The sequence below is a fragment of the Rhinoderma darwinii genome, chromosome 1 (assembly GCF_050947455.1).
Source record: "Rhinoderma darwinii isolate aRhiDar2 chromosome 1, aRhiDar2.hap1, whole genome shotgun sequence".
Lineage (NCBI taxonomy): Eukaryota > Metazoa > Chordata > Amphibia > Anura > Rhinodermatidae > Rhinoderma > Rhinoderma darwinii.
In genome coordinates, this window is record NC_134687.1 from 550,708,264 (window position 1) to 550,780,352 (window position 72,089).

The window sequence follows — 72,089 nt, forward strand, 5'->3', positions numbered from 1 at the left end:
AGATGATTGTCAATCTTTAACTGCTGGGTGGAGGAAAGTCTGCAGTTTATCAATGAAGCGAATATGAACCGCGCATATCGCACGTCTTTCCAGCAGCGTTAATTACGCATTATCCGATATCTTTGTGCCATACAAAATACGTGCCCAGTGCCACTGCTCTATAACACGCTGCCTGCAGATGGGGCATCATACATCTGGTTGGTACAATATTCCTCACAGTGATACATCCTCGCCAGGTCTCCTAATACCATTACATGATAAGGGACCGCCAGATTTTAAACATTACAGATACAGATTTCTAATAAATGAATAGATTTACACTGATAAGATCTGATAGTTTTAGCATGGCACAATCATTGTTTATAGTGGTATTGTGTGGTAGCCCCCATCCCACCCTTGGCATACACACTGGTAGTCAGTACCAGGGCACTAGCAGCAGTCAGGCTGGTGAAGAAACATGTTTCCACACTTCTTGCTCCATGCCAGTATCCTCCCCCTCTAATGACACTTGCAGCTGCAACTTGTGCCTGCCTGAGGAATGGGGGCGAGAGTCTCCCTCCTCTGCCTGTGCCGCCCCCAGATCCCTGTTGCATCCCCAGGAGGAGGAGGAAGGGGAGATTTCCCTGGCAGCCTGCTTTGCCACTTGTGAGTTGCTGCAGCAGCAGGTTCCTATGCTCAGACTTGCAGAGGCGGAGGTGGAAGCGGAGGCGGTGCTGGGCTGCAGAGAGAAAAGCTCAGGCTCTGAGCCACTCACCACTGCAATGTAGAGGGAGAGGGTAACCCTGTGCCAGTGACCCCCGCAAGCAGCTGCCACTCTGCCACTAACTCCCCGCTACGGGCACTGCTCTACTTCCTGCAGCCAGGGGACTGCCACTACTTTTGTCTCATGTGCTGCACTGATTCTACTACTTCTGTGATTGACATCTTATAGCAGGTAAGGTCAGTTCTTATACCCCACAGTGGGCACCCCCATGGGCACTGATCACTTTTTCCATATAATACTTTGCGTAGGACTATTGTGCTGTTTGGTTATTGTAACTTTTGCTATGTCCTTATATATAATATATTACATTTATTTCTATCTTGTACCCTCCTCTGTATGAGTAGAAATAGACCATACAATATTAGACACTCTGTCTTAACTCTAAAATGCCCAGGCACAGCTGCAGTACTGAAGACACTGTACAAATATGATGACTTCTTCACAGTGCATAATATTCTTATAACATACAGTATGCATCTGTAAGTACTGCATGAACTATACAGATCTACATATAATAGATGACATGAAAAAGATGTATACACACATATAATATGTCTACTATATCATTATAATCAAGTGTAATAAACTGTATGTCACTATTATATTATTATTTTTATTATAAATAATAATAATAATAATAATATAATCATATACACTATACTGTATATCACTATTATTATTATTATTATTAATATTATTATAGTCCTATATACTATACTGTATATCACTATTATTATTATTATTATTATTATAGTCCTATATACTATGCTGTATATCGCTATTATTATTATTATTATTATTATTTATTATTATAGTCCTATATACTATGCTGTATATCGCTATTATTATTATTATTATTTATTATTATAGTCCTATATACTATACTGTATATCACTATTATGGGTCTGTATTAAGTATAGTTATGTATCCTGTTCTGTATATGACTGTTATGGAGCTATGTTATTATATATGGCTATGTATACTATACAGTATTTTACAGATCTATATTATCAAATACAGTCATGCATACGATATTGTATATAACTGTATGGAGCTATATTATTATACATAGTTATGTATACTATATTTTATATAACTGTAAGACGCTATATTTTTTGTAGTCATATATACCATATTCTATATTACTTTATGGAGCTATATAATGATATATATTCATGTATACTATATTGTATATAACTATATGGAGCTATATTACAAAATATAGTCATGTATACTATATTGTATATAACTGTATAGCGCTATATTATATGTAGTCATTTATACTATGTTCTATCTTACTTTATGGAGCTAACTTATATGTAGTCATGCACTATATTTTATATAACTGTATGGAGCTATATTTTTATACACAGTGGAGTCACATTATTATGACCAGCAGCTAATATCCTGAGTAACCGCCGTGTGCAGCACGGACAGCAGCTAGTCGGGCTTGGAGTGACTCAATAATGTGCTGGTAGGTTGTCTCAGGTATCTGGAGCCATGCTGACTGCAGTGCATCCCACATTTACTAGAGGGTGCGTGGGGGAGGATCCATAGAGCGGACCAGACGATCGAGGTGGTCCCACAGATGCTCAATTGGGTTCAAGTCTGGCGAATTATGGGGCCAGGGAAGAACATGGAAGTCTTGGTCGTGCTCTTCCAACAACTGTCGGATATTTCTACCTGTGTGACATGTCGCATTGTCTTGCTGGAAGATTCCATCTGCCCCAGGGAAGACAAACAGCATGTATGAGTGGTCTGCAACAATGGATTCAAATCCAAATCGGTTCAGAGTGCCTTTCACATGGATGAGTGGGCCCAGAGAATGCCATGAAAAAAATCCCACCAGCTTGTGTTCTTCCAGCAATGGTTGCAGCGTGTTTGTTCTCTGATGTTTCTCGCCTGACACGCCAACTTTCATCCGTTCAACAAAGCAGAAAACGTGACTCATCGGAGAAGGCAACCCTTTGCCAATCATTAGTGGTCCAATTCCGATACTGCCGTGCAAATTGAAGCCTTTTTTTCCGATGCACCGTTCTCATAGGAGCAGTGACCATCCGTCTGCTTCGGAGCCCCATACGCAGTAGGGTTCACTGAACCGTTGTTTTAGACACACGTGTGGTAACCCCCTGGTTGATTTTCACAGTGAGCTGCTCCACTGTAGCGTGTAGTTCGGCCCTCACGCACCTTCGTAGCCGACGTTCACCTCTCACATCAATGGCACGTGGTGCTCCAGTTTCCCCATTGGTTATTCCCAATGGCGCCATTTGTCCACCCACGATACACTATCACCACAGCAGCACGTGAACAGTTCACAAACTGCGCTGTTTGAGAAATACTGCCCCCCTTGGCCCGAAAGCCAATAATCATCCCTTTTTTGCAACTCTGCTAAATTGCCCCTTTTACCCATGGCAACAACGAGTGATACGTGTTCAGACAAGCCTATTGCACACCTTATATACCCACCAAGTCAGCCCACGACACATCACTTCCTTCATGGGCTATGCGCTGCCAATGTCGAAAGTAGGAGGTGGTCATAATGATGTGACTCGACTGTGTATTATATTGTAAATAGCGGTATGAACCTTTATTATATTATGTAGTCATTCATACTATATTATATATAACTGTGGGGCGCTATATTATTATATGTAGTCATGTATATTATAATGCTTGTTACCACTATGTACCTATATTATTATATATAGAATACAAAGTGTTCTGGATCCAGTGAGACAGGTTTGATAACCAGCAGTGTCCTGGACATTATGCTTCTCTCCCGGCAGAAGTCATTAGATCGCCTCTGCCAGGCAAAAGTCCCCTGCAGTACTGCTTGGCAACAGGAAAAGGAAGTTACATATGAGAATCCAATTGTCTTCTCACATGTAACTTCCTACCAATGAAGGAGCAAGGTATCAGCATGGCAGAGGTAAGTTCACTATACTGTGGCTGGCTACATTATGGGTGCAGTTCAGTTGCCTGTGTTATTGCACCCCGGTGCTAGTTATGGGGGAAACACTGGCTATTATTGTTCTTTGGGCACTGGTTGGCACTGTGCCCATGATTCAATGAGACAGTCTTACATTTATCCAAAGCACATAAAGCTTCAGCATCCCCACCGGGATAAAATAAATAAATAAAGAGTTGTCTTCTTATTCACATTTGTAATATGACTTTACTGCTCAACGTTGCAATTTTGCATCTTTGGATTTTGTAGTTTTGTCAACTCTGCTCATAGACTTCTCCTGTTTGTGATGTCTTTTCATTTCATGTTCAGTCCTGGATTCCTGATGTTGTTTAGAGTCTGGCATATCTGTGATACATTTCTGCTGACTTATCTGCTCCACTGCTGATCTCTGACTGTAGAGATTGCCACAGGGGCACAAATTAACATGGACATGGCTTCTGATTGGCAGCTCACATCTAAATTCCTATTACAGGAGAAGACAGCAGTGCAGGACTATGGAGGGGACAACAGTGCAGGACTATGGAGGGGACAGCAGTGCAGGACTATGGAGGGGACAGCAGTGCAGAACCATGGAGGGGACAACAGTGCAGGTCCATGGGGGGGGGACAGCAGTGCATTACCATGGAGGGGACAGCAGTGCAGGACTATGGAGGGGACAGCAGTGCAGGACTATGGAGGGGACAGCAGTGCAGGACTATGGAGGGGACAGCAGTGCAGGACTATGGAGGGGACAGCAGTGCAGGACTATGGGGGGGACAGCAGTGCAGGACTATGGAGGGGACAGCAGTGCAGAACCATGGAGGGGACAACAGTGCAGGTCCATGGGGGGGGGACAGCAGTGCATTACCATGGAGGGGACAGCAGTGCATTACCATGGAGGGAATGGTGAGCTGACTATACTAGTTGTTTGTAACACTCTACTATAACATACTACTACTGTGGAGCTGTACTGTTCATTGCTAAAGGGGTTTTAAAGTATAAGAAAAAAGGATATTCTTTTTTCCAGAAACAGTGCTATTCCTGTCTATAGGTTGTGTATGGTATTGCAGCTCATTCACATTTAAGCGAATGGCGCTGGGCTTCAATACCAGACACAACCCATGGACAGGCGTTCCGATGTTTCTGGAAAAATTAAGATTTTTTTCTCTAATCCTGAATAACCCATTTAAATACCATGGCCAGAGAGTAGCATTCTCTCTTACTCGTCTAGTCTATGTGAATATTTTATTTGCATTTCAAGGACAGACTTCTCGCCCACATTGACTGCCTGCATTCTCATTTAACAAGATAAGTGCCATAAAATGCTGTTTCCTATGTATGTGTCATGTACTATATATGAACTATTGCCTTGTGATTTTGTAGGAATAATCCTGCCCATATCTACAGCAGCTAGAAAACACTAGCAATAACCGCATACGAGGAGATTAAAACTGGCTAGAAGAAAGTGATTTATTTTGTTTTATTACAAATATTCCAATTCCAGCACTGCCAGAGGGACCCATATTAAATAAAGAACATTGCAGAGAGGAATCTTCAGTCTGACACTACATATAGATTGTGTTTTGGTTACACCAATGATATTTAGAAGTTCTATTAGGGTAAGTTCACACTACCGTTACTATAAGGGAACGTTCAGACGTGGCAGAATTTTTCCGCTGCAAATGTTGCTGCAGATTTGGGGCAATTACGCAACAAATCTGCCCCAACATTTGCATATTTGACAGGTAATTCAAACGTTGCAGAAAACACAGCGGACTTGCCACAGATTTCAGTTTCTGCATTGCAAAGGCTGAAATACGCAGTGAAATTCATCTTCTTCTCCGCAACAGACAGTGCATGCTGCGGACAGAATATTCCGCACCGCAGCCTATGGTCCACAGCAGAGTTTTCCGCAATGTCTGAACTAACTTGCCTAGAAATGTATAGAAACAACTGTAAAAAAGCGGCCGCTGGAAAATTCCACTGCGGAATGTCCACAGCGGAATTCCACAGCAATTCCGCCACGTGTGAATGTGCCCTTACTTTACCTCTCGTGCGTCAGAGGAAGAGAGGATTGAAACATTAAATGGAAAGCAATGTTTCACTTAGAATTACTATTGATTTCAATGGTAATTCTTTTATTTCACTTGCTTTCCGTTTGTCACCGTTTGCTAGGTTTCCATTTTTTTCACCGAAACAAAAGTTCTGCATACTGATATTGATTCCGTCAAAAGAGCAGAACCCTTTCACAATGGTGACAAACAGAAACCATTAGCAAAGCATCCGTCCCCACTGAGATCAATGGTGATGCAAACGGAAGCTAAGGTTTTCGTTTGCCTTGCCTTTGAGGGGTTCCCCCGACGGAAAGCTCAGACGGAACCCCCCACTGAAAGCAATGCTGATGTGAACACAGCCTAACATAACGGACGCAAATGGATGCTTACGGATGCAATTAAAAATCCCACTGATTTCAATGGGATTTTTCACGGATCTGTTTTTATCCTAAGGGTATGTGCACACACACTAATTACGTCCGTAATTGACGGACGTATTTCGGCCGCAAGTACCGGACCGAACACAGTGCAGGGAGCCGGGCTCCTAGCATCATACTTATGTACGATGCTAGGAGTCCCTGCCTCGCTGCCGGACAACTGTCCCGTACTGTAATCATGTTTTCAGTACGGGACAGTAGTTCCACGGAGAGGAAGGGACTCCTAGCATCGTACATAAGTATGGTGCTAGGAGCCCGGCTCCCTGCACTGTGTTCGGTCCGGGACTTGCGGCCGAAATACGTCCGTCAATTACGGACGTAAATAGTGTGTGTGCACATACCCTTATTCTGATCTAAAAACGGATCAGAGTAATGGCTTATACAATGCTAGTGTGAACTTAGCCTTAGAAACTTAATTGCAGGGGAACTGCCTATTTTTATAATTACCTAAAATCAATGAAAATTACAGATAGATTTGTTGCAGAAATTTCTGCGACTTAAAATCAGTTCATTTATTTAAATGAAACTTGCAGAAATTGATGCACCTATTGCAGAAACAACCACATTCAGATGAATGGAACTGATTTTCAGTAGCAGAAATTTCTACAACAAATCTGCCGCAGGTGTACTTATCCTTATTGTACTTGCAATCGCCCTGCAAATCACAGTCAAGTTTGGAATCTGAAGTTTGGAATTTGAAAAAAACCCAAAACATACCATTGTCACTTTTGATAAACAAGACTAAAAATATGTAACTTGTGCTGAAAAAAGTGGTATGCATATTGGTGTCATGTACAAATTATTTTAGTATTTTAGTGAAGCTGCTGATTTAACGTTGTCTATATCGTCTGCAAAAGTAAAATCTAGGACCTCTGTAATGCAAGATTTTGATGCCAGAAAACCATCAGCAAGCAGTCTAACTGCTGTTGACGGAGCTTATTTAGTTTATATATATATATATATATATATATATATATATATACACACGTCCCTGTGTGTGTGTATATATATATATACTATGTAAGAGTACACTTCACTGTTCCTGGGTAAATGTGGATATGCCTGCAGCACCCATGGGTGATCAGCTTATCATCAGGGGGTTGCCGTTGTTCTCCCTTTATCCATTTAAATGTGTTAATGCTCCACATTACTTTCACAGCAAGATATTACCATTCATCTATGCCACTAGAAAGAGGGGGGCCCTTCCGTCACCTTATCGGCCCCCAGTGATGTGCCGATGGTTGTCATGGCAGTCTGGGAGCCTTATGTGTATGGTACCAGCGATCCCCTCAGGGGACTAAATTATTATTATTTTTTTAATAACTGTTAAAACAAAATGGAAAAAATACAAATAAAATATTAAAAGTTAAAAAACCACACTTTTCCCATTATTCCCCTAAAGTAATGTAAAAATACAAAAATAAACATAATTGGTATCACCGCATCCATATAACGTTAAGTAATCCGTACTGTGAACATCATAAAAAACAAAAAAAATAGAATCACTTTTTTTTTTCTTTTTTTTCACCCACCCAAATAAAATTTTAAAAAGTTAGCAAAAAGTCATATGTACCCCAAAATAGCATTAATAAAAATTACAGCTCGTCCCGCAAAATACAAGCCCTCATACTGCTCCAACGATGGAAATATAAAAAAGTTATGGGTCTCTGAATATGACGACATAAAACCATTTTTTTTCTTCGTAAAGGAATAAAATATAAAAAAAACTATATAAATTTGATATCACTGTAATCGTATTGACCCACAGAATAAACTTTACATGTATGTAGTTTTTACCGCATGGTGAACGCCGTAAAAATGAAACATAAAAAACACTCCACAAAGAATTGTTTTGATGTTCCCCAGTACATTATACGGTACATTAAATGGTGAGATTAACCCCTTCCCGACATTTGGCTGCGTCATAGCTGGTATGGCTCCGTGATTACAGCCGACACTTTACAGTAATGAGCGGGATCACGCTCGAGCGAGATACCCCTCGTTTTACCCATTAAATGCAGCGGTCAATAGTGACCGCGGCATTTAAATTGTTAGAAAGAGGGGGCACGACCCCTTCTAGCAGCTCATTGCGCTCCTCACAATCGCAGGGTGGCGATGGTTGCTATGGCAGCCTGGGGGCCTAATGAAGGCCCCCAGGTCTGCCATCTTTGTGCTCCTATTAAGTTAAGCCCTGCCTCTGGCAGGGCTTAATAGAAGCCTCTCAGAGAGACGATATACTGCAATACATTAGTATTGCAGTATATAGGGCAATCGTTTCAATGATCGCTGGTTGAAGTCCCCTGGGGGGACTAATAAAAAAAAGTAAACATTTGTAAAATAAAGGCTTTTCTTAATGTAAAAAAAAAAATGTTTTCATTAAAAGTTAACATTTTTTTTTCAGACATTGTAAAAAAATAAATAAACATAATTGGTATTGCCGCATACATAAAAGTCTGAACTATTACAATATATCATTATTTAACCCGCACTGTGTACACTGTAAAAAAGAAAAATGTAAATGCCGGATTCGCTATTTTTTTGGTCACCTCATCTCCCACAAAAAATTTAATAAAAATTGATTCAAAACCTCGCATGCACCCCAAAATGGTAGCATGAAAAACTACAGCTTATCCCACAAAAAATAAGCCCTCATATCACTTAATCGACGGAAAAATAAAAACGTTATCGCTCTCAGAATTTGGCGACACAAAATAAATTTTATTTTTTGCACTTAGTTTTTTCCTTGTAAAAATAGTAAAATATAGAAAAAACTATATATATTTGGTATCGCCGTAATCGTATTGACCCACAGAATAAAGTTAACATGTTGTTTTAATTGCATGGTGAATTCCGTAAAAAAGAACCGCAAAAAAATGTAGAAATCACTGTTCTTTTCACAAATAATGTTTTTCCTGTTTCCTAGTACATGGCACAATAAATGGCGCTACAAAAAGGACTATATAGACGGATAAATGAAAAAGTTATGGCTTTTGGAAGGTGGAGAGGAAAAATGAATATTAAAATATTAAAATTGTTTACGACGCTAAGGGCTTAAAAACGACAACTCATCCCCAAAAAACAAGCCCTCATACGGCTATGTTGATGTAAAAATTAAAAAGTTTATGACTTTTTGAACTCGAGGAGGAATAAGCAAAGATGAAAAAAAAAAAAAAAAAAGCTGCAGGGTCAAGGGGTTAAAATAAAACACGTTTCAAGCCCCATTTTATCTGATGTATGTCAATGACAAATTGATGCATAAGCCCCAAAGTAGTGTTATATATTATATGCATAAATAGACAAGTTTCTATAGAAACAGCTTTCCATTCACAGCGTTCAAATTTATATCTTAAATAATAGTATAAAATCAGCATTAAAATTGCAATAAGTGCTACATATTACAGTAATATAATTTATATCCCGCTGTGTTTAATCCTGGACAGGTACATGGAAATACAGTATAATTCTGGGTATGCCTAGAATAGATGCTCGGTGGGGGCAAAGACAGATGTGATCATACTGGACAGATTCTACATAGGTCACATTCTAGAAGACCAGTGTCGCTTGTTTGGCTAGCGAAGTTGTCTAATTTACTTAATCTTTGGCATTGTCAGTAAATTAATAGCCTGTGGGTTGTAAAGCAGGTAATATGAAAATTCCTGTGTAGACAGAAACTGTACTTACATATAGAATTAATCTACATTAAAAAGTTAAGTAACTTTGGCAGGGCATTGTATTACATATCTTCTGATCATGAGTTACAGCCAATATGATAGTCTAGATTTTCATTCAAAATTCTGCACGCTTCAGAGCTGAAATCTCCCAACATCTTTTCAATATTTTACTCTAATGACTTGTAGTCTTTTTTTCCAGGCAATATGTAGTAATCTGGTTTATTGAAAACTCTACAACTGCATTATAGAAGCTCAGCTAGACTAGTAGAGATTTGTCCAGCAAGCTTGTTGACAGTTTCCAATGATGACCATCAAAACTGTGATTGCAGCTCTGGGCTATAATACAGGCTGTAACTCTGCCCAAAACGAAAGTTCCCCATGTGTTCCATTAAGAAATTCAATGTGTCAGTCTCTTACTTTTCAGTTCTTTTTCTTGCTGCTCCTATCTATATATATCACTCTGGGGCCGCTGCTTAGCAACAGTCTGAATCAGGTTTCAATGACACTTTTTTACTTGAGTCAATGAGATAATTCTGTGTCACTCATACAGCCACTAGAACTTCCTGTTATTATGGAGAAGGTCACATCTCAACCACCCAGGCTCTATAATTATGATCTCTTATTTTATTTAGAACAATATCGAGGGAAGTATAATCACACTGTCCTCCCCAGCAGGCAGAAATGTTACTGTCTCCATCTGTAATCATGTGATGCTGTGCTGAAGCCTCATGGGATTGATGGCATAGCAGAGAAATAGAGAAAGCTGGGTGAAATCTAAAATGCAAGATATAGTCTAATTAGAAGCAGACAGGAGGCTGGATTAAAGTAAAATATATATATTTTTTAAAAAGCCCAAAAGATAATAGACAATCATTTGGGGGTTCAAGTATGAAGAAAATCAGTTTCCACTTATTTAATTATATGATGTCATTTTTGGAAATGTGCATCTCCTGTTTTACCTTGTGTACACTGTTGAAGTTTTGGTTAGAACAAACTTTAGCAAATGAGATCTTCAGAATATTCACAGCAGTAGAGGATGATGATGTTGATCTTCTGGTTGCAAGTGAAAGGTTATTCCTCATCCTATTAGCTTACTGCTCCTGTGCTCCTCGTTGTGATCAAATTACATGGTAGACATGACACGGGCAGGGCACAGCGCCTTTCTGCGAATGTACTTTTTACCATGCGCTATATATACAACATGTAGTGTCAAACTTGAATTTGATCCTAACAACTTTAAAAACATATTCCTCCCATTATATAAAATATGCAGTAATTGCTATCAGCACTACCAAATGTTTGGTTTTCTTAACGTTTAAATACTACATCTGTATAAGTATTATATGGTGTATTCTTAGGCTGAGTTCACATGTTGCGGATTTGATGCAGATTTCACCCTTTTGCATTGTAAAGGGTAAAATCCGCAATGAAAATCTGTGACGTGTGAACCGTGCCTTGTAGTCAATCTTCAATTTGGCTTCAAGCTACTTTATGTTGTCAGGTATTATTCAGTTGCATTGCAAACACATACTATAAAATGTCTCACTTTTTAAGAAACTAATCATATTCTTTTCCTCTCTTCTCCTTTTTTGCTTTCCCCTTATACATCCCGAAACCATGGTAACAGGAATACCGTACCTAAAACCAGTATTCACTAAAAAAAAAACCTGATTCTCTCATGAAACATTCGACTTAATCCACTTGTTTCCGTGTTTTTTGCATTTAAGCCGTACAGATACAATGAGAGCAGACAAGAGGTCCTCTAACTTCAAAAACTCTGTCACCCCTGAGTCTTTTCTGCAGTCCAGGCGTCCATGACTAGCAAGATATGGAGATGCCTTAAATGCTTAAATTTCCTCATTCAATGACGATATCGTTCATTGTTATATGGAAATGTGCTTGGGAATGTCCCTGTTTTCTTAGTAATGTCCTATTGCATGCTAGATTTAACCCTTTTATCATCAATGTACGCTCCCTGGGTTGTTATAAATGAATATTTTTAGCAGGACTATTAGAAAATGCTAAATATATTCTATACATGATTTGTAACTATCTCATGATGAAGAAATAGGGCCAGGGGTTTCTTCTATACAGTACTGCAGATGATAGCCTTAGGTATGCTGGCTCAGCAGCTCACTGTCCCTTGAAATTATTATAAACTACTGACAACTATATAATTGCTATAATCATAACAAAGTTATTAATCCCAGCACCATTTCCACTCCACAACAATGTATTTTCCAGCCCCAGCAGAAGAATTTACAGTATGTGATGTTGCTGCCATGAAAGGACTCCTGACTCTTAGTCCATGATGATTTATTGTGATGGGGCCACGCGTCTGAATAAGTGCCAAATAACGGCTGAAATCCGCCCCCCCCCCTTGGCAGAGGTGGTATTGTTCCCGGCAGGCTTTTGGCCGCTCGCGGGAAAAAAAAGCAGCATGTCCTTTCATGCCGCAGTTATCGCTCTGACCTCCCATTAAATAAATGGGAGGCAGAAAACCAACGGCACTCGTTTCTGAGTGTTTTTCACAGCATTTTTTGCCTGCGGTCCATGGATTAGCTTCAATGGCCGCGGACGAAAAACGCATAAAGCACAGGCAGTTCAAAATTTGCCTCAAAATTCCTGAAGGAGTTTCAAGGCAGATTTTTTCTGCCTGTAAAAAAACTCAGTGTGAACAGGGCCTTATACTGTTATGAGACTCTCGGGTTGGTCGCCACAGCTAAAAAAAACACTGTGTCAATAACTTATGGTTTTTCATTTGTCTCCCTGTCAGCACCATGTCGGTTGCGGGGTGTAAAAGAATTGCTATGGCAGCCGGGGGCTTAACAAAGGCTAAGGCTACATGACTATTCGGTCATGCCTCTGGCAGGGCCTAATGGGCTGCCTGTAATTGTAACACTGACAGGCATAATACGTTACAATGCAGGAGTATTGTAATGTGTTCTAGTAGGGATCGAAAATTTAAAGTTGAAGCCCCTGCCCAAAAAAAAAAGTTAAATAAAGTTTATTAAAAACAAACAAAATACTTTTTTTCCTTTAACAGTGTTTTTATTAGGCAATAATATAATGCATTAAAAAAAAAACAACTATATATTTACTGTACGGTATCGACACAATCATAACAAATCGTACACTATTTACACCGCATGGTAAAGGACATAAAAAAAAAATCTAAAAAACATTGGCAGAATTGCTGTTTTTTGTTCATCACCCTAAAAACGTAATAAAAATTAATCATGTTCTATGTACCCAAAAAATAATGCCATTGAAAACCAGAACTAGCCCTTATATGGCGAGGTCAACTAAGAAATTAAAAATGTATGGTGATGGAAAAACAAAATAAGTGGCAACCTAAAATCGGTTGCGCCCTTAAGGGGGTAAATACATAATCTTGGGTACTTACAGCAGACATGCACAGCATGTGGCCCAGCGTTCATATGCAACATGCAAGACTTTGTCTCAACAGCAGCAGTCTGCATGGAAGTCACAATGTATTTACCCCAGTTTTATGTAAATACATGAAAAATAAGGCATTCGGGCAGGCCATCTCCAAATGTGGGTCACTTATTTGAATGTGTATTAGCTGCAGCGTACATTTCATTATTTAGACGTCTATTTGATTCTATATGTCTGAATTCCATGCTAACATCATGAACATAAATGATCTTTGCTGTTTATATTGATGTTGATGATCTGCATAGTTATTAAGGTATTTATGATTATTTATTGAAGCAATCCACTAGTCTGTCCCCCCCCAAAAAAAATGAACATACATTGGAAATGTATAGTCAACTTACTGGCTGCCTCACTCCTGAATGATTCGTCCTCCGTGATGGCCACCGCAGTGTCAGACTTCGCTATAAAGAGCTTCTTTGGAAGTCTGAGACACGCCCCCACCCCATGCACTGTCCTCCGATAGACAAGCGCTGATAACGTCGGCCTGTGCCTAACAGCACCGACGTCATCAGCGCTCTTCCATCGGAGAGCAGTGGAGGGAGTAAGGGTGGGTCTCAGACTTCCGAAGAAGCTTTCCATAGCGAAGTTCGAGACTACGGCAGTTATCCTAGAGAGCGGAAAACAGGGAATCGAGACACATGAACAGAGCCCGGATCATTCAGGAGTGGGGCAGCTGCTATGTTGGCTATACATTTACAATGTTGTTTTTTTTGGGGGGGGGGGGGGGTACTAGAGGGTCGCTTTAACCATTATATTTAATCTTCTTTGAACCACATATGTTTAAATATACTTACTGGTATTTATGATTTGTTTGAGTGATGAACTCATGCACATGACAGAAGGTCTTGGAAGAACTCTTGGTTAACGCAACATTATAATTATTTATATTGTTTACTCTTTATCTACTATGAAATGTTAAATACTTTTGTGTCAAAAAATACAAAAGTATAATAGGTATGATACCTTTATTGGCTAACCATAAAAGTTCTATATGCAAGCTTTCAGAGCGCACAGGCTCCTTCTTCAGGCAGTTTACAAATGAATGACTTAGAAAAAAGCACAACATTTAGATGTTACACAAAGACAATTAGTACATGAAGTGATATATCATTAAGATAAGCCGGGGCAATAAAACAGAGGTTATAGGGGTGATGACTTAGGAGTTAAGGCATCTGGAGTCAGTCTGATGGGGGACGTGACGTGTGTCCATGTAGTGGCTCATAAATCCAGGGTTAGATTGAGACCTTGTGTCAATGACTGGAATTTTATCATCATCTTGAATTCCCAAATTTTTCTTTCTCTGTTGTTTTTAAAATTACCCTTCAGAATTAGGACCTTTAAATCTGCAAAACTGTGATCAGGTCCAGAGAAGTGTTTTCCCACGGGTGTATCCACCTCCTGCTTTATTGTATGTCTGTGAAGATTCATCCTGGTTTGTATTTTTTTTATGGTTTCCCCAATGTAGATTCCTTTATCTATGCACCTTGTACACAGGATCATGTACACTACATTGGAGGATGTACAGGAGAACGTGCCAATGATTTTATAGTCCTGCTGCGTGTTTGGTATGTGGATCAGTGGCTTAACTACCGCCGTAGCAGCAGTAGCGGCTGCTACGGGGCCCGCGGCATGAGGGGGCCCGTGTCGCCCGCCGGCACGGGCCCCCACCATGGCCGGAGGCTCCGCTAGCAGCCGCTATGGCTGCTACAGCGGGACGCCACTGAACACAACGGCAGAGCGGGGAGGTATCTCCCCGCTCTGCCATTAAACAAAAGACATGTATCCCCTATCCACAGGATGGGGAATACATGTGTGATCGCTGGCAGCGATAAGGAGAACGGGGGACTGAAAGTCCCCTGAAGTTCTCCATCACAAACCTCGGACTTCCGGGGTCTGTGTCGGCAGCTCCGGAGAAATGAATGGAGCGCCGGTCCCGCTTGTGCGCATGCGTGACCAGCGCTCCTTTCATTTTTAGTGAGCTGCGCAGACGCCGGAAGTCAGAGGTTAGTCAATGGAGAACTTCAGGGGGACTTTCGGTCCCCCGTTCTCCCTATCGCTGCCAGCAATCACACATGTCTCCCCTATCATGTGGATAGGGGATACATGTCTTTTATTAGGACACACTGTAGGTCGCATTTTTTTGGGAGGGGGGACGCTGTATGGCGTTCCCTACAGGGGGGGGGCTGTATGGCGTTCCCTATAAGGGGGGATGTATGGCGTTCCCTACAGGGGGGCTGTATGCCGTTCCCTACAGAGGGGGCTGTATGTCGTTCCCTACAGGGGGGGCTGTATGGCGTTCCCTACAGGGGGGCTGTATGGCGTTCCCTACAGGGGGGGCTGTATGGCGTTTCCTACAGACCCCCCCTGTAGAGAACGCCATACAGACTCCCTGTAGGTAACGCCATACAGTCCCCCTGTAGATAACGCCAGACAGCCCCCTCTGTAGGGAATACCATACAGCCCCCCTCTAGATAACGCCATACAGCCCCCCTCTAGATAACGCCATACAGCCCCCCCCTGTAGATAGCGCCATACAGTCCCCCTGTAGAAAGCGCCATACACCCCCCCTGTAGGGAACGCCATACAGCCCCCCCGTAGATAACGCCGTACAGCCCACTCTGTAGATAGCGCCATACAGCCCCCTCTGTAGATATCTACAAAGGGGGCTGTATGGCGTTATCTACAGGGGGGCTGTATGGCGTTATCAAAAGGGGGGGTTTGTAAAAAAGGCACTATCTACAAGGGGGGGTTGTGTGACACCCAGGGGAGGGGGGGCCCCAGTCAAAAGTTTGCTATGGGGCCCAGTCTTTCCTAGTTACGCCCCTGATGTGGATGGTGTTTGATGACAAGATGTTTGTTTCAGGTCTTGCATTTTCTATTGTTGCAAGGAAAAGTGCCATTGTCTGATGGTGATGAGAGGGACTTCTGACCAGGAGATTCCTTAGGTTTGGTGGCTGTTTGTATGCAAGGAGAGGTAAATCCGGGAATATTTGCTTCAGTTTATTGTCTTTGTTGAATACAGGTTGGAGATCAGCAGCACATTTCCTCAAGAAGTTAATTTGTGGGTTGTATATGACCACTAGGAGCACCCTGCTGTTGTCTTCCTTCTTTTTGTACTCCAGAAGATTGCTCCTTGGAATTCCTGTTGCTCTGTAGATCTGATCATCTATAATACGTGGATGGTATCCCTGTTGTAGGAATGTATTCCTCAGTGATAGCAGGTGTTGTTTTCTGTCTTCACTGTCTGAACAGATTCGTATGTACCGCAGAGCCTGGCTGTAGATGATGGATTTCTTTATATGTCTCGGATGGAAGCTGTTCCGTCTCAGATATGCTGGACGGCCTGTAGGTTTATGGTTGTTGTTTGTATGGTATTGTGTCTAATGTATATGGTCATGTCCAGGTAATGTATTTGAGATGTAGAGTACTTGAGAGTGAGTTTGATGGTAGGATGGAACTAGTTGAAGTTTTTATGGAAAGAAAGCAGTTCATGTTCAGAGCCTGTCCAGATTATCAGCAGGTCATCAATGTACCGGAAATATGCTAGAGGTTTAGTTGCGCAGGTTGATAAAAACTCCTCCTCTAGTTTGGCCATGAACAGGTTAGCATATTGTGGTGACATTTTGCTACCCATAGCGCTTCCCATACATTGCAGATATATATCTTTGTCAAATAAAAAATAATTGTGATGAAGTATGAACCTGATGAGTGGTAGGGCTGGCTGTCGCTAGATTGTTCTTTTGAAGAAAGTGTTGGCATGCGGCTATGCCATCCTCATGGGGGATGTTATAATATAAAGATTCCACATCCATAGTTGCCAATATTGTTCCCTCTGGTAGTGGACCTAGGGCTGAGAGTTTGCAGAGGACGTCTGTGGTGTCCTGGACATAACTGGGTGTGCACCTCTCCAAGGGCTTTAGAAGATTTTCCACCCAGCCAGAAATATTCTCAGTTTAAGTCCCAACACCTGAAATGATTGGTCTCCCTGGATTGCCTTCTTTATGTATTTTAGGTAAAATGTAGAATGTTCTCATTCTGGGATTGTCCGGTATAAGGTCCAGTAAACTGTCTGACACAGCGTTGAAACTATTGATGATATGGACAAGTTCTACTGTGTATTGTTTGGTGGGGTCTACATTAAAGGAACAGTGTCACCCCAAAAATTTTTTTAATATGTTAAAGATGTTAGTGCTTTATCAAAAACGTTTGGATTAATTTGTGTGTTTGTGTGTTACTTTTTTTTATTTTTACACTTTTTCTTCCCTATGGGGGCTGCCATTTTTTTTTCCATTTCTGTATGTGTCGATTAACGACACATACAGACATGGAATATGGCAGCTCCAGTCCCATAGGGACTGCGAACGGGGCCCGTTCCATCCACTATCGTGTACGCCGCTGTGTGGGAACGGCGCATGCGCCGCTCCCACACAGTTCAATTTGAAATGCGCGCCGTCCGGCGCCATTTTCCTGTGGACCGGAAGTCGCGGCCGGACAGTAAGATTACTACTTCCGGTCGCGGCTTCCGGACTTGTGCACATGGAGCAGCGGCAGCAGACGGAGCGGATAGACCGGAGGGAGCGGCGGCGACTGGAGCAGGTAAGTTATTTCTATGTATGTTCGTGTTTCAGTGTGTGTTTACTACTGTATGTAAACCTACTACACTGTGTGTTAGCTCAAAAAATGGCGACACACAGTGTAGTAGGTTAGACCGTTCAAACCCCTCGTTTCTCCCGGCACTAGGCAGGATAAAGGAGGGGGGGATTCTGAGAGCTCACTAGAGCGAGGGATTTTTACCCAATTTTGCAGCATAAAGCAATGTGGTTGCTTTACCACATGCAATGCTGCAATTTTGGGAATGGCTCCATCTAGTGACCAGTGCTGGGAAATATTATAAATTGAATCCAATTTATAATATTTCCTGACTCGTGAAAAAAATAAAATAAATTAGAACAATGTTTAATCACCTACACACTAATTTTTTAACTAAAAAAAAAAAAAACATGTTTTGCTGGCAACACATTCCCTTTAAAGGGAATGTGTCGCTAGAATTTTTTAATTTTTTTTTTCAGTTAAACAGTTGGTATATAAGTGATTACACATTGTTTTAATTTTTAACATTTTTTCACAAGTCAAGAAATATTATAAATTAGATTCTAATTTATAACATTTCCATGTGCTGGTCACTAGAGGGAGCAATTCCCAAAATTGCAGCATTGGCAATGTGGTAAAGCAACCACATTGCTTTATGCTGCAAATTTGGGGTAGACACACTCGCTCTAGTGTCCTCACACAATCCCTCCTCCCTTATTCTGGCTAGTGCCAGGAGAAGGAGGGGGTTGACTCTTCAAACTTCCTACACTGTGTCCCGCCATTTTCTGAGCGAATGCACAGTGTAGAAGGATTAGATACAGTGGTAATCAGACAGTATAACACGAACATACACGAACATAATACACACATCACATACACAAACATAAATTACCTGCTCCTGCCACCGCTGCCGCCTCTGCTCCTTGCATCTTCGCTGCCTTGAACATATGGCCGGATGCCGTGACCAGATGTCGTCATCTTACTGTCCGGCCGCGGCTTCCGGTCCACATGAAAATGGCGCCGGATTTCGCTCTTCCAAAGTACTTACTTTTGCTCTGTGTGGGAGCGGCGCATGCGCGATGGGAAAAAAAATGGCAGCCCCCATAGAGAAGTAAAAGTAAGAAAAAAGTAAAAAGTACAACACAAGAACACAAATAAATAAAATGTATTTTAATATCATACTAAAAGCAATATTATATCTAAAAAAAAAAAATTTTCGTGACACCTTGCCTTTAAGCAGGGTGTAGTATTTTCTGTCTGAGAGTAGTCTGTGTGCCTCCTGGATGTAATCGGATGTATTCAGAATTACTACAGCCCCCCCCCCCTCCTTTATCAGCTGGTTTGATGATGATGTCTCTGTTGTATTTTAGTGATTTTGTGGCGTTCCTTTCCTCCATGCTGAGATTGTGTGTTACTTTGTGTTGTTGGTCCAAGATCTCAGATTTAACTTTTTTTCTGAAGCAGTCTACGTAGTAATCCAGAGTTTGATTGTATCCAGGTTGTGGGGTCCAATTTGTCATCTTCTTCTTTCTTGATGTTTCTTTTCCCATCCCAGCTTGTGATGTCATATCTGTTTTGTCAGAAAATAACTCTTTCAGCTGCAATCTGCGGAAGTATTCCTCCACGTCACTGCAAAACTGGGCTCTCTCAAGTGGTTTAGTGGGACAAAATGTAAGTCCTTTAGATAGAACGTTCATTTCCACTTTGCTTGGTTCGTACTGAGAGAGGTTTACAACAGAGGATGGTATATCCAAATGGTTATGTGGATTTTGCTTTCCTTCTTGTATTTTGAGACCCGATTTCTTCCTTAGGCCTCATGCACACGACCGTATTTTTTCACACCCGTAAATACTGGCGTAAATACGGGTCCGGTGTCACACGTATTCCACCCGTTTTGCACCAGTATTTACGAACCCGTGCTCGTAAATATGGGTCCAGTGTCACACGTATTCCACCCGTATTTACGAGCACGTTTTTGGCAGCAAAATAGCACTGCACTAATCGGCAGCCCCTTATCTCTATAAGTGTAGGATAGAGAGAAGGGACAGCCTTTTCTGTAATAAAAGTTAAAGAAATTCATACTTACCCGGCCGTTGTCTTGGTGACGCGTCCCTCTCTTCACATCCAGCCCGACATCCCTGGATGACGCGGCAGTCCATGTGACCGCTGCAGCCTGTGATTGACCTGTGATTGGCTGCAGCGGTCACATGGCCTGAAACGTCATCCAGGACGTCGGCCCGGATGTCGAGAGGGACGCGTCACCAAGGCAACGGGCGGGAGACCGGACTGGAGGAAGCAGGAAGTTGTCGGTAAGTATGAACGTCTTTTATTTTTATTTTTTACAGGATAGGGGATACATGTCTTTTGTTTATGGCAGAGCGGGGAGATACCTCCCCGCTCTGCCATAGTTTTCATTGTAGTCCCGGCGGTAGTTACGCCACTGGGCTGTGGCCTGCAGACCGGGTAGTCCCCTGACCTCGCCTCACCTCGCAACGCTCCCGTAATCACGGGTGAACACACGCAGCCACCCATGATTACGGGAGCCCCATAGACTTCTATGGGATGCCCGTGCCGTTATTACGGCATGAAATAGGGCATGTTCTATCTTTTTTATCGGCACGGGTACCTTCCCGTGAGCAAACGGGAAGGTACCCGTGGCTAACAGAAGCCTATGAGCCCGTTATTGCGGGTCGTAATAACGACCCGCAATAACGGGTGTTTTTACGGTCGTGTGCATGAGGCCTTAGTCTGTTGAGTTTCTTTTGTTTGCAGATGATAAGTTGATTTTGTAATTTATTGTAGAATTCCTTTAACCCCTTCCCGTCATAAACAACTTTCAGATTTTCCTTTTCGTTTTTTCCTCCCCACATTCCAGAAGCCATAACGTCTTTATTTTTCCGTCGATATAGTACTATGAGGGCTTGATTTTTGCAGGACGAGTTGTAGTTTTTCGTAGCACCATTTATTTTGCCGTATAATGTACTAGGAAACGGGAAAAAAAATATTTGTGGGGTAGAAAATGAAAAAAACAGCGATTCCTCCATGGTTTTTTGCGCGTTGTTATTCCGAGAGCCACAACTTTTTTATTTTTCCGTCGATTAAGTGGTATGAGGGCTTATTATTTGTGGCATAAGCTGTAGTTTTTAATAATACCATTTTGGTGTACATGCGACAGTTTGATCACTTTTTATTTCATTTTTTGTGGGAGATTAGGTGACCAAAAAAATAGACATTCTGGCGTTTACAATTTTTTTTTTTTACGGCGTTCACCGTGCGGGTTAAATAATGATATATTGTAATAGTTCAGACTTTTGCGGACGTGGCGATACCAATTATGTTTATTTATTTATTTTTTTACTATGCTGTAGGGGGAAAATGGGAAAAGGGGGGTTTTTTGAACTTTTATTTTTTTTATTTTTTTTTTACACCAAAAAAAACTTTATTTAAAGAGGCTCTGTCACCAGATTTTGCAACCCCTATCTGCTATTGCAGCAGATAGGCGCTGCAATGTAGATTACAATAACGTTTTTATTTTTAAAAAACGAGCATTTTTGGCCAAGTTATGACCATTTTTGTAGTTATGCAAATGAGGCTTGCAAAAGTCCAAGTGGGTGTGTTTAAAAGTAAAAGTCCAAGTGGGCGTGTATTATGTGCGTACATCGGGGCGTTTTTAATACTTTTACTAGCTGGGCGTTCTGATGAGAAGTATCATCCACTTCTCTTCAGAACGCCCAGCTTCTGCCAGATCACGCTGTGACGTCACTCTCAGGTCCTGCATCGTGTCAGACGAGCGAGGACACATCGGCACCAGAGGCTTCAGTTGATTCTGCAGCAGCATCGGCGTTAGCAGGTAAGTCGATGTAGCTACTTACCTGCAAACGCTGATGCTGCTGCAGAATCAACTGTAGCCTCTGGTGCCGATGTGGCCGACACGATGCAGGACCTGTGAGTGACGTCACAGATCTGCACTGCCAGAAGCTGGGCGTTCTGAAGAGAAGTGGATGATACTTCTCATCAGAACGCCCAGCTAGTAAAAGTATTAAAAACGCCCCGATGTACGCACATAATACACGCCCACTTGGACTTTTACTTTTAAACACACCCACTTGGACTTTTGCAAGCCTCATTTGCATAAATACAAAAATGGTCATAACTTGGCCAAAAATGCTCATTTTTTAAAAATAAAAACGTTACTGTAATCTACATTGCAGCGCCTATCTGCTGCAATAGCAGATAGGGGTTGCAAAATCTGGTGACAGAGCCTCTTTAACTCATTTTTACTTTTTTTATTAGTCCCCCTAGGGGACTTCAACCAGCGATCGTTAGATCGCTTGTACGATATACTGCAATACTAATGTATTGCAGTATATTTTGATTCTGATAGGCACCTATTAAGCCCTGCCAGAGTCCCTGGGGCCTAAGGGGGCCCAAAAGCCCTATAGCCGCATAAAAAGACATCCATATTATAAATTATATATGGTAGGTTGGGGCCTTGTTATAGGTGTTTCATTGGGGTCCAGGATCTTCAGGTTACGCCTTTTGGTTCTAGGGATTTCGCAGTTCTTAATTGACCCTAGGCAATTGTCATGAAGTGTGGCATAATAGTTGACGAGAGATGGGGGATTGGTGATAGACATTTCATAAGCTCCAATATGTCTTACAATGTCTTTCAAATTTACTATGGTATTGAATTCTGTTAGGCTGTGTTCACATTTGCATCAGAGAAATTTGATGGCAAGAATAGCGCAGCATTCAGCACTATTTTTGGGTAGGATTTTTTTCCCCTAGGATGAGGAAAATAGGCTCCTGTCCCATGGGGGTTTTTGCCTTCCTCTGGATTAACATTACAGGACAAAAGGCTGAATTGGATTGACTTATGTCCTTGTTCAGCCTTACATATTTTGTTACTATGTTTGCACTTCACAAATGTACAGAGTTTACTCAAAATTCATCACCCAAAACATAAAATTGGCCATATGTTAGTACATTAGAATTTAAGCAATTGTCAAAGTTTGGTAATCATTTAAAAAAAAATTCCGCCACTTTTCAACTTATTTATTTTCAGCCTAAACCGTATTCCTTAACAGAGCTTGCGTCCTGTTTTATGAATCTGACATTTTTTGTACTGGTGAAGAGACTGGTACATACAGTGCACCAGTATTAGGCTAGACTCACACGAGCGTATTAAACCATTGCTATGTCCATCTACATTATTATCTTATGTATAACGTTTTATTTCTCTTTGTTGTGTTTGAAGGATATTAACACCAAGAACAAATTATAAGACACATTGCACTTTGATTTGTGGCCTTATTCTCTGTTACCTAATTTACAACACCACTTGGGAGTCTAAGCTGGGAATTCATTTGCACCTTTGGAATACAAATGAGTAGTACTTGGGGAGAGCATATATAAGAATGTTGCTGGATCTTTCCTAATAAAGAGTAATGGATAATGAATTTGTATGGCGTTATCAAAAGGGGGGGTTTGTAAAAAAGGCACTATCTACAAGGGGGGGTTGTGTGACACCCAGGGGAGGGGGGGCCCCAGTCAAAAGTTTGCTATGGGGCCCAGTCTTTCCTAGTTACGCCCCTGATGTGGATGGTGTTTGATGACAAGATGTTTGTTTCAGGTCTTGCATTTTCTATTGTTGCAAGGAAAAGTGCCATTGTCTGATGGTGATGAGAGGGACTTCTGACCAGGAGATTCCTTAGGTTTGGTGGCTGTTTGTATGCAAGGAGAGGTAAATCCGGGAATATTTGCTTCAGTTTATTGTCTTTGTTGAATACAGGTTGGAGATCAGCAGCACATTTCCTCAAGAAGTTAATTTGTGGGTTGTATATGACCACTAGGGGAACCCTGCTGTTGTCTTCCTTCTTTTTGTACTCCAGAAGATTGCTCCTTGGAATTCCTGTTGCTCTGTAGATCTGATCATCTATAATACGTGGATGGTATCCCTGTTGTAGGAATGTATTCCTCAGTGATAGCAGGTGTTGTTTTCTGTCTTCACTGTCTGAACAGATTCGTATGTACCGCAGAGCCTGGCTGTAGATGATGGATTTCTTTATATGTCTCGGATGGAAGCTGTTCCGTCTCAGATATGCTGGACGGCCTGTAGGTTTATGGTTGTTGTTTGTATGGTATTGTGTCTAATGTATATGGTCATGTCCAGGTAATGTATTTGAGATGTAGAGTACTTGAGAGTGAGTTTGATGGTAGGATGGAACTAGTTGAAGTTTTTATGGAAAGAAAGCAGTTCATGTTCAGAGCCTGTCCAGATTATCAGCAGGTCATCAATGTACCGGAAATATGCTAGAGGTTTAGTTGCGCAGGTTGATAAAAACTCCTCCTCTAGTTTGGCCATGAACAGGTTAGCATATTGTGGTGACATTTTGCTACCCATAGCGCTTCCCATACATTGCAGATATATATCTTTGTCAAATAAAAAATAATTGTGATGAAGTATGAACCTGATGAGTGGTAGGGCTGGCTGTCGCTAGATTGTTCTTTTGAAGAAAGTGTTGGCATGCGGCTATGCCATCCTCATGGGGGATGTTATAATATAAAGATTCCACATCCATAGTTGCCAATATTGTTCCCTCTGGTAGTGGACCTAGGGCTGAGAGTTTGCAGAGGACGTCTGTGGTGTCCTGGACATAACTGGGTGTGCACCTCTCCAAGGGCTTTAGAAGATTTTCCACCCAGCCAGAAATATTCTCAGTTTAAGTCCCAACACCTGAAATGATTGGTCTCCCTGGATTGCCTTCTTTATGTATTTTAGGTAAAATGTAGAATGTTCTCATTCTGGGATTGTCCGGTATAAGGTCCAGTAAACTGTCTGACACAGCGTTGAAACTATTGATGATATGGACAAGTTCTACTGTGTATTGTTTGGTGGGGTCTACATTAAAGGAACAGTGTCACCCAAAATTTTTTTTTAATATGTTAAAGATGTTAGTGCTTTATTAAAAACGTTTGGATTAATTTGTGTGTTTGTGTGTTACTTTTTTTTATCTTTACACTTTTTCTTCCCTATGGGGGCTGCCATTTTTTTTTCCATTTCTGTATGTGTCGATTAACGACACATACAGACATGGAATATGGCAGCTCCAGTCCCATAGGGACTGCGAACGGGGCCCGTTCCATCCACTATCGTGTACGCCGCTGTGTGGGAACGGCGCATGCGCCGCTCCCACACAGTTCAATTTGAAATGCGCGCCGTCCGGCGCCATTTTCCTGTGGACCGGAAGTCGCGGCCGGACAGTAAGATTACTACTTCCGGTCGCGGCTTCCGGACTTGTGCACATGGAGCAGCGGCAGCAGACGGAGCGGATAGACCGGAGGGAGCGGCGGCGACTGGAGCAGGTAAGTTATTTCTATGTATGTTCGTGTTTCAGTGTGTGTTTACTACTGTATGTAAACCTACTACACTGTGTGTTAGCTCAAAAAATGGCGACACACAGTGTAGTAGGTTAGACCGTTCAAACCCCTCGTTTCTCCCGGCACTAGGCAGGATAAAGGAGGGGGGGATTCTGAGAGCTCACTAGAGCGAGGGATTTTTACCCAATTTTGCAGCATAAAGCAATGTGGTTGCTTTACCACATGCAATGCTGCAATTTTGGGAATGGCTCCATCTAGTGACCAGTGCTGGGAAATATTATAAATTGAATCCAATTTATAATATTTCCTGACTCGTGAAAAAAATAAAATAAATTAGAACAATGTTTAATCACCTACACACTAATTTTTTAACTAAAAAAAAAAAAAACATGTTTTGCTGGCAACACATTCCCTTTAAAGGGAATGTGTCGCTAGAATTTTTAATTTTTTTTTTTCAGTTAAACAGTTGGTATATAAGTGATTACACATTGTTTTAATTTTTAACATTTTTTCACAAGTCAAGAAATATTATAAATTAGATTCTAATTTATAACATTTCCATGTGCTGGTCACTAGAGGGAGCAATTCCCAAAATTGCAGCATTGGCAATGTGGTAAAGCAACCACATTGCTTTATGCTGCAAATTTGGGGTAGACACACTCGCTCTAGTGTCCTCACACAATCCCTCCTCCCTTATTCTGGCTAGTGCCAGGAGAAGGAGGGGGTTGACTCTTCAAACTTCCTACACTGTGTCCCGCCATTTTCTGAGCGAATGCACAGTGTAGAAGGATTAGATACAGTGGTAATCAGACAGTATAACACGAACATACACGAACATAATACACACATCACATACACAAACATAAATTACCTGCTCCTGCCACCGCTGCCGCCTCTGCTCCTTGCATCTTCGCTGCCTTGAACATATGGCCGGAAGCCGTGACCAGATGTCGTCATCTTACTGTCCAGCCGCGGCTTCCGGTCCACATGAAAATGGCGCCGGATTTCGCTCTTCCAAAGTACTTACTTTTGCTCTGTGTGGGAGCGGCGCATGCGCGATGGGAAAAAAAATGGCAGCCCCCATAGAGAAGTAAAAGTAAGAAAAAAGTAAAAAGTACAACACAAGAACACAAATAAATAAAATGTATTTTAATATCATACTAAAAGCAATATTATATCTAAAAAAAAAATTTTTTCGTGACACCTTGCCTTTAAGCAGGGTGTAGTATTTTCTGTCTGAGAGTAGTCTGTGTGCCTCCTGGATGTAATCGGATGTATTCAGAATTACTACAGCCCCCCCCCCTCCTTTATCAGCTGGTTTGATGATGATGTCTCTGTTGTATTTTAGTGATTTTGTGGCGTTCCTTTCCTCCATGCTGAGATTGTGTGTTACTTTGTGTTGTTGGTCCAAGATCTCAGATTTAACTTTTTTTCTGAAGCAGTCTACGTAGTAATCCAGAGTTTGATTGTATCCAGGTTGTGGGGTCCAATTTGTCATCTTCTTCTTTCTTGATGTTTCTTTTCCCATCCCAGCTTGTGATGTCATATCTGTTTTGTCAGAAAATAACTCTTTCAGCTGCAATCTGCGGAAGTATTCCTCCACGTCACTGCAAAACTGGGCTCTCTCAAGTGGTTTAGTGGGACAAAATGTAAGTCCTTTAGATAGAACGTTCATTTCCACTTTGCTTGGTTCGTACTGAGAGAGGTTTACAACAGAGGATGGTATATCCAAATGGTTATGTGGATTTTGCTTTCCTTCTTGTATTTTGAGACCCGATTTCTTCCTTAGTCTGTTGAGTTTCTTTTGTTTGCAGATGATAAGTTGATTTTGTAATTTATTGTAGAATTCCTTTAACCCCTTCCCGTCATAAACAACTTTCAGATTTTTTTCCGTCGATATAGTACTATGAGGGCTTGATTTTTGCAGGACGAGTTGTAGTTTTTCGTAGCACCATTTATTTTGCCGTATAATGTACTAGGAAACGGGAAAAAAAATATTTGTGGGGTAGAAAATGAAAAAAACAGCGATTCCTCCATGGTTTTTTGCGCGTTGTTATTCCGAGAGCCACAACTTTTTTATTTTTCCGTCGATTAAGTGGTATGAGGGCTTATTATTTGTGGCATAAGCTGTAGTTTTTAATAATACCATTTTGGTGTACATGCGACGGTTTGATCACTTTTTATTTCATTTTTTGTGGGAGATTAGGTGACCAAAAAAATAGACATTCTGGCGTTTACAATTTTTTTTTTTTACGGCGTTCACCGTGCGGGTTAAATAATGATATATTGTAATAGTTCAGACTTTTGCGGACGTGGCGATACCAATTATGTTTATTTATTTATTTTTTTACTATGCTGTAGGGGGAAAATGGGAAAAGGGGGGTTTTTTGAATTTTTATTTTTTTTATTTTTTTTTTACACCAAAAAAAACTTTATTTAAAGAGGCTCTGTCACCAGATTTTGCAACCCCTATCTGCTATTGCAGCAGATAGGCGCTGCAATGTAGATTACAATAACGTTTTTATTTTTAAAAAACGAGCATTTTTGGCCAAGTTATGACCATTTTTGTAGTTATGCAAATGAGGCTTGCAAAAGTCCAAGTGGGTGTGTTTAAAAGTAAAAGTCCAAGTGGGCGTGTATTATGTGCGTACATCGGGGCGTTTTTAATACTTTTACTAGCTGGGCGTTCTGATGAGAAGTATCATCCACTTCTCTTCAGAACGCCCAGCTTCTGCCAGATCACGCTGTGACGTCACTCACAGGTCCTGCATCGTGTCAGACGAGCGAGGACACATCGGCACCAGAGGCTTCAGTTGATTCTGCAGCAGCATCGGCGTTAGCAGGTAAGTCGATGTAGCTACTTACCTGCAAACGCTGATGCTGCTGCAGAATCAACTGTAGCCTCTGGTGCCGATGTGGCCGACACGATGCAGGACCTGTGAGTGACGTCACAGATCTGCACTGCCAGAAGCTGGGCGTTCTGAAGAGAAGTGGATGATACTTCTCATCAGAACGCCCAGCTAGTAAAAGTATTAAAAACGCCCCGATGTACGCACATAATACACGCCCACTTGGACTTTTACTTTTAAACACACCCACTTGGACTTTTGCAAGCCTCATTTGCATAAATACAAAAATGGTCATAACTTGGCCAAAAATGCTCATTTTTTAAAAATAAAAACGTTACTGTAATCTACATTGCAGCGCCTATCTGCTGCAATAGCAGATAGGGGTTGCAAAATCTGGTGACAGAGCCTCTTTAACTCATTTTTACTTTTTTTATTAGTCCCCCTAGGGGACTTCAACCAGCGATCGTTAGATCGCTTGTACGATATACTGCAATACTAATGTATTGCAGTATATTTTGATTCTGATAGGCACCTATTAAGCCCTGCCAGAGTCCCTGGGGCCTAAGGGGGCCCAAAAGCCCTATAGCCGCATAAAAAGACATCCATATTATAAATTATATATGGTAGGTTGGGGCCTTGTTATAGGTGTTTCATTGGGGTCCAGGATCTTCAGGTTACGCCTTTTGGTTCTAGGGATTTCGCAGTTCTTAATTGACCCTTGTCAATTGTCATGAAGTGTGGCATAATAGTTGACGAGAGATGGGGGATTGGTGATAGACATTTCATAAGCTCCAATACGTCTTACATTGTCTTTCAAATTTACTATGGTATTGAATTCTGTTAGGCTGTGTTCACATTTGCATCAGAGAAATTTGATGGCAAGAATAGCGCAGCATTCAGCACTATTTTTGGGTAGGATTTTTTGCCCCTAGGATGAGGAAAATAGGCTCCGGTCCCATGGGGGTTTTTGCCTTCCTCTGGATTAACATTACAGGACAAAAGGCTGAATTGGATTGACTTATGTCCTTGTTCAGCCTTACATATTTTGTTACTATGTTTGCACTTCACAAATGTACAGAGTTTACTCAAAATTCATCACCCAAAACATAAAATTGGCCATATGTTAGTACATTAGAATTTAAGCAATTGTCAAAATTTGGTAATCATTTAAAAAAAAATTCTGCCACTTTTCAACTTATTTATTTTTAGCCTAAACCGTATTCCTTAACAGAGCTTGCGTCCTGTTTTATGAATCTGAAATTTTTTGTACTGGTGAAGAGACTGGCACATACAGTGCACCAGTATTAGGCGAGACTCACACGAGCGTATTAAACCATTGCTATGTCCATCTACATTATTATCTTATGTATAACGTTTTATTTCTCTTTGTTGTGTTTGAAGGATATTAACACCAAGAACAAATTATAAAACACATTGCACTTTGATTTGTGGCCTTATTCTCTGTTACCTAATTTACAACACCACTTGGGAGTCTAAGCTGGGAATTCATTTGCACCTTTGGAATACAAATGAGTAGTACTTGGGGAGAGCATATATAAGAATGTTGCTGGATCTTTCCTAATAAAGAGTAATGGATCATGAATTTACTTACTTCATTATCCTTTATCTGACTTGATTTCTATGTTCATCAAAATATATTTTTCCCATCACAACAGGGAATTTATTTTTGCTTCTTTCAAATGCTGTTCAGAGGGTTTTAATGAGTTCAGAGAAGTGGCAAGAAGACTTCAGTGATCACTGGGTAGATAGTAGAAAGTACAGAGGATAACAAAAACAATATTTGCAATTATAAAATGTCTTCTGATCTTTTTTTGAATCCGGTAAGTTTATACAGAAATTATTACATAATTGTATGAAACCAAGTGTTGTCCCTGCAAAAGGAAATATCTTCACTCATTAAGCCATTTTCCACAGCTTATATTAATAAGAAGGCCATTCCTAGTAAGATGTTCCTATCTAAGTCTTTGGTTCTCATCTAGATGATCTTGGTAATCCAATTTCCCCTGGAAAACCATTTAGGTAGATAGAAATGGGAGCTTGTGTCATGTGTTCACATGGTGACCACATAGGTTCTTAAATAAGCATTAGGCCTCATTCAGACTGGCTTATTTTACCCATATTTACCAATCTGTATTCTAGATGTAAGGCCCCATTCACATTATGTTTTTGCCCTACATAAGCGTGTACGTCGGGAAAGCTCATACGTACACCCTAAACGTGTCCAGAGGGCTCCATTAGCCTGACAAAGGAGCAAGGACTGTGTTATTCCATACAACAAAATCCTGTAAAAAAAAAAGTACATACCGCACTGTATACTTTTTAACATGGGAGTCTATAGGGTATACGTCGTGGGCTTTTTAAAAGTTATTCATGACATATACGTTAAACAGATACCATAATAGTTTATAATTGGCCAATATTGGCATCCGTCACCCATAGGCCAAAATTGTATCCGTTTAACGGATACGTCATGAAGAGGGATACATCAGAAGCTTTTCCCAGCATATACATCAAACATAGACCAAAAAACATCATGTGAATCGGGCCTAGCACTAGACCCACAATGTTCTACTGAACCTGAACTTACAGCACTGCTTATCCATATGGTGTTGTAAGTGTGGCTTAGTAGAATCAGGGGGGTCTGGGAGTTACATTAAGAATACAGACAGTCAAACCAGGGCACAATACACCTGCATGAATGAGGCCTTACTGTGAAGACAAAACTTACTAAACCAAAATATAGAATACTAAATCAGAATACATCAATATACATCTTTATGGTACATCAATCTACTGAGATCTCATGGATCTCAAAACATATGAATCAGTGATTTTAAGGCATATTCTTGGCAAAACAAAGAAAAGCAAAATTACGCAGTACACACTGGATCTATGTAACCTCCACTAATTATTTTTTGTTAGTTACACTATTTCAGTTTTCATTGGTAAGCGATGCTAGACTTATAGCGTTCTGTGTATTATTTTCACCCCTACTCAACCTCCACGTGTCACAACCACTGTACATGACATGCTTTGCATCCCTCTCCCTGCACGTACTCTCCCTGTTGCTCACATTGTATTAGCCAGTATTAATGCAGAATGAGTGAACTGCCTGTTACAGGTGCTGCATGTCCTGTATCCCGCTTTCCCCAGGCAGTGTTTCATTTACCCTTTTGAGTGATAATATTTGTTGGTTAGGTAAACATTTTTAGGAAAACCATAGAATTGAAATGTCTGACTGTCATATACATAAACATTAAATAATGTAGGTAATTATTTTTTGAAAGTCTTTTCTCAATGATCTACACAAAGGTATGTGTCATATAGTCTACAGTTCGGGCACAACATTGAGAAATTGCTTAGGTCTGTTGTAATGAGCAGGCGCTATATGTAACCTGAAGTCTGCACAAGAGAAAAGCTCCTAGCAACAATACAGAGAATTTTTATCAGTTTGTCAATTTTTAAGCAGCATGTAGCCTATACACCACTTATCGTCTACAGGCCACCATAAATAACAGCCTACAGGCCAATGGTGGGGACCTTCTAACACCCCTGCTGCTCAACACAGCAATTTTGTGAATTAAAATCTATTAGAAAATTGTTATTTATGGCAAACCTAGACTGATAACATTAAAATGTAATTGTGGGATAACTAATGTATAGGTATTTAGACTGGAACCTATAGTTATAAGCTGCACTAAGACGCTTTCTAATGTAGATGCTAATGATTAAATGTTAAAATTGTAATCTGCGATCATCTCCAGTTTGGAAGTTCATTGTTTTCTAATATTATTGTTGAGAGAAAAACTATAACTAATGACTTGTTCACAAATCTAACACCTTTTTTTAATATCACATATTAAGTATTTTAGAAACATTTCAGCAAATTAATTAATGCTAATAAATAAGCAGACACATACTTGCTTTTAGGCAAATAACCCAAAAAGGCAGATGAAGCTACTTTCTGTTGACTTGCAGTCCAGATGGAAGACTTGTCTACTGATTCTAAATGTACTAATTAGAGAATATTTAATTGAAAGATAGAATTGCTTGAAGTTTAGTTTAACTGTTAGGCTAGATAGCCATGTAACTCCAAAAATATGTTACAACACGTATATAAAAGCTGCATAATGATTGGCTGAAGTATACTGTACATTCATCGTGGGCATCCAAGTAAAAGGCTGGCAATAGACAAGTGTGGATGGGCGTGCGCTATCAATGGGCCCCAGGACTTGAGAAACTTTGGCTATTAGTTATGATACTGGTAAGCTGTTTATTCATCATGAAGTTATCAAATTAAGTGAGTATAGGATATGTGGTTTCTTCCTGGCATGAGCTATTGTTTGTTTAGAAAGAGGAAAGTAAGGAGTCGGTATTGCGCTCGAGGAAGGAGAAGGACCCTCTTTAAAGGGAGTGTGTCACATTTATATTTTTTTACTAAATCAAAATACATACTCTTTTTTTTCTAATCTGGTTTTATTTTCTGATTGTATATTTTTTATTTTATTTTCCTTAGGCTCCATTAACACTACCGTTATTGTACGTTTAGGACTCTTCCGTCAGAGGAAGAAGTGAACGAGAGTCCAAACAGAAAGTATCACTTCCGTTAGAATTACCATTGATTTCAATGGTAATTCTTTTGTTTCAGATGCTTTCCGTTCGCTAGCTCTCTGTTTTTTTCACAGAAGCAAAAGTGCTGCAGACTGCAACGGAAACCTATCGAATGGAGGCAAATGGAAAGTATCTGAAACAAAAGAATGGTAATTCTAATGGAAGCGATGCTTTTCGTTTGGACTCTCGTTCATTTCTTCGTCCAACGGAAGAGAGCTAAACAGAGTTTAACGGTAGTGTGAACTTAGCCTTTTCATGATTATTGTGGCAGCCATCTTGCCTGAGCTGCTGTATCAGCAATTCCAGAACGCTCGAACTCTCGTTGTCGATAATTGCCTTCTGTAATGGTGCAAACGCTCGTTCTTCTGCTGATCGTATCGTTTTAAAAAACTGAAATATTATTATTGTCGGCAGCACATCTCCCTGTGTAAGCAGTGAGATGTGCTGCCGACATGATAATAATGTATAAGGACGAGCGAACGGAGTAATGACCGCTCGTCCCCATACATAGCTCCTTGTGACTAAAGCAAACGAGCTTGTTGCATCGGCCAAAATTGGCCGGTGTAATACGGCATTTATACTTGCTGTATTGTAGATTGATTTTATATCCCCATTTGACACAATGAACTCCATTGCTGCCAATGCTACCCAGTGTACATCCTGTGCCATGTGTGCCCCCCTTGAACATCCGTATGTGGGACCATACTGCTGTGCTGTGTGTGAGAATTGCCCATTTGGAAGCCCAAATTCTGGATCTAAGTGAGCAACTTTCAACACTGAGAACAACATGGGGAAGAGTTTGCTTCTCACTGAACAAGCACTCACTGGGGCAGATGTGGTAGAGGATGGTAGCATGGAGTTTCATGCTCATGAGGCAGCTAGTTGGGTAACAGTTAGAAGACGGGTACAGCAAAGAGTGCCAAGGAGATTAGTCCTGATTTGGAACACCCCAATAAGTTTGCCAAGTTGGTGAATGAGGGGGACTTCAGTTCAGGGGTAGCACTGATGCAGCTAGACACCTCCTCTAGCAACCAGGGGAATGTCTGCTCCTTTAATGAGGGGAATAGGAGCATAAGAAAGGCAAGACAGGTCCTGGTAGTGGGAGACTGTAATATTAGGGGAACAGATAGGGCAATCTGTCACTAAGACCGGGAATAACGAACAGTTTGATATCTTCTGGGTGCTCGGGTTCGGAATATCGCGGATCGGGTTGACAGATTATTGGGAGGGGCTGGTGAAGACCCAGCGAGCGGTCATGTTGCACATTGGCACAAATGACAAAGTTAGAGGTAGGTGGAAAGTCCTAAAACATGATTTCAGGGACTTGGGTAATAAGCTCCGGGCAAGGACCTCAAATGTAGCATTTTCAGAAATACTACCTATACCACGTGCCACACCAGAGAGACAGCAGGAGATTAGGGAGGTGAACAAGTGGCAAATAGATGAGGCAGCAAATCATAATGAAGTCATTATTATGGGGAACTTTAACTACCCTGATTAACTACTGGGGAGCAGAAACCAACAGATCCAATTAAGGAAACAGGTTTTTGACAATAATTTTTTCTTTGTCAGGACCTAACAAAAGGAGGGAGCACTTCTAGACCTAATTTTAACTAAAAGGCCAGACAGGATATCAAAAGTACGTGTTGGGGGTCACCTAGGTAATAGTGACCACAACATAAGTTTTCATGTATCCTTTAATAAGATGTTTAGTAGACGAGCAACAAAAACCCTAAACTTCAAAAGGGCCAATTCTCATTGGCTAAGGGATTACATTAATAGCATAAACTGGGACAATGTCCTCAAAAATAAAAATACACAAACTAAATATTTTTTTTTTTAAAAGGTTCCCAAATATGTGCTGTGAAAAATTTATACCTTACTGGAATAAACAAGCTAGAAACAGGATGAAACCGATGTGGTTAAATAAAACATTAGGGGTGGCAATAAATAATAAAAAGAAAGCGATCAATCTACTAAAGCAGGATGATAGTGACGAGGCATTAAATGATTTATAAAGAAAAAAAACAGTTTAAAAAAAAAAAGACAAATAAAGGCAGCAAAGATTGAAACAGAGATGCTCATTGCCAAAGAAAGTAGAAATAACCCACAAATATTTTTTAAAGGGGTTGTCCAGTCCCTAAAAATTGATGGCCTATCCTAATAGCTGATGGGTCGGGATCCGCAGGTATTGCAGCTTTCTTCTGCCATTGAAGTGAATGGGAGAAGAAGGCTGCAATACCTGTGAATCACCTCTACATGTGTGTCAAGGATTCACAGTGAGCAAGTAGAAATAAAGGGGAAGCAGCACTTGTAAGAGCGCTTCACCCCCTTCAAAACAGCTTATCGTCGGGGGCCGGGGAGTCAGACGGTGACTCATGAGTTAGGCAACCCCTTTAAATACAATAATGAGAAACTTAAAACTGAAAGTGTTGGCCCTCTCAGAAATGAGCTGGGTGTAATGGTGGAGGTGGATGAGGAAAAGTCCAATCTATTAAACGCCCCCTTTACTGTATTTATACAGTAAAATCCAATTCAGATTACGTGATTAGGGATAAAGTAGATTTTCCATTAAATGTCACCTGCTTTACCCAGCAGGAAGTGCAGTGCCGCCTTAAAAACACTAAAATAGACAAATCACCGGGTCAGGATGGCATACATCCCTCGTTCTGTAGGAATTAAAAGGGTTTACCAGGCACGGACAACTGATGACCTATCCACAGAATAGGTCATCAATATATGACACAGGTGCAAGAACGTTGTTTCTTTATTGCAGAGAAAAGCAAGGTGTTAGGTTTCTTCTCTTTAGCCCTACTATACGGGTTCTTCTTTATATTCCTCTGTTTTCATTACTACAATTCAGCTGTAAAAAAATGTTACATAGCTTCATAAAATAGCTATAAATATCTTATCTTCGTTCTGCTCCCTGTAACAGAGATTCACATGATAGAAGAAATAGTAGACTCTTCATTTTTGCAGAGCCAAGTGTATAAATGTAGAATCTTTCCAGAGTAGGTTAAACACTAATGACTCCTCTTACTAAAATTGAGCTTTGCCAGGGCAGCGACAGAAAATAAATTTGGAATGCAATCAGCTTTCCTGACATGTTTATTTTAGTAAAAAATTTTATTCCCCAAGAAATAAGAAAAATAGAGCATTTTGTTTAGAACTCTGTGTTGTGCCATTCCTCTGTTATTACTACTGGAAATGTATGGCAAAATTGACAACTGGGTGTTACTATTCCCCTACACAGTCTGAGACTGTCAGCACTGATTATGCATTGTCAGTCTGTATAGGGACATACCCCCAACTGGTAACACAAAGTTGTCAATTTATTCATACATTTCTAAGAGGAGTAACAGAGGAACGGCACAACACAGAGTGGCAAGAAAATGAGCTCCAGAGTTGTTATTTAATAGGGAATACAATTATTTACTAAAACAGACATGTCAGGAGAGCTGACGTTCTCTTTACGTGAAAAGAGCCTTTACTGGGTTCTCCTGCTGTTTAAGGACGTTTGATGTGAAATAAAAATACCATTGACAATCTGTGTGGTTTATGATCTCTGTAATATCTGCCACATCTGTAGCAGAATCTTTTAAAATAAATGATTCTTAAAAGGCATCAGTCCAGAATAAATGGAATAGAAAGATGTGTGGGCTATCCAGTAATACTGGACCTTCCAAATTACAGAGTGAAACACTTGAGATATATGGCTCTTTCAGATTCATGATATCATTTGGTATAAGAAAGGGTAAATAAAAAGTGTTGTTCAGGGGTATATCATAGGAAATATGTATTATGAAGAATGTATTAACTCCTTGGAGACACAGTCAGTTTGGGCCTTGTGGACACAGACCCGTTTAAATCTGTCATGTGTGATAATAATTTTGGAATGCTTTAACTTATCCAAGCGATTCTGAGATTGTTTTTGCGTGACACATTGTACTTTCTGTTAGTGGTAAAGGTTGGTCGATACATTCAGTGTTTACTTTGGAAAAATTAGCATTTTTCTAAGTATAAAAGTATCTGCTTGTTAGATAGATAGTAATACCACAAAAAATAGGTACTTATTAACATTAATACTTTATGTTGGCATCTACTTTATGTTGGCATCATTTTCTTTCATCTTCATTTTATTTTTCTGGGACGTTTTGTAGTGGCTTTGTGTGGCCTGGATATTAGATATTAGAAAACCTCCATAAGGCTATGTTCACACGGGGTATTTTGCCGAGTTTTTTGACGCGGAAACCGCGTCGCAAAACTCGGCAAAAACGGCCCGAGAACGCCTCCCATAGACTTTCCCATCCTGCCTCGCGGGAAAAAGAAGCGACATGCCCTATCTTCGGGCGCTTCCGCCTCTGACCTCCCATTGACTTCAATGGGAGGCAGGAGAAAGCGTAATTCTCGCTGTTTTATGCCCGCGGCGCTCAATGGCCGCGGGCGAAAAACGGCGCTATAATTGCAGCGAAAATCGGCGTGCAGGGAGAGGAATATCTGCCTCAAAGTTCCAAACGGAATTTTAAGGCAGATATTCCTCCCCCAAAATACTCCGTGTGAACATATCCTAAATCACCCTATTTTAAAAACTGCACCTCACAAAGTATTTAAAGCGGTATTAAGAAAGTTTTTTTTTAACTCTTTAGGTGTTTCACAGGAATTAAAGAAGAGTAGAGGTGAAAGTTACCCAAAAATTTTTTTGCAGAAATTCAATGTCTTTTTGTCTTAAAAGGCTTTATTTGAAATTTTGCATTAATACAAATCAATAAAGACAAACAGAAAGAAAACATATACTCCAGTGTATTAATGGAGATTAATCAAGGTACATAGTGTTCAAGTAATAAATTCACATGAGATTATCAGTACTTGTACAAAGAACAGAAAGCATATACAGGGAATCCAAAAAATCAAGTACCATAGTACACTAGGTTACCAACAGCAACCAAACAAACAAACAAACAAACTGTTTCGACATGCATTCATCTTCCCCCCCCCCCCCCCCACCCATAAGTAAGTGTACAAAACCAGATTAACATTATGGGAATAAGAAGAGATTCAGCTACGGAGGGCGAGAACCAACCACAGTACAGTAGGTTACATAGCAATGACCTCTATATCCAACCATCTCTTCAGAAACAGCATCTTGTAAAGAGGGATATACACTCCTCAACATTGAAGTTGCAACACCAAGAAGAAAAAGTTTTGGAATTGAGGAAATCATGGGATCGATAGACATGATATTGGTATGCAAATGTTAAAAATATGGAAACAAAATATTCCAAACATCTTGATTTATTCAGTGTCGAGTATGAGCGCCACACGCAGAAATACACGCCTTAGCATGCTATCAATAAGATTATTAATGGTTGGCTGAGTAATCTTATACCACGCTGAATGCACTTGGTCAAGCAAATCATCAAGACTGGCTGCTGGCTGCCCCCTTTGCAATTGCCGACCAATGAGGTCCCAGATGTCCATGATGGGAGACAAGTCAGGAGACACTGCAGGCCATGGTAGCACTTTTAGGCCACTCAGGCTGCTCACAGTATCACGAGCAATATGTGGTACTGTCCTGTTGAAAAACGGCTTCTCGGACACTTTGGGGAAATGGCCATACCACTGGTTCCACGACCAAATCAATGTAATGCCGAGCTGTTAATGTACCTGAAATGAAGACTAGAGGGATCCGGCTACTGTACATTATGCCACTACACACCATAATCCCGGGAGTAGGACCAGTGTGACGTTCCCTTGTAAAGGCCTCTTCATGGTGTTGCCCACGCGGTCTCCAGAACAATCTCCGGGTATCATTGCGTCTGAGACAAAAGCGGCACTCATCACTGAAGGGTATAGACCTCCATTCCAGCCTCCATTTCCGTCTTGCAGCCCATTAGGGGGAGACTCTAGGACATGATTACATAGACTGAAGAAATGTACCACCCGCTGCCTGACAGTGAAAACAAAGGTCGGAGAAAGTGGCCCCAATTCTCCATGGTAGCCTTTAAGAGCGGTGGCGTGTGGTCAATGCAACACCTGTAGCTGGAGGTCTGGTTCTTAGCCCAATATTATGCAAATGCCTTCTGATGGTTTGTGTCGACACTGGTTGCTGTCCTAGGCTTGGGATGTGATGTCTAATTTCATTTGCAGTACAGAATGGATCACTACGCGCCATTCTTCCAATCAGACGATCTGTCCGTGCAGAGGTTCGCCTCTGCGCAGTTCTTGCTGTCATTCCCGCTTGTTGTTCTCCCAACTTACGTGACACGCAACATTGAACAGTGCTGACATCTTGGCCTAGACGCGTAGCGTTCTGCTGGAGTGATAAACCAAGGTCTCTCAGTTGAAGGATTTTGTCCCTCTCAGTTTGTGACAAGAGGCGATAACTGGCACATCGACGAACAGGAGGCATCGCACAATCATCCCACACCACTTGATCCGATTTTTGAGGTTTCATGTGGCTAAAAAACTTTGCTTTCAATCTGTCTTTTGTTCATCTCCCACATGCCACAGATTGGAGCTCGGTGCTTGAAAATGTGATAATTTGCAGATTTTAGCGACACCTGCTACTTCCTGGATTTGCATAACCTTACGGCTTGCCCTTGGTGTTGCAATTTCAATGTTGAGGAGTATACTTGTTTACAAAGTTGTATCCAATGTGCCATGTCCAGAACATAAGTAAATTTCAAAGCCATAATGATCACCTTACGTTCACAAAAATCAGAAATCTAAAAAAAAGCTTGTCATAGAAACCCTGTACAACCCCGTCTAGAATTCTCAGGAGGCCTATCTGAGGAGTAAAAAAAAAATTTGAGTAGTAAGGATTCTAGGGAATTCAAAGAGGGCATTTATCAACGTAAGAACTGCAATCCAGTAGGGGGAGACTCTTGGACCTGATTTCACAAAGTAAAGAAATGTACCAACCGCTGACTAACAGTCAAAACATTGGTCGGAGGAAGTGGCCCCAGTTCTCCTTAACCTGACTGGCGTGTAATATACCCTGTTAAGAAATCTTGTTTGAATACAAAATTCATGGGCACACACCACAGAGGAGTAAAAAGAATTCTCCACCTCTGTCCAATCCTTAGAATTCAATTCTGGTAAAACCAGTGGGGAGGGTTAAATTTCATAACTGACGGAACATGGCGAAGCTGAAGGTAAAGAACGAAAGCACTCTATGGGACTCCAAATCCATCCTTCAAATCATCAAAAGAGGGAATTGCTGAGTCACCTAAAAACAAGTACACTAGAAATTTAACTTCTAAGTTGGCGCAGAAAAACATTTCTGGTAGGGAGTATAAATGTGGTAAGGGAGGGTTAGACCATAGCAGAGTTCTAGGAGAATACTTAGGATCATCAATCTATTTTAGCAAGGCTTGAGCTAGTCTCCACACCACGGCTACATTCCTAAAGGGAGGTAGTACTTCGCAAGAAGGTTTATAGCGATATAACAGATCGGTCATTCTTTCATAGGATCCCAAAAGAGTCCCTGCCAACGCAGTTGCTGCATTGCTCATGTCACTATCAGTCCACCAACAGGCTTAAACTAACTGGGAAGCAAAAAAATAGTGCTATTTGGGGCAGCCATGCCACCATGACATTTAGGGGCTTGAAGAGAAGCCAGACTGAGTCTGGGAGTTTGAAAGATCGCAAAATACTCTCTAGTAGACTAAATCGTTTTTGGAGTACCATAACAGGTGAAGCATATATAAAAAATTTTGGAAGATAAATCAGTTTAAATATATTTAAATACAACCTAAGAGAGATAACAGTAGATGGTGCCATGATTTCAATTGACGTTCATTGGTCGTTAATAGGAGATCTAAATTAAGAGCAATGAAGCGACTAACTTCCGAAAAGACCACAATTCCCAAGGCCACCGGGCAGAGGTCAGTTACATAGTACAGTTGAAAAAAGACACATGTCCATCAAGTTCAACCAAAGGATGGGAAAAGGGAAGGTAAAATTAGGACACATAGGAGCTAATATTTTTTTGTTCCAGGAAATTATCTAAGCCTTTTTTAGAGCCATCTACTGTAGCTACTGTGACCAGCTCCTGCAGTAGACTATTCCATAGATTCACAGTTCTCACAGTAAAGAAGGCTTTTCGTCTCTGCAGATTGAACCTTTTTTTCTCCAGATGGAGGTAGTGCCCCCTTGTTCTTTGAGGGGGTTTTACATGGAACAGCATTTCACCATATATAAATATATTAATGGCACATACAAAAAATAAGTTATTCATGTCCCCCCTTAGTCATCTTTTTTCATGGCTAAATAGGTTTAATTATTTTAATCTTTCCTCATAATTTAGATTCTCAATGCCCCTTATTAGCTTTGTTGCTCTTCTTTGTATTTTTTCCAACTCCAGGGCATCCTTTCTAAACTGAACTGCATATTCTAGATGAGGCCTCACTAATGCTTTGTAAAGTGGTAATATAATATTCCTGTCCCGCGAGTCCATGCCTCTTTTAATACACGACAATATCTTACTGGCCTTTGAAGCAGCTGATTGACATTACATGCTGTTATTTAGTTTATGATTTACAAGTACACCCAGATCCTTCTGAACAAGTGGCTCCCCCTATGACCTGCCTAGGTAGAGTCGTGTGTTAACCTTAAACCATACTATCCCCCACCCCCATTTAGTAACGACACATGACACCGAGGTTGGATGTGAAATGGCCACAGCAGCCGTTTATTAATTTCACAGTTTTATAAAAACAATTTAAATCCGAAACATTCGGATAACTAGTTAGGAATCCACCAGAGAATTCCTCCTAATAATTCACATGACCCAACATGGGTCAGAATCATAAATAACAATTAAACGTTAACATTAACCCGAGCAGAGGAAGTCCTTGAAGCCCCTTCAGATGTTCCTTTCAAGAACACACCGAATTAGCCATCTGCAAACCACTAATTACCTCCAGCCGTAAACCAGCTCGGAAGCACCGTTCACCTCTGCAGATGGCTCCAACCACTAGAAGTCCACTTCAAGGGGATAACACCCGTTGAAGCCCTCAAGTGATATACCGACCACTAGAAGTCCACTTCAAAGGGATAACACCCGATGAAGCCTTCAAGTGACATACCTTCTACCAGAAGACCACTTCAAAGGGATAACACCCGATGAAGTCTTCAACCATGTACCTTTTTTGGGGGACGCATACCCCCGATGCGACCCCCCCACCATTTTGTACTGACTGGCCTCAAGGACTCCCCCCGCCAGCTGCCATGACAACAGAACCTACTCCGGAAAAAAGAAAAACATGTTAAATAAACACACAAAATAAAACACAACGCTCATATACGGACGTACAGAAGACCTAAGGAGTAACAAAACAAGGGTGGGAGGGTGGGAGCTTTGCTTCTTGTGTATTACTCCTCCCGCTGCTTCCGGCTCAATGCCGAGAAACAGCGGGAAGCGCAGTAACGGCCCCCCCCGTCCCCCCTAGCTCCTCCCCGTCCCTCCTTCAGCTCCTTCACCTTTCCCTCACCTCTTAACATTAACCCTTTCCCTACCAGGACGGTCATGTCGGCTTCCCTCAAGCCTGCAGCTGCGTCCAGCCTCTTCTTGACCTGCCTAGGTAGAGTCGTGTGTTAACCTTAAACCATACTATCCCCCACCCCCATTTAGTAACGACACATGACACCGAGGTTGGATGTGAAATGGCCACAGCAGCCGTTTATTAATTTCACAGTTTTATAAAAACAATTTAAATCCGAAACATTCGGATAACTAGTTAGGAATCCACCAGAGAATTCCTCCTAATAATTCACATGACCCAACATGGGTCAGAATCATAAATAACAATTAAACGTTAACATTAACCCGAGCAGAGGAAGTCCTTGAAGCCCCTTCAGATGTTCCTTTCAAGAACACACCGAATTAGCCATCTGCAAACCACTAATTACCTCCAGCCGTAAACCAGCTCGGAAGCACCGTTCACCTCTGCAGATGGCTCCAACCACTAGAAGTCCACTTCAAGGGGATAACACCCGTTGAAGCCCTCAAGTGATATACCGACCACTAGAAGTCCACTTCAAAGGGATAACACCCGATGAAGCCTTCAAGTGACATACCTTCTACCAGAAGACCACTTCAAAGGGATAACACCCGATGAAGTCTTCAACCATGTACCTTTTTTGGGGGACGCATACCCCCGATGCGACCCCCCCACCATTTTGTACTGACTGGCCTCAAGGACTCCCCCCGCCACCGCGAAACAGGCCTTGACCACCTTAAGCCTGTGAGTTCCTCCACACCACCACCGCCCTTTCTATGCCTTCTGCTATAGCCAAGCTCCAAATATCAATGCCAACCTCGGTCAGATGAACCCCGTCACTCCTCCAGAAATTCCCCAATCCTGACTCCAAATCCCTATGCCTCACGCAAATGCCCCCGTTCTTTGCCACAAAACGGGACACCGCCCGGTTAACTTTTATCCGAGCCTTATTGACTCTCTCCACCGATCTAGCTAACCGCCAATGCTTCCTTGGGACTATGTCCGACCACACTACCACCAACTTGGGATAAGATACCCACAAACACAACAAATCATGTTTGATATCCCGCACCAACTCACGAAAAGGGCGGACTCCTAAGTCATTCCCACCCACGTGCAACACTAAAACCTCCGGAACCCTATCAAGCCGCACATATGTCTGGAATTCCGCCAACACCCTGTTCCACGACATACCTCTAAACCCCAGCCAATGCACAACCGCATCCTGTCGCGGAATGCGCAACTGGCGACCATCCGGGCGGACGTCCGCCCTCAAAGCCCCCCAGTGCACGTACGAATGACCCATCAACCACACCAGACAAGGAGGCGAATCTGAAACGGAAAACACAGTTAGGCACCACCATATAACATTTGCAAGCATAAACAACAAAATTACAACATATGGGGGCGGACATAGGACTTAAACCTTTTTGACTCCCAACGACCAATACGCCTCACCCCCTCATCATCCAACCCCCAGCGCCCTGCTTCCGTTGCTGCGCCAATCCGGAAGGAATGAGATGAATATGAGCCTGCCGCAACCCCAACCGCCGTCAAACATTTTTTAAAAACAGCTCCAAACTGAAACCTGGACAAGAACGACCCGTCCACATGACGTAACAAAGGCAAATCTGGAGACCCCCTGTTTTTTGTAAAACCCCGCATGCACTCTACTGGGCACATGACCGACCCCGGGAGAGCGAACAAAACTATCAGTTTTCCCTTCCCTAATTGGTCAGTTTTTGATCTACGCAACCATACCTCCAACCGATCTGCAAAAAGGCTCACCTCCCCAGATCTCAGCCCCCCTGCCTGTTTAGTACTTGGCGACACCAACTCACCTATTCTAAATGCTCCGAAGAACGCCAACGAGAAAGCCAACCGAAACAAATCCATTTCATCTGAAGAACGACATACCGATGCCAATGAACCGCCCAACAAGCCCAGCAAAGCAAACGACACCGGCCTTCTACTATCCGCCTCCACCCTACCTCTGCGCAACCCCTTCAAAGCCTGCGATACCAGAAATTCCTTCGATACATCCCGCAAGCCCCGCAACTTAAGCCCAAACGCCACCGCGGATATAAACCGGTTCACCTTCGCTACTGAAAACCCCCCCTCCCAGGCATCCCCTAACCAATACAAAAGTGCCACCAACCTGTCTCTATCCGTATTAACATCACCCAACTCTCTTACCCACTCCTCCCACTGCCTCCAACAAGCAGCATAAGCCCTCCACGTCGTGCGCGCCAAAGACCTTTGTAACAGCTGCTCTACGGGACCGATACCAGATCCCATAGATGATCCGGACACGCCAAACCGAGACGTTCCGCTCCCGGGGCCAATTGCCGAAACCGGTCCCACTGCGAGCGAGAAAGAGCATCAGCAACACAATTCCGTACACCCGGGACATGCACCGCCACCACCCACGCGTTCAGCGACAAACACACCAACACTAAATGTCGCAACAATTGAACTACCGGAGGAGAGGACGCCGTGATGTTATTAATGGCAAGCACCACCCCCATGTTGTCGCAGTAAAAACGGACCTTCTTATCCCTGAGCCTGTCCCCCCAAATGGTAGCCGCCACCACGATGGGAAACAGCTCGAGCAGGGCCAGATTCCGCGTCAATCCACTGGACACCCAGCTAGCCGGCCATTGACCTGCGCACCACGGACCTCCCCCGTAAGCTCCAAAGCCACCCGCCCCAGCCGCATCCGTGAAAATATTCAGATCACTCGTATCCTGCGCTGGGGCCATCCATAGCGAGCGACCATTGTACTGGCCCAAGAAGTCATCCCAAACCTGAAGATCAGCTCGGTGCTCCTCCTTGAGCCTCACAAAATGATGCGGCGCCCGCACTCCCGCCGTTGCCGCCGCCAACCTTCTACCAAACACCCTCCCCATCGGCATAATCCGGCAGGCGAAATTCAACTTCCCCAGCAGCGACTGAAGCTCCCTCAGCGACATTTTCTTCCTTCTACAAGCCCGTCGCACCTCCAGCCTCAAAGCACCCAGCTTATCCGCCGGGAGCCGACACTCCATTGCCACCGAGTCAATTTCGATTCCCAAGAAACAAATCGTCGCTACCGGGCCCTCCGTTTTTTCCGGCGCCAAAGGGATCCCAAAATCCCTCGCCACCTTCTGCAGGGCATGAAGCAAGTTACCGCAAACCGGCGAACCCCCCGGGCCAACGCACAAAAAATCATCTAAGTAATGGATCAACGAATCGACCCCGGATACTCCCCTCGTTACCCACTCCACGAAGCTACTAAACGCCTCGAAGTATGCACAAGAAAGAGAACACCCCATCGGAAGGCACCGATCCACGTAAAAGGCCCCATTCCAAAAACAACCCAACAGCCGTTGGCTTTCTGGATGCACCGGCAACAACCTGAACGCCGCCTCGATGTCGGTTTTTGCTAGCAGCGCCCCCGGACCCGCAGCCCGCACTAACCCCACCGCCTTATCGAATGAGGTATAAACTACGGAACACAACTCGTGATCAATCCCGTCATTTACCGACGAACCTTTGGGATACGATAAATGTTGAATCAAACGAAACTTTCCGGGCTCGCGTTTAGGGACAATACCCAAAGGGGACACAACTAAATCTTTCACCGGCGACTCCACAAATGGCCCCGACATGCGCCCCAACGAAACTTCTTTTAACAACTTTTCCGACACGACTTCCGCATGCAAGTAAGCCGATTTTAAATTTCTCCGCGTAACCGGAACCTCATAAGGAGGCGGAGGAATAACAAAACCAACACTAAACCCTTCATAAAGCAACTTAGCTGCCGCCCTATCCGGATACTCATTTAGATAAGGGGCCATCCTTTCCACCCTCACCGGCGACACCCCCTTGACCAGCCCCGTGCTGGTTCCCGGACCTCTTTTTCCGCAGACATTTTGCCGCCCCGTGTGATGCCCCATTACACTCGGAGCACACGTGCTTGAACTTGCACGTGGCCCCGAACTTGCACTGGCCTTCATTGAATTGCCAGCAAAACCCCGCCTTTCCCCCGCCGCTTGGTCCACTCTGACTAGTCTGGCCTCCCTGGCCACCGCTCCCGGGAAAGGGCTGCCTAACCGGAGCCGTAACCCGTAACCAGAGAGCAATATCCTTCTGGTCCCACCGAATCGCCGGCCGAACCGCCTTCCGCTGACGGAATTGCTCATCATATCGCAGCCACGCCTGACCCCCATACGCCCTATGAGCCTCCCCAATAGCATCAAAATAACAAAATAACGCCGAACAATTTTCCGGCGCCTTTTCCCCTATCACACTAGCCAATATGGCGAACGCCTGCGACCAATTAACGAACGTCTGCGGGATAAGCCTATACCGCCGCCGTTCCTCCTCGTCCTTTTTACTCTCATCCCGCTTGCTCTTATCCAAATTGAATTTAGCCAGCGGCAAGAGTGAAAAAATTTCAACATATTCATCTTTCCAGATCCGATCACGCACCTCCTGCTTTAAATGCGCCCCCAACGGACCCTCAAAACAAACATACACCTCCCCCCGAGCACGATCGTCCATGCGCACTCGATCGCCGTCCTTCTGTGCCTCAGTCTGCACCGACACCGCGACCGCCTCTCTAACCGCCACCACAGGACGCGCCTGCAACGATCCCACTTCCCTGGGGCCTTCCCAAACTACCGCAGGGGACACTTCCGTTACTACCGGCGCCGCGGCCCTATCCAGGCGCCCCACCAGCTCCCGTAAGCAACCCACTAAATCTGCCAAACCCGCTCCGTCGCGTCCGCCCGCGCCACTACCGGCCCCCGATGCTATGCTAGCAGCCCCCCCGCCGACACCCGACATAAAAATCGCTGGATAAGACAATAATGGAGTTATACACTCACCGGGCTGCACAGGCGCTGTGTTCCCGTCAGCCGGACCATCCTGACCTCGACGATAGACGTCCAGTTCACCTTCCTCCAGTTCTTCTCTCGCCGACGACTGTCCCTCCCAACGACCTCTTCGGAAAGGGGATGAGGACGCGCTGACCGATGGGCCGGCAACCTGCCGCCCGACCGCCGGGACCCAGACTTCCGACCGGACCTGTTGCCTCGACGTCGCTGCAGATCTAGTCGTCCGTCTAGACGATCCTGACGAAGCCTGCCCCCTGGCCGGAACATCACCATGCGGGGCGGCCGTACCTTGCTCTCGACATCTTCCATCTGATGGGGGAGGGGTGACAGGGAGCCCGGCCTGCGACTCCCTGCTTACCGCCGGACCCCGTCGCGGCCTGGGATTCCTGCCAGGACGCAGGGCCTGGGAAGGGGCGGTCCTCCCAGCTGCCTGGCCTGCAGCGTCCGGGATCGGGCTCCCTCTGCGACGCCGTGTCCGCGGGACTACCTCCGGACTCAGGCGCTCTGGAGGTCGGGACCGCCTAGAGGGACGGGTCGACACAGCCTGCATCGCCGTCACCCCTGCTACCGCTCTCTGCCTGCCCAGCGCAGGAGCGGTTGTTGCCGACTCCCCCCCCGCCGCCATAGCCATGCTCGTAGGGGGGCCGGGGGAGGGGAGCCTGTCCCTTACAACAGACCCCGAACGCCGTGCCCGACGTGGCGAAACGGCGTCCGGGATCCGCGTTAATGCAGCCACGGTCTCCTCCAGCCATCCGGGACCGTGGTGCACAGCAGCGGCACGCAGCCGCTCTAAAATCAGGGCCTCTGCCATACTAAAAAGCCGGGCAACGGGGAGCTTTGCTTCTTGTGTATTACTCCTCCCGCTGCTTCCGGCTCAATGCCGAGAAACAGCGGGAAGCGCAGTAACGGCCCCCCCCGTCCCCCCTAGCTCCTCCCCGTCCCTCCTTCAGCTCCTTCACCTTTCCCTCACCTCTTAACATTAACCCTTTCCCTACCAGGACGGTCATGTCGGCTTCCCTCAAGCCTGCAGCTGCGTCCAGCCTCTTCTGTACATATGATGCATGCAGGTTGTTGGTACCCAGATCCCTAACTTTACATTTATCTACATTAAACTTAATTTCTCCTGCAAAAACTGCTCCAGACGGTTTTTGCACAGTGGTTTGACAAAAACTCGTCAAAACACTCGTCGAGGCGTTTTTTCCCTCTTTCTGACTGATTGAAATGGGGTTTTGGAGGCGGAAACTGCCTCAAGAAGGGTCATGATGCTTCTTTTTACCGCGACGCCTTTTTTTTTACTCGCGGTAAAAAAACTCGTCCAACTCCCATTGAAATCAATGGGAGGCATTTTCGGGCGGTTTTTGAGGAGTTTTGCGGCGCGGTTTCCGCATCAAAAAACTCGTCAAAAAACTCTGTGTGAACAGGGCCTTAGTTTGTTTAAATCTGCTTGCAATTCATGAACATCTTCCATAGACTGATCAATACTACATAGCTTGGTATCATCTGCAAAAATAGAAATAGTGCTATTAATCCCATCCTCTATATTATTAATAAATAAGTTGAATAATAGTGGTCCCAGCACTGAACCCTGGGGTACACCACTTATAACCGGGGACCATTCAGAGTAGGAATCATTTACCACAACTCTCTGGATACGGTCCTTGAGCCAATTCCCAATCCAATTACAAACGATACTTTCTAAACCTATAGTCCTTAATTTACCCATTAGATGAGGGACAGTGTCAAATGCCTTTGCAAAGTCCAAAAACACTACATCCACAGCGGCCCCTCTGTCTAGGCTTCTTCTCACCTCTTCATAAAAACAAATCAGGTTGGTTTGACAACTTCTGTCCTTAGTAAAACCGTGCTGGCTGTCACTTATAATACAATTTTTTTTGTCACATAATCCTGTATATAGTCCCTCAATAGCCCCTCAAACATTTTCCCCACGATGGATGTTAAGCTTACTGGTCTATAATTACCCAGGGAAGACCTAGAGCCATTTTTGAAAATAGGCACCACATTTGCCCTGCGCCAGTCCCTTGGCACTATACCAGTCACTAGAGAATCTCTAAATATTATAAAGAGGGGACAGAAATAACTGAACTAAGCTCTTTAAGAACTCTAGGGTGTAATCCATCTGGTCCCGGGGCCTTGTGTACATTTATTTTATTTAATTTAGCTTGGACCATATCTACATTCATCCAATTCAGTATATCAACTGATCTATTAACAGCACTGGCACCGGCTACATCGGTTGCTCTTTCTTCTGTTGTATATACAGAGCTGAAGAACCCATTTAGTAACTCTGCCTTCTCTTGATCCCCTGTTACCAACTCCCCATTACCATTATCTAGGGGTCCTACATGTTCAGGCCTTGGCTTTTTTGCATTTATATACTTGAAGATTTTTTGGGGATTTGTTTTACTATCCTTGGCCACCTGACTTTCATTTTGTATTTTTGCTGATTTTATTACCTTTTTACAGTTTTTATTAAGCTCTTTATAACTTAAAAAGGCTACAGCTGTACCCTCAGATTTGTATTTTTCAAATGCCCTTTTTTTGTCATGTATTGCCTTTTTTACAGAAGGTGTAAGCCATGCGGGGTTTAATTTTAGTCGTTTATACTTGTTACCTATAGGAATAAATTTTGCACTATAATTACCCAAAGTAGATTTGAAAATCTCCCATTTATCATTTGTACTATTATTTGACATTAGTTCTTCCCAGTCTATATCCTGAATTGCAGCCCTCATCCTGGGGAAATTGGCCTTCTCAAATTAAGTGGTTTTTGCCCTCCCAGCCTGTGTTTGTTTTTTACAGTATATGTAAAATATAACTACTGTATATTATGTTCACTGTTACCGAGGTTTTCACGAACATTGACATTCCCAACAAGCTCTGCATTATTAGAAATGACCAGATCCAATAGATCTTCACCTCTAGTCGGGTCTTCCACAAACTGGCCCATAAAATTTTCCTGCAACAGGTTGAGGAAATGTCTCCCCTTTGCAGTTGAAGCCGAACCATGACACCAATTAATATCCCGGTAATTAAAATCTCCCATTATCACTACAGTAGCCCCGTGTGCAGCCCGCTCCACTTGTTTATATATTTGACCTCCTATCTCTTCAGTTATATTGGGGGGTCTATAGATTACACCAAAAGTAATTTTTTCAGTGATTACCTCCCTTTCTAGTTCCACCCACAAGGTTTCAACTCCTCACAATCTTCACCCTCTAATGTCTCTTTCACACTCGCCTTCATATCACTTCTCACATACAGACATACACCACCTCCTTTCCTATTTGTCCTGTCCAGTGTAAAACCCTGTAGATTTACAGCCCAGTCGTGTGAAGTCTAGCCATGTTTCAGCAACACCAACTATATCTATATTTTCTTCCAGTAACAAGGCCTCCAGCTCCCCCATTTTGCTTGCTAGACTTCTGGCATTTGTGAACATACACTTTAACTTGCGTTTAATTTTTTCACTTTCAGTTTCAGAAATGTGATTATTTGACATTATTTGGGCATTTTTATTTTCATCTTCACTGCTGTTTTGTAACAAAGGATCTCCTTATCCTGTTGTCTAGTCCTCTCCCCACAGTCTGTTTCTCCCCCCACCAATATAGTCTGACCCCTCTCTAACCTGACTACCCCTTTATTTTCTACATTGACCTCGCTCCCAAGCCCTAGTATAAATACTCCGCCACCCCAGCTAGATTTACCTCCCCAGCATAGCAGACCCCTATACTAGCGCTCTGCTCTGCTCTCGGACTCTGGTTCTGGGGTCAAATGACGTTGTTTTGTTTTTTTACCATTATGTAAGTGTGTTGTTTGGTACAGCACCGATATGTTGCACGTTTATCGTTAGCTCTCACTTATCTAATGAGAGCTTTAAAATGGCAATGGAGATTAGAAACTGTTTATAGCTGGGTGTAGTAGGTGTGATGAGTCCCTGCTGCCGGTGCATTGCATTCTGGGACACAAGCGGTGCATGCCGGAAACTGTATGACCGGAAGAGCAAGACAACGAATACACAGAGGTAAAAAACCTCTCAATGTAAACAAAAGAGAGTAATGGTAAATTAAAAAATAAAAATTTAGATAACAATATTCAGGGGGCATTAATAGATTAATTATTATATATATATATATATATATATATATATATATATATATATATATTTTTTTTTTTATTTTTTTTATTTTTTTTAAACTGTGTCTCTAGAAATACTGCCATTCTTGTCCATGAGCTGTGTCTGGTATTGTCTTGGAATAAAACAGTCCTTTTTATTTTTTATAATCTCATAAAATCCTTGTAAGGTAAGGTGCAAATAAAAGGTTTGGGTTCAACTTCTGGAACTGTTCCCAACCTTACTGCTTGTTCACAGAATATGAAATCAATGGAAGGCATTTTCGGCCGTTTTTTGGTACGTTTTCCGACGCAGTTTCCGCATCAAAAAACTTGTCAAAAAACTCAGTGTGAACTGATCCTAAAAGTTTTGATTCAACTCTTTGAACTGTTTCCAACCTTAGTACTTGCTGTCAGTTCACAGAAGAGAAAGACTGATTGATGTAGTAATTTCCTTTATACATATTTTCACAAAAAAGAGAAAAAGCAGGGACCAAAATAAGCATAAGCCTTTTATGTCCTAATAGTACTGGCCCCATTGTGACTTGTTAATTTCTGGGATTATGGTTTGATCAGATAAAGAGCATAGCTTTACGCTGGTTTAGGCATAACCTTTATTCACATTCAGTATTATATATTTGTTTAAATTTTAGATCACAGAGAAAGTCAGACACTTATTTGCATTCTGACATAATGTAGAGGATATTAACCCCTTAGTGACCAGCCTATTTTAGGCTCTAATGACCAAGCTATTTTTTTTGGTTTTTCTATAGTCGCATTCAAAGAGCTATACCTTTTTTATTTTTTTATTCTTCCGTCGACATAGCTGTATGAGGACTTGTTTTTTGAGGGATTAGTTGTACTTTTTAATGGCACCATTTTGGGGTAGATAGCATTTTTAGATTAACTTTTATTAGGGGGGAATAGGAAAAAAACCTGAACTTCCACCATTGTTCTATTCCTTTTAAATTGACTCAGTTCGCTGTGCAGTGTAAATAACACATTACCTTTATTTCATGGGTCGATACAATTATGACGATACCACATATGTAGTGTTTTTTTTATGTTTTACAGCTTTTGCACATTAAAAACAAATTTTTAACTAAAATAATCTACCATCTCCTCCAGTGACAATATGGAGGAAAGCAGTAGTCTAAGACCAAGCTAATGCATATAATAGACACAATGTAAGTGAGTGGAGGTGGGCAAAGATGGTGAGTTTACTCACCAGCAGCTGCCCACCCACTCTAATCTGATGTCCAGGGCCAGCAGAAGATCGATGGAGGAACAGGGGCAAGGTGAGTTTTTGTTTTGTTTTTTTACACCTTCCTCATGTTTTTCACCCTTCAGTGGGCTCTTAATGACTGTCCGGCCTTGTAGGTCAACTACATTTATTACACTGATTGTTACCTATTGTAGTAACATGATATTTCTGATCTTTCTTTCTACAGTTTTTGGGGACACTAAGAAGATACTATTAATAATGGATGAAGGAGTTGATGTTACAACTGAAGGTAACTCTCTTATTAAAGCGGTATATCAAAGTAGGCTACGTCTGACACGACTTCTTTTGGAAGGTGGAGCATATATCAATGAAAGCAATGATCGTGGAGAAACACCACTAATGATTGCTTGTAAAACAAAACATGTTGACCACCAAAGCGTTAGCAAAGTTAAAATGATTAAATATCTTCTGGAAAACAGTGCAGATCCTAATATTCAGGATAAATTTGGGAAAACCGCTTTAATGCATGCTTGCTTGGAGAATTCCGGCTCAGAGGTGGTATCTATGCTTTTAGAGAGTGGAGCTGATCCCAGTCTACAGGACCACACTGGATTCTCTGCCCTTGTATATGCAGTCAATTCAGAGGACAAGGAAACTCTTAAGATTTTACTTAATGCTTGCAAGGCCAAGGGCAAAGAAGTTATAATCATTACAACTGATAAGTCTCCATCTGGCAGACAGACTACAAGGCAGTATCTAAATGTCCCACCTTCTCCAGGCATTGACCATAATTCTCCTACTCCATGTACATCACCTTCTGAAATTGAGCTGAAGACTTCCCCAACACCAATATCAAATGCTTTTGAAGCAGAAAAGGAATTGTTCAACTTTAAAGAGGCTGATACATCTATTGATTTAAAAGGTTCCTCTGAGCCTGGCTCCCCAACAAAAAAGCCTCATATGATGCATTTTGGAGCAAAGTTGCCATTTCTTCAGAGACTGCACTCTGAGCCCTGGTTGAAAATTCCTCCATCTCTGCTCCACCAACACAAAGTTTCTTGTCTTCAAGAGGAGTTACAGGATATAACCCCTGAAGAAGAGCTCTCCCTTAAAATGAACGGCTTAGTATATTCAAAGCGTTATTTCACGCGACATCAGAGCATTGATGTAAAAGATACTGTTCATCTTTTAAAAACACTTGACTCATCTGGCCCAAGAAAACTCTCATATGACGAAATACAATCACAAACACTTTACCCTGAAGAAACACCAAACAAGTCAGAGATCCCTGTTGACCAAGAGCCCGATTCAGTGCACACAATGTCTGTTTCTAGTCTAAGGAGCATCGTTCAAAGAAGAAATTTAGGGGCAAATCATTATAGCTCTGACTCTCAACTCACAAGAAATCATGGTCTGGCTGCAACAGAGGACAGTAAATCTCTTTTGGAAAAAAAGAAGATGTTTTCTCCACCATCCTTGCTGTCAGGTTCCAGAGAGTCTCTAGAAAATGTTTCTGTCACAGCTTTAACTAGAAGGAACCATGCTCTTCTAGAGAGGCGCGGATCTGGGGCTTTACTTTTAGATCACATAAGTCAAACTAGACCAGGTTTTCTTCCACCATTGAATGTGAACCCCCACCCTCCTATTCCAGATATCAGTTGCCACAGTAAAGTATCCAATGTTATTTTTCCTGGTGCAAAGCCCCTTGTCCCCTCTGCTCCACTCTTTCCAAAAGAGTCAAAAAGCAAGAAAATGCTTCTCCGGAGACATTCAATGCACACAGAACAGATTAAGCAACTTGTAAACTTTGAAGAGATTCTTGGCTAAAGGAAGCTTTCGAAGTACAAGTATTGGGACTATGTTACCAACGCTCTCTCCAGACAGCACCTGCTGCACAAAATGCTTCAGACCTTTTCTGCAAAGAAAACAGATCCGTTCAGCTTATGCTGGATAAATTATTCAAGCAGTAAAATGCTTGGTAGTTAGCAGTAATCACAGTTTTCTCTACAATATAAATGAATTGCTGCCCTACATTTACAGTCTTTTTTTTTTATCAGCATAGCAAGCTGGAAGGAATGCTGAAGTATGGAGAATAATAGACTCCGGTTACTGAGACCGAGAGAGAGAAACCAGGGGTTAGAGCTTTGAAAATTCGAGCAAGGTTCACGCTTATGATCGAGGAGACCATTTGTGATTTTCTTCTTATTAATCACATTACTGCGCACAATGTGCTTTGTACCTGCTATGTGCTATGTGATACACACATGGGTTTATTGATACAAATATATATTTATTCCATTATCATTATTGAACATACAGAACTTACTTACTGACCTATCAAGATGTCTCGTGTTTATTTATGGAGCTTTGAGCAGCTTTAGGTACCTTGTAGAAATGTTAGTGATCATTTCAAAAGAAGTAGGAATAGCTTGAAAAACCAAGGTTGAAAAATGCACTATATATGTTTCATTAGAATCTATTTCTTGGTATTACTAAATAACATTACTTCATATTATGTTCTACAAATATGGAAATGTTGAAACAGTCATTATAATGTTATACAAAATGTGTTTTGAAAGGGTTTTACATTACTTGGTACTGCTGTGCCTTGCGTTTACTACCACTGGATTGTCTTGGATTGAAGAACATAATGATCTTCTGGAAATGCAGACATTTGTTTTTAGCTTTTGCATGTGGATTCAATGATAGAATAACATGACCTCTGTTGGCAACGCAAGGGCTAATTTATAGCAGTCAAGGTAAGGTCAACAATGTGTATTTAGACAATCACTCCTATCATCAACTTGTAATGCTTCAAAATGCTACAAACAACAGCGCTGTGAACTTAAACAAAAATGACCAGTCCTAGTGAGCTGCGTGTTGGTGCTTCTGTGTGTTACCAAGAAACATGTTCAGCAGTTTATTTAAACCAAAGAGCGTAGGAAAGGTTAAAAACAAAAAAAGTTCACAAATATCAAATTTTTCATCAATATATCAGCACCAGTTTGTTAAAAAGATAATTTATTGATTACAGGTTACAGCTTAAAGTGCATGTTCACTTCTTTGCACCATTTTAGCTTATATGTAGAATTAATCTACATAAAAATGAAGGTCATTTTGAGTAATTTTGTAAATACATTGTATTATTTATTTCATACTGATCCTTAGTAACATACTGTATTATGATCCTAAGCTGCATTCACAATTCGGTAGGCTTCAGAGCTGAAATCTTTCAGCATTTCATGCTGAGTCAATGTTTGTACAGAGCTTGCTGTGGCTATTTGCATTCTGGAAATGTAGTTTGTACACCATTATAGGAAGCCATTAAATATGTGTCTATAAATTATACTTTGGGCAGCTCATTTTGGGCAATGCAATGTATTTACAAAGTTAATCAACTTTTTTGATAAATGATATCTATATATAAACTGTAAAGCTTTCAAATATGAATGAACACTTTGATAAGAGATTTAAAAAAGTATGAGAATATGATTCTTATGAAAAAAATGTTATTTTTTTAATAGTTAAGGCTCTATTGTCAAATTGAAGGTGCAATGGTTTTTGCAGTTTATTTTGTTAAATGAATCTCTGAAGTTCACAGGTAATTGTAAAAGTCAAATGCTGATATAATGTCATACAGAACTAGGTCAAAGTTTGTAGAATAATAATTGACCTTCATGATTGTATACGCTGAGCATTAACTGTAATAATAATTTCTGTATTTATATTGTGTAAATAGCAAAGTTAAAAGCCCTGGGCAATGAAGGAAAATTAAATTAAAGGAACACTTTGGGCAAAACAGATCCACTGTGTTCTGCCTAATGCAGGGCTTGAGGGGGCGGGCATGACACAATTTCTTCCTTTGTTGTTCTTTGAATCCATGTGTCATTCCCCACCCCCTTGGGTCCTGCACATAGCAGAGCACGGTGGATCCACTTCGCCTGGAGTTTTCCTTTGAAGATTTAATGTTGATTTCAAATTTTTTTTAGATTGACAAATGTATTTATGTTAAGAAATTACTGATTCTGTTTACACAGGAAATCTTTTAAATGTCATCTACTGCATAAACGTTAAGGTTAATAGGCTGCAGAGACGTACGTTTTTGTGTATATAATAATATTATAATAATAAAATGCATATTTATTTATTTATTGCTGTTTGGTATCTACAATATGTATAGTATTTATGGCTCTATTTTTCTGTACTATTTATTGATCTATGATACATATTTGTATTATCATCATCATTATTATTATTATTATTGAGATCTGACATATCAGTTTTCATTTCATTAGTATTACAAATGGTCATTAGGCTTACCACTTTAGAGCTTAGCCATGCACAGTTTCTGTATAGTTTTCTATGTAAAGCATATTAGTGCTTAGACTTAGTGCAATTCCTTAGCTGTGTAGGCTTTATGGAGTATGTGTTTTATGAGCACAATTAATATAACAAATCAGATTGCTGCTGTTTATGATTATTGTTAGAACGCACCTTTTTCTGTTGGTCATCAGTATATATGGCCAAATAAAACAGGTAATACCTACTTATGTGATACGTACAACGTGCTCCACACTGGATGCTGTCAGACATAACGGGTTCAGATTATTATTGAACCAAATAGCACAAATTTCAAAGTGATTTGTTGGTCTGTAAGTAGTTAAAAGCCTATAGATGGACATCACAGTAATATACTAGTACATGTGTTTATAAATAGGTGTAGAAAACAAACGGAATGCACTTAAATGCTTTATAAATGACAGCAGCATATTCACTTGAACTTGCTCTGTATTACCTCTAGATTTCTGAGTTTCAGATACAAGATGTTTTGTTCAAAGATAAAAAATCTCTATTTTAAAGTATAAATCGCTTAATTTTTAATTAGGCAATGGAGAATTTCAAGATAAAACAGAACACTTCGGGTCCAATTTATCGAAAATGTTTAACATAAAAATAGTCCCTATTGTCCATAGCAACCAATCAGTGTTCAACTTCCATTTCTTAAATTGTTGTAGTAAAAAAAAAAAAAGTTGGTCTGTGATTGGTTAATATGGGCAACAAGGTCAATGAACAAGGCCTTAAGGGGTGGTGCATGACACAGATGTTCTCTCTTTGGTGTTCTTTTAATTCCTGTGTCATTCACCGCCCCCCAGGCCCGGCACCAGGCATAACACAGTAATTGCATTTTGCCTGGAGTGTTCCTTTGATTGCCCAATTTCAAGTCAGGCCATTATTATTTGCTATGCTCAGCAGACTTGCTGCATAGCATAGTACGGGCAGAAGAATACTCTGAGGTAGTTGCTCTCTCATGGGTGGACAGTGTTCTGTGTGAACTCTTTATCTTTAGTCCATGGACCATGGATATTATAATAAAGCTATGTACAGGGTAATCCAAAATTCAGGAACCGTTGTATTTTAAGTTGTAATTATGATGGCAGCTTTCGTCGGGTAGCATACATTATGGGATATCTTTTGGTCTAACATATAACTTTATCTATTAGATCAGTCTATGTACAGTAGTCATTCTATATATAGACCTGATGACAGATCTTTTTGGAAATAGTCCTCATACTTTAAAATAGAACAAACTTTATTATACCCTGAAATAGCATGAGTCCGACAATACATAAGAACGCGTTCATGTCTATAACGACAATTCCTTCATATGTAAATAGTTAATGAAATGTAACATGTTTTAAATATTGTTGCATTTATTGCTTTGCTCTAGTAATCCAGTGTTACAGAGAAGCAAATACCTGCTTTAAGCCCTCACTGTGTGAGGGACCGATCTAGGTTGACTAGTAAAATCTTTAAAGAGAACTTATGATTAAAGATTTATTTTTTACAAGTATGGTCATGTGATCTGCCATTATTACATTGAAATGTTCTGAGTTGTTTATGTATGACGAGTAGGGTACATAGATATCATTTATATCAAATCTGAGACAGTTGTGAGCCACGTTACACACTGTCCAGGCTTTTGTGAGCTTAAGCAATAATCATAATTTCAGCCAAGCATTATAGCAAAAATTAAAATGGGGCACCCCTCCTGCCACCGTATTCTCTTTCCAATATCTGGGGGCAATAACATCCAACACTTGTTTACCCTGCGCTTTCCTTTTTCCATGTAGGAGAGATTGGTGGAAGATCCTTCCTATTAGTTAACCAGCTGGTTAGTCACTTACTTTGCAAACATCTAATTACTTGTAGAGAGGTGTAGCCTTGCACAGGGTCAATCTGCTCATAAGAAAGGGAAATAGGGCAAACCCTTCCCAAAGGTCTGCTAGCTGGGTTACGTATGCATACATCCATGCACCCCATAATTAGTATTTTAGTGATGTGTTCCCAGCTAAATTTAGGTACTGCATTGCTTGAGCCCACAAAATGCCCTCACCATTGTACATACATTTTAAATGCTGTCTAAAATCTTCATGAAACCTCTATTGCAAAAGCAACAATTAATTTTTAGTTATATATATATATATATATATATATATATATATATATATATATATATATATATATATATATATATATGTATATATATATATATATATATATATATATATATATATATATGTATATATATATATATATATATATATATATCTCATGATGTGTAAATAATACAGAATGCTCCTATAATGTATATAGTGTACGGAGATTCTCTGAGATTGATATAACATATCATATGCCATATCGGACAGACCATCACTGTGTTCAAAATCCAAATGAATCTTACACCATTAATAAATATTCAGGTAGCAGACAAAACCCAGAGTACCTTAGCCGTAGTAGATAAACCATTTGTATTTTACAGATTTTGTACAACTAATCAAAGTACTACAGGAAGTAAATTGCTCCGTCAAACCTAGACCTTAGGTTGGCAGTACCCTCCTTCCCACACAGAATCACTTTTACATCCACCCTATCTCCCCACTATGACTGCCTTCAATGCCCCAACCAGAATAGGCAGAGCTGCAGTTTGCACTTTCTGGCAGTGCTATACTTCCAGGGATAGGCAAAAGAAGAGTAATGGCTTGCCATACACATTATTGTTGGATACCCCCGATTTCAACAGGATAGTGCCACAATCTATTTGTATAGATCCTTTCCCGACATCTCTCGTCAGACAAGTTGAATTTGAACCCAATCTTTGATTTCCCATAGAAATTGGCAGCACCAGAGATGTCTGGCAGCCGCTCTTATCTCCCCCCTCTATTGAAACAATATGCCTGTTTGCCCAAGCTGAACATGAATTTTATAGAGAAGTCATACATTGGCGTCACCTGAACAATTTTCCAGTTCAGTAACTACCTCCTAGCCTTAAAGGGAATGTGTTGCCAGAAAAACATGTTTGTTTTTTTTTAATTAAACATTTAGTGTATAGGTGATTAAACATTGTTCAAATTTTTTTTATTTTTTTCACGAGTCAGGAAATATTATAAATTAATTCTAATTTATAATATTTCCCATTGCTGGTCACTAGATGGAGCTATTCCCAAAACTGCAGCATTGCAAAATTGGGTAAAAAGCCCTCGCTCTAGTGAGCTCTCAGCATCCCCCCCCTCCTTTATCCTGGCTAGTGCCGGGATAAACGAGGGGTTTGAACGGTCTAACCTCCTACACTGTATGTCGCCATTTTTTGAGCTAACACACAGTGTAGTAGGTTTACATACAGTAGTAAACGTACACAAACACGAACATACATAGAAATCTCTTACCTGCTCCTGTTGCCGCGGCTCCCTCCGGCCCGTCCGCTCCGTCTGCTGCCGCTGGTCCAAGTGCACAAGTGCGGAAGCCGCGACCGGAAGTAGTAATCTTACTGTCCGGCCGCGACTTCCGGTCCACAGGAAAATGGCGCCGGACGGCGCGCATTTCAAATTGGACTGTGTGGGAGCTGCGCATGCGCAGTTCCCACACAGACGGCGTACATGTTAGTGGATGGAACGGGCCCCGTTCGCAGTCCCTATGGGACTGTGGCTGCCGTATTCCATGTCTGTATGTGTCTTCAATCGACACATACAGAAATGGAAACAAAAAATGGCAGCCCCCATAGGGAAGAAAAAGTGTAAAAATAAGAAAAAGTAAAACACAAACACACAAATAAATATAAACGTTTTTAATAAAGCACTAACATCTTTAACATATTAAAAAAAAAATTGTGATGACACTGTTCCTTTAATTTTGGGAATTGAAAGTTTGTGAAAGGAACAATTTGACAGGCCCGCCCAGCTCCCTCACCGATTAGCAGTGGTGTCTATGGCAGGTATTCCACTAAATACATCTATAGGAATCGATATTGATATTTACTCATCCCAAAAGTCTATGCGACCCTAGTAAACTACCAATCCTCCCCTCCATGGTCCAATAGATCAACACACAGCATGTTTAATGCCCTTTTATTTGAGTTATACTACTATATTGCAGAAGGACATGCTTTTTATGTGCCTGACTAGTTATTAAATGATCCCAGTAGACTATTCTCATTCTTTTTTCTAAAAATACCAGTATCGTTTTGTTGAACATTGTCAGTTCATGTTACTGTAAGACCAGCTGTAATGATGGGGGTAGGGAAACAGACAAGTGAGCCCTAATCTACCCGCCACTCAGTCCCTGCCTACTTGCAACGACCCGCCCTAGGCGACGGGGTACAATTGTGCGATGGTCCCTACGCTCAGTAAGTGCACGACAGACAAACAGACAAGGGTACACAGAAGCTAAGGGAAATGGGGCAGTTGCCCACGGCAACACCGTGAGCAACAAGAGTGGTGAACGAGCCGAGTCAAACCAGGAGTGTACGAGGTACCAAACGCAGAGAAGGAGAGTAGTGAACAAGCCAAGTCAAACCAGGAGTGTACGAGGTACCAAACGCAGAGCAGGAGAGTAGTCAGTAAGCCAGGGTCAGAATGAAGTAGGGTCAAATAGTTCAGAAGCTGCAGCAGGGCCAGGAAACCAAACGAGAAGAATCACAAGCAAGGAGGAACAGGAAAGGCAGGTATAAATAGACAGAGGGCGGGAGCTAGCTCCGTCTGGCCAGGCTGTGATAGGCTCTCCCACTCCTAAGCCTGCCATCCTGAGTGGTGGAAGATGGAGTCAGTCTCACAGACATAGAAGCGGGTGCAGACTGATTACCTATGGGCGTTGACACAGAAGCTGTGCCTGGCAGATCCTTTACACCAGCACTTATAATATTGAACATGTAATGTATATGGTAGCATTAAAGGTTAACATATTTCCTCTTATAACATATCCTGTATATTTTTTGCATGTGCTCTATATTACTTGGCACCATAAACACTTTGGGGCAGATTTACTAAGACTGGTGTTTTATACGCCAGTCTTAGCTATTCGCTCCGTTGGAGTAATGCGACAGATTTATTAAGAGGCACACGCAACCCTACGCCATCCATTTCCCTCAGCCCTCCCAACATAAAATAAACATACTCACCTCACCACGTCTCTTCTCCACTCCGGGTCCCTCAACCTGCGGGGGCTCATACAGGGCACTGACGCTGAGCAGCTTCAGTGTTGTTTATGCGACACAGCATTCAACGTCATCAGTGCTGCATCACATACAACATCCTGACTGAGTCTGAGTAGACCCAGAGAAGAGAAGCGATTACATGAGGATTCATTTTATTTAATTTAATTATTTTTTTTTAAATGTCATTGTCTGATGGGGGTCAAGATACTGAGCCCAACATGGGCCTCAACCTTGATACGCCCCACCGAGTGAAATCTACGCCAGCTAGGTGCTGTCGTAGATTTCCACTATAATTTAGCCAGCATTCTGGCACAAATAAATTTGTTGGGCCACTGTGGCCCCACTCTCTTTTGCGAAGCCATGCCCCTTTTACACAACAGTGGTGAGGGTGGGGTAAAAAGGCCAAAAATCTTTTGGGCCCTTTTGTGACTTTTCTACGCCAGAAAACTGGTGTAAAAGTTGATAAATTCTCTTCTTTGTGTTATAACAAAACTGTTGATAGTGAACAGGTTTTAATGTGGACAATGGACAAATATTCATCTGATATTGCTTCCTGCAGTATATTGTAAAAATGGAGACAGTCAAATATAACTTCATCGTGAACCTTAACAGAACAAACTTTTTTTGTGTTTATGGTATTAATACTTAATCTTTATAACACAGTTAATTGAATTTTTTTTGTAAGAATAGCAGTCCTTATTATGTACTGTATATAAGTCAGGATTATCACTATGCCTGTATACACAATCGAAAAACACAACCTGAGATCTTTCTGTTTTTTAGCCATTTTACATATGCAGGTCATAACTTACATGCTGTTACATTCTTTACACATGGATACCTTTTGTTAATTTAATAATATTTATGTAAAAAAACAAAAATAAAATAATCATATCAAGGCCTAATACACACAGCAAAACCATGTGCACAGAGCCTGTACGTTGGCAGATACATTTCTGTATTATGGAGAGTTGGGCACTCCATGTGCCACCATATGGTGCCCCTACGAGGCATCGTATTCTTTCCTAGGATCAATGCTTCTGGCGGAGAATACGTCTTTATTATGGAATACAATAGAAAATGGCACAATTGGTTTCTCACAAACTCAATATGAATCTGTGAGAAAAAGTATTCATGTGCCTCCGTTAAAAGTATGAGGCATACTGGGCTACAGTATGGGCCCATAGATTACTATGGACGTTATATCATAATATAGTCGTGTTCATTGGTCTAAGATTGTCTGTAGTCCAGCAGCTGGTCCCTCCACTGATCTTAAGAAGCACTTTCTAGTCCCCATACACATGTAGACTTTTATGTGCCTCTAACTCTCTACTCTGGAGACAAAACTGGGGACTGAGACCTGCAGTCTCTAACTTATTGACATATTTTTTAACTCACATGAGAAAACCTTGAGTCACCAAAAATCTTTTTTGAACATTAATCGTGGCACATAATTAGTTATTTTTTAAAGACAATTGCTTTAAGGAAGAACAGACAGGATTGACTATTTCATTTCTATCTGGGCTCCGATGATGGCATCAATATCACATCACAGTATATGGACCAGATTTATACATGGAATGATGTCTTCATGTATGTATGATAGGGATATTGGAAGTCACCAAGCTAATGGCATAGCACGAGCCTGGTGCCTGAGAATGCCCTTTGGCCCCTTTGCCACATATCATAAATGGCACTCAATATTTGTTGGGGCCAGGTTACAGATTTGTCATTTTGGCATGCTTCAAGTTATACCTTGGCACCAAAGTTTCGGCACCTTGGTTTGTTTCCAAGATAGAATTCTTATATTTATAAATTCTTATTTATGTAAATACATTTTTATTTAAATATTTATGCCAGTAGTTATATAGATAGATAGCACATCACATATTGTTAGGCCAGGGCTAAAAGGTGACTAACCATTCTATTCTTGCTGTGGCTTTTGCATGTCCCAAACTATGTGATGCAAATGTCACCCGACTTTTCTAAGCATAATACTTTTTTCCCCTGACTTGCACTCCTATAGAATGGAATGGAAACATTGCTCTAACTCACTTATATTGGAGTACTGCCATTTCACATCAGAGTTACAAGGAATGAAAACTTTGATAAAAACTGGTGTTTTAGTCACGTTAAGTTGTGCAAATTGTTAGCAAACGTTTTGTGTTCAAAGACATCGTATAATGAATATATTTCCATTCTATCGCATATAGATTAAATACTGTTCATTGTCAATCAACCCTGTGTAAGATGACTTGTCTTGACACACAACTTTATGTATGGACGGAAAGGTGATGTAATAAAATGGTTATAAATAATTCTGGACACACTTGTTTAGTTGTATACATCTGTTTTGTTATTTTTGGAGTAATGTTGAAACAGAAGCATAAATGTCTATCTTCTGAACTACCACTGTGGTTATCTTTATAGCTAATATTGCACATGGTCTGATGTACACGTCGTGTCCAATGATTCCTCATGCTGTTTTGCTTTTAAGGAACAAGGTGTCATGATATTCTTAAAGAATGAATTAACAAAGAATGAATTAACAAATAAAGAATTAATTAATTTGGGAAAAGTGTAATGTCTGTGAAATGCATTTCAAATAATGAAAATTGTTTAACACAAATATATATAAATATATACTAAATGTACAAATAAAAGTTGCATTTTGTGGTATTTTGTGTTGTGTTGTTCTTACAACCACCTAGTAGTTTATCATTGTATTTATTCCTTATTTACTAAGCTTTGTATTCTAGCAACAGCGATCAGTATTACACAGGGATCAGCACCCAAAAAGTAAATTATATACTGCAGCCTCTAATGGGTTACACAGATGTAACTTCCTGGCTGCAGTTTTCATTGAGCGCTTGTGGCAGAGCTGCACTATAACGTCATGTGTGAACATTACTACACATTTGGAAATTCTGTCAGTAAGTTCTCTTCTGGAAAAGAATTGAAAATAGAATGACATCAATAGAATGTGCTCCTCCCAGTTTACTCATCAAAGTATCCTTCACACACTTTCTCAGAAGTTGTCAAATTACTTGTTTCCTTGAAATGGCTCTCTTTTGACCCACCCACTATCTAAGGCCTCATTCACACGTTACAGTCTTGTTCAGTATTTTGTAGCCAAAACCAGGACTGGATGCTAAACACAGGGGAAATATAATGGAAAGACTTATACTTCTCTTCTTTGCATCCACTTCTGATTTTAGCTGCAAAATACTGATGCAAAATACTGACCAAATATTCAATGTGTGAATGAGGTCCTAATGTGGCAAATGATTGAGATACGAAGATTAGAATAACTGTCTAGATAGCAAGAGAGGATGTATCACACTTTCTCACAAATATGGCAATCATGGGCTACCTTGATATTCAAAAAATAACCCAGCCTCTTTTTTTCCTCCTAATTTTATTCTACAGTCTTTGGTATTCTTCTGTAGTCTGTGCTCATGAGGCTTTTCACCCCATAGTCTTATAGGATTGCCTTTCTGTAGGTTTACTATGTAAATTTATTTTAAGCTTTATATCAAGATATGTAGAATATGTCTCTAAAATATTCTTATTGGTTCACCGAATTGAGCATGGACATTTTTAGATGTTTCAAATTGTTAGATTGTTTTTTGTTATTGTTATTTCAGATTTATTTAAAAAAAAACAGAAACAGTTAATTGAATTTTTTTTGTAAGAATAGCAGTCCTTATTATGTACTGTATATAAGTCAGGATTATCACTATGCCTGTATACACAATCGAAAAACACAACCTGAGATCTTTCTGTTTTTTAGCCATTTTACATATGCAGGTCATAACTTACATGCTGTTACATTCTTTACACATGGATACCTTTTGTTAATTTAATAATATTTATGTAAAAAAACAAAAATAAAATAATCATATCAAGGCCTAATACACACAGCAAAACCATGTGCACAGAGCCTGTACGTTGGCAGATACATTTCTGTATTATGGAGAGTTGGGCACTCCATGTGCCACCATATGGTGCCCCTACGAGGCATCGTATTCTTTCCTAGGATCAATGCTTCTGGCGGAGAATACGTCTTTATTATGGAATACAATAGAAAATGGCACAATTGGTTTCTCACAAACTCAATATGAATCTGTGAGAAAAAGTATTCATGTGCCTCCGTTAAAAGTATGAGGCATACTGGGCTACAGTATGGGCCCATAGATTACTATGGACGTTATATCATAATATAGTCGTGTTCATTGGTCTAAGATTGTCTGTAGTCCAGCAGCTGGTCCCTCCACTGATCTTAAGAAGCACTTTCTAGTCCCCATACACATGTAGACTTTTATGTGCCTCTAACTCTCTACTCTGGAGACAAAACTGGGGACTGAGACCTGCAGTCTCTAACTTATTGACATATTTTTTAACTCACATGAGAAAACCTTGAGTCACCAAAAATCTTTTTTGAACATTAATCGTGGCACATAATTAGTTATTTTTTAAAGACAATTGCTTTAAGGAAGAACAGACAGGATTGACTATTTCATTTCTATCTGGGCTCCGATGATGGCATCAATATCACATCACAGTATATGGACCAGATTTATACATGGAATGATGTCTTCATGTATGTATGATAGGGATATTGGAAGTCACCAAGCTAATGGCATAGCACGAGCCTGGTGCCTGAGAATGCCCTTTGGCCCCTTTGCCACATATCATAAATGGCACTCAATATTTGTTGGGGCCAGGTTACAGATTTGTCATTTTGGCATGCTTCAAGTTATACCTTGGCACCAAAGTTTCGGCACCTTGGTTTGTTTCCAAGATAGAATTCTTATATTTATAAATTCTTATTTATGTAAATACATTTTTATTTAAATATTTATGCCAGTAGTTATATAGATAGATATCACATCACATATTGTTAGGCCAGGGCTAAAAGGTGACTAACCATTCTATTCTTGCTGTGGCTTTTGCATGTCCCAAACTATGTGATGTAAAGTTAAACAGAGGCTCCACCATCAACTTTCAAAACAAATACAGTAAAGAAGGGTCACCACTATTTTATTTCATTTATGTTAATTACATCGGACCAAAATATTTAGCACCGCTGTACGGTTCGTCCTCACTTTCTGTCCCCAGTAAGGCTTACAATCTATATTCCCTATCTGTATATTTTTGGAGCTTCGGAGGAAACCAGAGTACCTGGAATAAACGCACATAAACACAAGGAGAACATACAAACACCATGCAGATGTTGCCCTTGTTTGGATTTGAACTCAGGACTCCAGCGCTGGAAAGCTACAGTGTTAAACACTGAGCATCACTGCACATTATAAATCATTTTACGATACCCAATTCTAATGTGGTATCCTAAGCTCATATTTTCACACCAGCAAATATTGACCAAGTGCAACATTTTGCATAAAACTGCCTTAAAGTAGTGGGGCAGGAGAGTGATGTGTAAGACCTTTCAGCAATTTTTACAACCCATTTAGCAATTTTATTTCTGGGTATTTAAACAGTTAAGAGATTACAGGAAAAATACAAGTTGTCCCCAATTAACGTGGATCTATGAGAGTCATACCTTATCAGCAATGAGTAAATGAATCAGAAGCTCAGAAACATGACGCGTTTCATACATCTGCTACCAATGGAAACCGAGCCTGAATTCCTGGGTTTCTAAGTTCTGCCAAATCAGTCGCTTCATTCTACTTTGCTTTGCAGGTGTTGAGATAATATCAAGTAGGTTACATTGAACAGTAAGTACAGAGACTAATCTCGCCCAACTACACAAAGAATTTGGGATTAAGAGAGCTGGTCGGAGGATAATTGCTTTTAAAGATTAGTTTCTATGCATCAATATTTCTTCCGAATGAAATCTGCATTTTAATGAAATATGTCGGAAAAGCAGGAGCACAGTTATTTGTATTTTATAATTACAATTTTGCACAATGTAGTAGACTCGTTTGATACAGTCCTGACTTTTTCTGACATGTCAGACAGTAGATTAATGACCGCAGTCAATGAAGCGCTCAACAGCATGGCTCGAGAAACACCAAACTATGAAATGAAGTTTAACGGCGCTCAGAAGAGGGTTATGGGGCACTTTGTTCTTATGCTCATGGAGTATTGGATGACCATCAATGTTTTTTTCTGCAGGGGCAAACGAAAGGGTTTGTCCTATCTGGACAACCATCATCTGAAAAAACCCTCATATACAAGTCTAGTATTACTCTGCGCCCAATCAAATAAATGGGCAACCAAGTAATACATGGTCACATCAAGTCCATGTGAACAAGAACCACTTGTATCGACCCATATCACTCATCAACGTAGACAGGGGCGTAACTAGGAAAGACTGGGCCCCATAGCAAACTTTTGACTGGGGCCCCCCCTCCCCCGGGTGTCACACAACCCCCCCCCCTTGTAGATAGTGCCTTTTTTACAAACCCCCCCTTTTGATAACGCCATACAGCCCCCCTGTAGATAACGCCATACAGCCCCCTTTGTAGATATCTACAGAGGGGGCTGTATGGCGCTATCTACAGGGGGGACTGTATGGCGCTATCTACAGGGGGGCTGTATGGCGTTATCTACAGGGGGACTGTATGGCGCTATCTACAGGGGGGACTGTATGGCGTTATCTACAGGGGGGACTGTATGGCGTTATCTACAGGGGGGACTGTGGCGTTATCTTCAGGGGGGACTATATGGCGTTCCCTACAGGGGGGGGGCTGTATGGCGCTATCTACAGAGGGGACTGTATGGCGTTATCTAGAGGGGGGACTGTATGGCGTTATCTACAGGGGGGACTGTATGGTGTTACCTACAGGGAGTCTGTATGGCATTCCCTACAGGGGTGGTCTGTAGGGAACGCTGACACAGACCCCGGAAGTCCGAGGTTTGTGATGGAGAACTTCAGGGGACTTTCAGTCCCCTGTTCTCCTTATCAGTGCCAGCGATCACACATGTATCCCCTATCCTGTGGATATCCTGTGGATAGGGGATACATGTCTTTTGTTTAATGGCAGAGCGGGGAGATACCTCCCTGCTCTGCCGTACTGTTCAGTGGCGTCCCGCTGTAGCAGCCATAGCGGCAGCTAGCGGAACCTCCGGCCATGGTGGGGGTCCGTGCCGATGGGCGACACGGGCCCCCTCATGCTGCGGGCCCCGGCTACGGCGGTAGTTACGCCACTGAACGTAGACACTAATCTTCTCTCTAAGATCATAGCAGATAGGTTGGCAGGATGCCTGATCTCATAGCCCCAGAACAAGTAGGATTTATTAAGGGTAGAGCAGCGGTCACTAATATGAGGACGGTGGTGACAGTATTGGATAGAGTGCATCATAGTCTATTACCTAATGAACACCCAGCCCTACTTATATTAGATGCGGAGAAAACTTTTGACAATGTCAGATGGAAATGGCTACAATGTCAGATGGAAATGGCTGGATGCGGTCCTGGACAATGTGGGGATAACTGGGGCATTCAGAACATTACTACACCACATCTAGAAGGCCTGAAAAGCTAGAATCTACACAACTGTTTTCCTATCCTAACCATTCAGTTTATACAAAGGCACAAGGCAGGGATGCCCATTGTCCCCTTTACTGTTTAACCGGGTATTAGAGCCTCTAGCGTGTTACCTGGCCTCGTCAGACTTGTTTAGGGACATAGTGGTAGGAAAGACAGAGGTCAAGGAAACTTTATTTGTGGATGACATAATTTTATTCCTCGCGAATCCCTCACAGGATGTCTTGACTATTTTCTAGTCACTTACAAATTTGGGAGTTACTCAGGCTACAAAGTCAACACATCAAAATGTCAACTATTGAATGTAATACCACAGGACTCCAAAAATAGGCGACTACTGAATGCACTGGACGTTGAGATTGCACAGTCTAATATTACACGCCTGGGTATCAAGGTGGGTCATGCACCTAAATCCCTTTACGATCTGAACTATCCTCCATTGATTCATGACATTCAGGCTGATCTTCTGAGATGGCACAGCTTACCACTCTCACTTTTGGGAAGGTGCTGTTTAGTCAAAATGTCTGGGTTCACGAAATTGTTATATCCACTACAGACCATCCCCTTACTAATTAAACACAAAGATATTACAACAATTAACTTGTCCTTTAACAAATTTATTTGGGTAGGAAGGAAACCGAGAATAGCACTTACAAAACTCATGCTGAGAAAAGAAGAGGGAGGTATTAACTTTCCTAATATTCGAGGATATAACCTAGCGTGTTTGAGTAGACACCTAATGGATTGGAAGCATGGTACAATGTACCATTCTAACACTATCCTGGAAAGACAACTAGCGGAGCCATGGGTCCTTATGGCACTGGTACACACCGCCTTTGCTTCTCTCCCGACAGCTATTAAGAGGTCATCTCTTTTACGAGATACCATCATTGCATGGAAAATACTACGCAAACACTATAGTCTATCATATTGGATTTCAAAACATATTCCTCTGTGGAAACACCCAGAATTTGAAGCGGGAAGATCCAGTAAATTATTGTCATATTGGAGAGAGGGAGGGATGTGGATGTCCTTACAGGAAATTCAATCTAAGTTTCACTTCGAACTTCAACAGTATTTGCAGTATTACCAAATACTAGCATACTGTGAAACTAAACTTATTAATATAGTTAGTGAAATACCATCTAACATGTTTGATTCGTGGTTCATGGGCTCTCATAGGAGATCCATATCGCTAATATACAGCATTTTAAGACTGTTACTATTAAAGATGTCCCCTAAACAGGCCTTTGGGAGATGGGGAACACTGTTCAGTATGCCAGGTATTGAAAAACATATTGAAATGGGGTTGGTAGATTTCCGGGCTCATGTTAATAGCGAAAAGTGGAGGGAAATCCATCTGAAGATCATTCATCAGGCAATTTATGTGTTTAATTTGCCCCTTCCATAATCAAACCTGATAGGAAAACTTCTTGTCCTAGGTGCAATGCTACACGAACAGATATGTATCATGGTTTTTGGGCCTGCCCGAACATACAACCATTTTGGAAGGAGATGGCTTCCTTACTACAACAAGTGAGTAAATTTAATGGGGTCTTGGGACCAATGGAAGTCCTTTTTCATGTGCAGCATGATGGAGAACTGGAAGATGCGGAGGTGACACACCTTCCTCCCATAGCACATGCCACACTTATGGTGGCAAAGCAATGTCTCCTTCAGAACCGGTTGATATCAGATATCCCAAACCAAAATGTAGTAATCCAAGGGATGAGGAAAGTGTTCTATTTAGACAGAATCAGCAACTTAAACCACAAAGATACACAAGGCAAAAAGTTTTTGGGGAAATGGAAGCTGCTTCTTACATACCATTTCTCTGCTTCGGAACTAGATAGTATAATTTACCCATTCACCGGTTCACCTTGGTATCCTATAGAAGACCTCAAGGGCACATTAGGGGCACTGAAATCTCCCCAAACATAATATCAATATCTATGAAGCCATTAACATGCTATCTTGTGTATTGCTCCTTATGGCTCCAGTTTAGTCAAAGTTTTGTGTGAATTGTTACCATGAATGCTTCAACGTGTATACATCTAGGTGGCGACTTTGACAGATGTAGGATGGTTTACGTTGGCTGACTGAGAGTCAATGCATCCGTCTTCTCACACATATTTGTCTGACAACGCCATTGCATTATGTACATTGTGAAAATGTAGAGAACTGCTTTATATCTCACAAGATATCAGTGGCTATCCACTCTGGCTTTCCTCTCTAGGACATATGTATGTCCTAGTGCCCTAATGGGGTAACTCCTTTATTGCGCGAGATTGGCCCTGGGCTGTTTAGAAAGAGTCAGTACATAGTTACTGTAATAATATCAGCCATAGTGTAATAGTATATAAATACAGTAATAGTTCCAGTTATAGTCCAAAGATAGCCATGTTGCTTAGATACAGTTATCCAAAAAGTTAGCTGACAGTAAAATATTTTAAAGGATATTGACCACCTACCTTTTGGAGTTTGTCTATCACTTCGATGTGATGATAAATAATACCTTCACATAGTGCGCAACTAGTATCACTGCACGTTGCTGAAATAATATGA

The 72,089-nt window shown here is 41.4% G+C and overlaps 1 protein-coding gene across 1 annotated transcript; it reads left to right on the top strand.

Moving 5' to 3' along the window:
* The first annotated feature begins 638 nt into the window (after positions 1-638).
* On the top strand, positions 639-58,973 carry ANKRD34B (ankyrin repeat domain 34B). The gene is made up of 2 exons (XM_075837826.1): positions 639-934; positions 52,748-58,973. The coding sequence occupies exon 2, from the start codon at positions 52,780-52,782 to the stop codon at positions 54,346-54,348; it is 1,569 nt and encodes a 522-aa protein (XP_075693941.1). The 5' UTR covers positions 639-934; positions 52,748-52,779; the 3' UTR covers positions 54,349-58,973.
* The last annotated feature ends 13,116 nt before the right edge of the window (positions 58,974-72,089 follow it).

What these genes read in the sequence shown, in the direction of transcription:
- ANKRD34B (XM_075837826.1), top strand. Translation starts at nt 52,780, where the DNA reads ATGGATGAAGGAGTTGATGTTACAACTGAAGGTAACTCTCTTATTAAA.